We start from the raw sequence: 66,273 nt of genomic DNA, 5'->3' as shown, positions 1-66,273 counted from the left end.
GGGTACAGTCAAGTACTTGTGTAGTCAGTTGTGAATCAAGATGGAATTGACCCCTCCTGCAAACAGGAGATAATACCTTGTGTTCAATTTAACAAAACCATGACCAGGGTAATCCTTGTGAAGAGTCACAGGATTTCTAAAGTTGAATCACATCATGGATGCACTTATTACACAGTTGACAGAACTCTGAAGTCATCCTGGCATTTAGGAATCATAGGGATAAATTATACGGTAACCATAGTCCAAGGGTTCTTGAATGTTGCTTTGCAATCATTCGATCTATTCGGACGTCGGGTACCATTGCTAGATGGTCATTTCGATTAGTACAAAAAGTTGTTCTTGTGCTATCGGCTTAGGTTCGAACCTATGGGGTCACACGCATAGAAGTTTCTAGGTTAATCAAATGGCTGATTGATGATTAAGAATCATTTAGGGGTAATTTGGTCAATTCGATTGACAAATTATCCTAAGCAAAAGTTGCATTAAAATAATTATTGAATTATTGGAGGGTTAATTAGTAATTGGATTACTAATAAATTCAATTTGATTGAATTATTGGACTTTAATTAAGCCAAATTGAATTAGATTCAATTTGGGCTAAATTAGGGTTTGACCTAATTCGATCGGGTTCGACCCGAGCCGATTGGGCATAACCTAATTGATCGGACTTGACCCAATTGAATTGGGATTGACTCAAGTCAATTAAGAGTCCTTATTTGATGAGGATTAAGAATCCAAATAATCAAAATTTATTATGAAGAAGAATTCCTAAAATTTAGGACCCTAGCTTTCTTTCTTGGAGAAGAAAGACACCGCATCCTTATCCCTAAAAGCAGTGGTGCCTATCCTCTTTATTTTTGGCCAATTTTTGGCGTGAGGAAAGAGGAGGCGTGGAGCTATTTTTCAGAAAAATATGGCGCCTCAAATCTTCCTAAAAAGATAGGAATCAAATCCCTAATTTGTAGGGACTGTATGATGCATCAAGCAGGGTGGCATGCAGCTAAAGTTTGGGGTGCAATAATCCCCTGATTTTTAGAAGTTCTTGGCACAAGATTAAAATAGAATTTGTTCATCTCTTAGCTGCCGATTCATCATAATTTTTTGGGAATTTTATCAGCCAAATTCGTTGGCCAAAAGAGGTGTGAGGCGTGGGGGGTCTGTTGGCTATAAAAGGACCCCTACACTTAGGGTTTGTGAAAATGGCCTTTAGAAAGGGTTCTAAATTCTGAAAAAATTCTGAGAGCCAGCCACCTTCTCTCCTCCTTCTTCTCCTTCATCTCCATCCTTCATCCTCTCAAAGAAGAATCAAAAGTTGAGTGCTTCGAGGGAGAAAAGTTCAGCCACTGCAGCACCTTTGCACGAGCTAGCACTCCTGTAGTTGTGGATCTTCCTAGAGCTTCGCGTGGACTATCCGAAGAGGCCGGACACGTGTGCGGCTATACAAGGTGATCAAGGCATCATCAAAGGAGGATTGTCGGGAGACCCGTACGTGGGGGCAAATACTTCTTTGGGACAGCGTCTACGCGCTTCGACCTGCCTTCAATCAGGCTACTTTCTTCTATTTTTATTTTTGATTTAATATTAGTAGATTTGTAGGATTTGGAATTCTATAATATAAATTTATTAAATGCGTAGATTTATTTTGTGCTAGAATAGATTTATTTTGCCTTAAAATAGAATTATTTGGATGCCGAATGATATGCATGTATATTATTCCCTTTAAGATTTTTTATTAATTGAATTTATAAATTTATTTGTTTAATTAGGTGATATATTGCTAACAAGATTGATCCTAGGAATTCATTTATTATTTTTTTCTATCTTTATATCATCCTAGTTGTAATGTCTTATATATTCTTAATGAGGTAGGTAGAAAAAGTTCCCATAATATTTTTTTTCTATATATTCTTATTTTCCTGCAACAGAAAATTTCTCTTACAAAGAAAAATAGTTAATCCAAGAAGAGAGAGACTATGCACTCCTCTAAAGGCTACAATAATCAAACAGAACCTTGGCATTTGGCAACAATGACTTGCGGATGTGATGGATTACCAATACTGGTTTAGAGTAACGAGATCAATAAATCAAAACCTAGTAAAAAGCCTGAGGAAGAAAATCTTGGAAGACATCAAACATACAATCATCATCTTAAAATCTGTTACTTATGTTCAGTCTGGAAGAGGAAAACCCATCATTCCTCGCATTTGAGTTACAAGTGGTTATGTCGAGGACCATATTGGTAAATGGTGATAATTTATGCTATTCAATTGTAGTGGATGATCAAATGTTTACTTTGAAAGTGCGTATAAATATTATAAAGATCAACAAAACTAACTGTCCATTCAATTTTGGATGCTGAGTTTTTTCTTTTTAACACCAACTGAAAAGGTTGAAATCAAAATAGCAGTCAGCGACGAACTTTCTCAAATTTTGACAGGCAATACCTTGATTCATATACCCAATCCATAAGTAATTGTCTCTCTCAAAAAAAAAGGTAGAAAAAGAGAGATCCTAAAACCTCCAAGAGTTTGCTTACTGGGAACCCAGGGAAAAGTGCAAGCCGGAGAAGTCCCGGTTCTCGGTATTGTTCAGGGAGAGGAATGTTAATCTCCGAGATGGGGGGGAGCCATTCACGGAGCTTTTCGCGCCTATATATCTAATGAGACGTCAAATATTCACCTGTTGAGATGGCCGAGTTGGTCTAAGGCGCCAGATTAAGGTTCTGGTCCGAAAGGGCGTGGGTTCAAATCCCACTCTCAACAGCTAAATTTTTATCTAAAATTGCAATACCTATTTCATAATTTATGTACATAAAGTATAATATATATTTTAAAATTATTATATACATATGCATGTATGTAAAATATGAATCTCTTTATAGAAAGTTTAGAAAAAAAATACTCAACAAAGATTCTAAATATTCAAATTATTTTTTATGGACTGGGCTCCGAACTCTCTTGCAGCTAATGATACTCAAAAGCTCAAAAAAATCACATGTCAAACTCTATTTTTAATGATATTTTTGTGACTATACAATGGTCAAACTAAAAAAAAAAATTCATAATATGCTTTAATATAAATTATAAAAACTAAAAATGCTATTTTCTATTATTTTTTGGATGGCAATAACGAGTCCTTGTTCCATCAAATGGCTTATACTAATGAACTAGTTTATATTAAATAATATAATTGTATATAATTAAAAAGTATTAATCTAAAAAACCTTTTTGAATTTTAAAACTGTAACAATGTTTAAGCAATACTTGTCGGGGGTTGATTATAACACTATTAAAAAGGTTGCCAATTTTATATTGTTAATTTGTAATGTGCGAGTATATATGCCTATAATATAGTCGACATGCCATAGAAATACTACATGGTGATCATAGTGTATAACAACAAAAAGGCATGCTAAACATTAGAACCACCATAACATTGTGACGAGTGCTTTCATCATAATTAGAGAATATATGGATGGCACAAATACCTTTTTATATATTGATCTTATATAACAGATTATTATTGTGAATTTACTAAATATTAATCCATATTCTTGAAAATTAATTTATTTCAAATTCAAGTAAAATCGATTTAAACCTATCTTCGGACACTCTCATGCAAATATTTGGGTAATTCATAGATCCAATTTAGAGATTTAATTATTATTATCTGAGAAGTTGCAAGAAAAAAGTTATTAGAGATGCTTTATTATAAAAATAAAAAGACTATCAAGGGTAATCTTTCTTTTCTCTTTTATCTTAGACTAGAATAGATGAGTAGATTGTCACATAATTTTACAATGCTTTTTTTTTAAAAAAAAAAAAATTGTAGGTAAATGCCATAGTCTCTAAAATCTTGCTATTAGTGATTGTTAACTCATTCATCATGGTGAACAATTATTGTATTTTTCATTTGGCATGCTAATAACATGATAATCTTGGAGTCCTATTTGTGGAAGTGTGAATCACACCAGTAATGATATAGATCAATCTACGAAATTAGCTCAAAATTTTATATTATTATGCCATGATTATCGCTGAAAAAAAAATCTCTAGCAATAAAGTAGGAAAGCTTTGGAGTAACTCTTGGATGTTTCACCCGCCACAATAATTTTCTAGGAGCTAAATTGAAGCACAACTTTGTCATTCATCAATTCTATTGTTCATCATGACTTGAACAATCATTATTAGGATTTTTGAATAAAACACCCACTATCATCACATATTCATGGACAACACCTTTCCTTATTCATATTTACAAAACGATATGTCATAAAAAAATCCCTTGAAATCCAAATAAAATCCCTTTCTATTATCTCCAACTCTAAGTTACCCTAAATTTGATTGCACGCCGTGGTTAAACTTATTGTGGGTACAGAAAGATAGTTTTACGTCAGCCTCACTAATGCAAATTAACTTATTTTATTTTACTCATGTAATTTTAATTCCCATGCACAATTTATGAAATTGTTATATGTGATTTTTTTTTTTAAATAAAAGCCAAGTTACAAAGATAAAAGTAGGGGTAAAACTATGTTGCACTCACAATATGTTTAACCATTCCCAACATATTTAAAAGCTAACTCAATGTTGGCTTTTCATGTTATGAGAAAATTGCCGATATGATCAGCAAACATTGAGTTCTTATCTTTTTTGATGTGGACATTGAGTTCTTATCAGTAGGGTGAAGAATAAGGAAACAAAAGAGTTTTAGGATAGGGTTAAGGAGTATGAAAGAGATCTATTGCATGAAGTATGACTCATAATACATTTCATAAGATATTGTCAATGCATCCTAATCATGTGCTATTACTAGACTACATTCCACATAATGCCATATTTCTGGACAAAGTCATGGCTCAACTTCCAGTTCGCTCTTGTTTGTCCTTGGTAATGAGTTCGGGTTTACCTGCTAAGAAAAGATAGTAAATTATAAAGGATTTCTGGTATGCATGGACATAGTAAGAGATCCTCTTCTGATGCTATTGATTATATTCCACATGATGTCGTATTTCTCGACAAAGTTATGGTTCAACTTCTGGTTCACCACTTGTTTGATCCTTTACAAGGAACTTCGGTTTGTCTTCTAATGAAAACTTCAAATTATAGAGGAGTTCTAGTTCACTTCTTTACAGAAGTGAAGTTTTTTTGGTATATATAGATCATGGACATTGTAACTTAACTAATTGCAACATTTGGATCGCATCAGCAACCACTGAACTATGGATAAGAGCTCAATCCGGAACTTTAATTTGAGCAACTTCAAGTTTACTGTGGTAGAGACCAAATCGATGTGCACCATAATTTAGGACTGATTGCCTGTTTGGAATCCTTGCATTACTTCGCCTTTAGAGTAGGTCATACATTGATCATGACACGATTGGAAAAAATTTCAGCAAAAAAAGAGCTTTTCAGAGAATTTACTAATAAAAAGGAGCTTTTATGACAATGTTTCCAGTCATCGGACTGTGAATGATAGGATACTTCGCTGCGCTGCGACATACTGAGATGTTATTTTTCTTGTCATTCAGAAATCCAAATAAGACTATGAAACATTGGCTCTAGCTAGCACTGGTTTCATCCATACTTGGTGAGAGTAGGGGCTTAGGATCTTAGTGTCTCATTGTCAGATCTCACAGTTGTGGTCTCTCAAGATGTTTTCCTGCCATCACTACTACTTTTCTATGCGGATCTCCATCGCAGCATTAAACTTCTCTGGGGTCCAATGCAGGATTCTCTACTGCTCTTAAGCTGCAGGCATGACCAAATCTGTTATTTGAAGGGGTCATACAAAACCACATGATACCAATCATAAATAACATCCAGTAAAGTGAAGCAGCCAAAGAGCAAATTCAATGCAGATAATAGCTTCACATGGCTAACACAAATCAATCTTCACACTGGAACAAAATGATTCGAGCTTTCTATTGAATACTAGACACAACAAGTGATGTAGGGTTGCTGATCGCTGCTGATCGTGGAGGACGTCACAGCTGTGGAGATGTTTCAGTCGTGGATGAAGTTGCTGTTAAGGAAGAGTTGGGATCAACCATCTTATTTCCGCTTCATCTAGTCATGAGTTCTTCTGAATTCGAACTCTTGACTCGTTCGAAACAGAGTTTGAATTCAGAAGGACTTTTGACTAGACGAAGCGGAACTTAGATGGTTGATCTCAAACTTCATCCACGACTAAAACATCTCCACAACTGTGACGTCTTCCACAATCAGCAGTGATCAGCAACCGGTTCTGCATCAACAAGAACAATAAAAAGGGTGTACATATATATACATACATGGCTTGAACAATGTATAGGATAAAAAATCACTTCTTTGAAGAGCAAACTGTCTTGCTTTGCAGACACTAACGCCACATGATATTGCTGCTAGAAGAGCTACCAGGAAGTGACGAGGACCGAGTACCACCGGCTTTTCCACTCCCACCACCACCACCAAAACCGCTACGACCACGGCGACGCCGGCGATGATGATCGGAATCTCTCTCCTTGCAACCCGATGATGTTGTCGTTGGGAGGCTGTTGCTGCTGCTAGATCCTCCCCTCAGTCTCCTGCCCCGAGCTTCAGAGTCTAGGGCAATCCCTGGCATCGACTCTTGCCGCTGCTGTTCGACTTCGTCGCCATTGTTAGAATGCGAGGTCCAATCGCGGTCGGTGGAATCGATTGAATTGGGCTCCCAAGGAGAAGACCAGGGCTGTCCTATGAAGCTATTGCTCCCCGCTGATTCTTGCGGCTCCATCTCACCTCCCAAGTCTCGCACCGAGACATATTTGTGGAGGCCGGGCTCCATCAGATCATCCCTCGCGATGATCTCGGATTCTTCAATGAATGGCCCCTTGGGAACCAAACCCCTTCTTCTTCCGAATCGCCCATGGAGCGCGCCGTTATTGTTGTCAGACCGCTCTGGTCGAGAGCTCCTGTTCTCAGAACAAGAGGAGTTGAGATCAGCCACTGCCTCGAGGATGGAGCAGGCCTTGGAGACGCAAGCGGGGAGAGAAAAAGCAGCGCTCCGCTGGTGGTAGTTGTGGATATCTTCGAGCAGGAAGGAGGTGCAGGACGTCGGATCGAGGTGAGGCTCTGGGTTCGGACCTGGAGCATGGTCGAAATCTCTGGAAGATCTCTTCAAAGATCTACACCTTGTTGTGGTTCTTGGGTTCAGGCTCTCCGCCCCGACGCTCGTCAGAGGAGCCTCGCCATCCGTCGGAGCCCCTTCGACCTGCACAGCTCCCTCCACCATCGCGGTTTCCAGTGGCCCATCCCTCGCTCGGCAGCTCATTAGCTGCTCGCGAACAGAGTTGCTGATGGCATTGCTTTTGCTTCTAAGCCCATTCGAAACCGCCACCGCTCCTCCGTCTCTCTGCTCGAATTTGCGCATTTGGGCAATGTTTTCGCTCGCTTTCTGGAACGAATCGAATCGAAGCCCATCAATTATACAAGAAGAACAAGAGGGGAAAGAGATTAGAATGGCAGAGAAGAACAAAGATCTCTCATAAACTGGAAACAACCAAGAGGTAAGTGATTCTTGCCTGAGTGTGTGATTGGCTGAGCTTCCTCAACCCTTCCTCCCCCCCTTCTTCGGTTTTCTGGGCCTTGTAGTTGCTGCCTCCAGCCTGGTCTCCCCTGAGGGAGTTGTCATCTATCTCGGCCATCGGGCTCCTTCTGCAGGGCGACTGCTCGGCCTTTCTCAATGAGCTCCGGCCGAGAGATTGAGGCTGAGGATTGTGATGCAGGGTATTCTCATTTCCCGTCCTTGTGGTATTTGCAGGTGAGCGGGACCGAGGGGACGCACTCCTCCGTTCCCCACCTCTCCTGTCAGCCACAGCAGAGGACCCACTACCCTTCTCCCTCGCCGGGACCGACACCATCTTGGCAGGCTGCCTCGATCTATCACTGGGAGAGCCAGATGAAGTAGGAACTTCGGATCTCCTCCCTGGAGACCGGCTCGCCCTCCTCCTTCCCCCACCGCTGCTCCTTTCCCTGATCCCGGACCGCTCTCTGCCAGGCGTCCTTCGGTGGGGAGAAGGCCTAGAGATTGGCTTCTCCCAATCCTCATCCCCCTTCTTCTCGTGATCGAAATCGTAGCTCCGCTTCGAGCCCGAGCACTTCCTATGCCCACCCCCGTTCGCATTAGAGGCCTTCTCTGAGGAGCTCTGGCTGAGGCGACCGCACTGGATGAGTGCAGCATCCATCTCCTCTTTCGTGCAGCTCGATGTCCTCACCGGGGCGGCCGGTGGGACGGCGACCGCCAAAGGACTCCGATCCCTGCCATTGCTGCCATCTTCTTTTTGTGGGATCTTCTTTGTGGGTGTCTCCCCTTTCTTCTTACCCTTCTGAGTGACAACAAACACCGGCTTCGTCTCAGCGGCTGCTTTTGCCGCTGGCTGAGCTGCTACCCCTCTTTCCTTCTCGTTCTTCTTCTCCACCTTCTTCTCATTTGGGATACATTTTGATGCGGGATCAGGAGGGGGGGAAGGGCTCTTCTTCCTGCTGAAACAAAGACCCATTTTTTTTTTTTCACGAGAGAGAGAGAGAGAGAGGATGAGAGACTAAGAGAGACCCAAAAAAAAGGAAGCCTCAAGGAATTCAAAATAATTTTGTACAACGGGCGGGATGTTAAGGAGCCTGCAAGAGAGCCGTTAAATGTGGGTCCGGGAATCGAGGAGGGGAAAAGAGGTAAGCGCTTTTGGACCGCCAACTCCCGTTTGAAACAAGGGAGGTCTTCTTGAGGCGTGACGGGATTCAAAATAATTTTCCTACAACGGGAGGGAGCCTGCAAGATAGCCGTTGGATGCCCGTCCTGTAAAGGCCTTTTGGGGTACGATGGGCCCACCTGGGTGGGGCCCAGCTTCAATTATATATTTATCGTTTCGATTTTAAGATTGGACTTTAAGTTTTGTGCATTTAACGGTCTGAAAACGGCTATATTCAGGAGTCCGTCCTATCCGCATCTTCCAGATCGGGCCAGCAATGTGGGGGTAAAAACAGCGGGCTGGGCTGGAAATGGAATCGACCGTTGAACGCCTACTTGGGGCACGTGGGATGAGGAGGGGCTGTTGTTGGCTCGTACTCTAAAAAAAAATAAAAAAAAAGGAGTAACGGAGTGGGTGGCCGTCACCTTTAGTATTCCATGCTTCTTGCGATGTTGTAGTTTTCTTCTTCTTCTTCTTCTTCTTCTTTTCTTTCTTTCTTTTTTTTTTTTCTTGCTAAAAAAAGCATCTACCGTTCGAATATGAATACATCTAATAAAATCAAAAAATAATAAATCTCAAAATATCTGGGCAACTCCCCCTCTTCGATCTGTAGAATCCTTCAAAGTAACAAGCATATAAGAAGTCACTCAGTCCGCAGCTCCGTTAGCCTCTCTGAACATATATCTGGCCTAAAAACCACACCATCACTTACCATGGCCCAAATATCCAAAAGCAAGAAGGTATCTTCCTCCACCCCCACTCGGGCTATTCTAAATCCAGCTGATTATGGTGGCCAAGTCACCTTTCAATATAACCGAGCCAGCCTATAGCACACACCAAGCATGGCTTAGAGCGGCCCAAGCCACCTGCAGCTCTACTTTAAAAACTAAGTTATCGAAAATCTGGTAGCCACCAGCAGCCACTATCCAAGAGTTCGAATCTCTAATGACAAACCCCGCACCGCCTCTTTTTTGCATGAAGCTTGACCTCTGGTTTTTGAGTGCTAATTTGCACTCCATTTGGGATTTCAACTTAAAAAAAAAAATAGAAAAAGAAAAAAACCACCACTCAAGTTTGCAGTTCATCCATACAGTGAGTAGACCGTCTAGTGATGTAACTGAATGATGTAGCGAAACAAAATACTCGGAAAAGGTTATCTTAGGAAAACGGCTTATTTGAAAATCCGTCCTCTATTTCGTTGCTTCATACTACCATAAGCCTGTAGTACTAAGTTCACTGACATATTTGTTCTAGTTATAATTTTAATTGGATAAGTTTCATGGACTCTCTTTAGTTTTCATGCAACCCTCTTGATAAAAGGAATTTTGTTTGCTTAACTAGGAAAACATCTTTATGCCACAAAATAAACTATAATCTTAAATGTCCTTGGACATTCGTTCCCATCGAGAGCCGTGTGCATCAATAATAATCGTTTCAAACCTCAACAGGAAAATCTTGTTTAAGATGTGATTGGTGCATGAAGTTTATACTAAGTACTCTTTTTTAAACAAAATTCAGGATTTTGTACCCAAGTTATTTAGCAAGGGCGGTCAACTGGGAGCAATTTAAGATCTGCCATATCCTTACTTTTCAGAAAGGATTTTCTTAGATGTAAATATCTTCAGATGGCCTAACACATAGTAAGACTCATGTCCAGAAACTCCATGTGGAGTGTCTGCTGTCATGAGAATCCAGAAGAAATTTAACCTTCGATAATATTCCCAGTCTCTACAATCCCATATGGTATCCTCAATATCAAATATTTGTTGATGGAGTGGTGACAAAGTCGAGAAAATGACATCAAAGCCTTGCCAATATACTAAATTCAATGTTTTCCAAGTTTATCCTATAAACTCTTGAAGTACTTCACACTTTTTGAGAGCAATAATGTTTTAAACTTTCTCAAGGGCATATACAGGCAAATTTCCAGCTTGCTACTATGTAAAGCTTCTATAAAACTTAAAACTAGAATCTTTCTTGTTTTCCAATATCCAGTCATTGATAGTGGTCTGAATGCTTTAATATGTGGATATTATGCTACTTTAAATACGCTTTGCAAGGAAAGCCATAAACATGAAATAGGAAAATCACTGGACTGTTTTATTCAGCAGAAGTGTATCAGTCATTATGCATAGAAATTGTCAAGCCTGATATAGCTGACTTATGCTGCTGAATTAGAAACTACAGATGTTCATAAACAGGATCTGCTAGGGTAGAAGGCTCTTAAGAACTCTTGAAGAGGTCAATACTACATTCATCGGTTTTGTCAATCCAACCACTTTACATCACATGAATTGAAAGCCAATATGATGTTCTTCCTCCAGTCAATAAGGTATATACAATTGAAAAACTTCCTTTGAGTTTGCTCAAGTAACAAGGAATCATTCAATCAACCAGGAAGAAGTTTTTGCTAAGCATCAACACTCATATTTATCAGTACAGCTTTCTGGAAAAACAGGGTTTGTCTTATGGATAATCACATAAATAATGGTGAAATCTATTTTCAACTTTGAAAGTCATCCATGAAAAAGCAAGTCTCAGTTACATTATAGTATCTATAAACACCACAAAATGGACATGCAGAAGTGGTCGCTAGTTCTGTGTTAGTCTGGGCATAATGAGTTTCAGCAATAGTTCATGCACCAGCATCAGACCATTGCTACACTGTGTTGAATAGTTTCAACTGTCAGGAGACAGAATTCATGATCGAACTGGCCAAACAGTGCAGTGATTTACAAGTCCTCACGCTAGGGGTGCTCAATAAAATCTCCACAGTTCTTACTCATCAACAACTTTAGTTGGCCCTTGGGATCCTTGCATCACATCCTTTCATACAGGAAACAACTATTTAGACAGCCTTAGTATCTTGATTATCAATATTTATGAAGAGAAAGGACCCTGCAGGTGCACCAGTGGTCTTTCTTACATAAGTACATATGCATGCAAGCATGTATCTATGCATGATCCCAGACCAATACATTAGAAGTGAGATGCAGTACCATGTAGCAATACAGCTCGGTACCAAGGGGCATACAGATACCAATACCCTAATAATACGGTATGGCTAATACAACTGTTATATTATGGGTGCTTTAATCCATGATTAGACCATTTTTATAAAAAACAATCAAGTACATTTGTATTGATGGCCTTTATAGTATTATCAAATCATAATAAAATAAATAAATTTGCCCCTTATAGTATCATCAAATCATAATAAAATAAATAAATCCATGAGGGTGCTCCTAATGGGTTGAACAATGGTATGCCATACCATACCATAGCAAACCATGCGGTATGGAGCATACCGTACTGTACCGATACATGATATAGGAGACGTATCGACACTCAGTACGCTGAACCGCCCTCATGCCGGGTGTCCCAATATAGTGACAAGGTGGCACCGATACGGAGCCCAACACTGAGATAGCGCACCTTGACTTGAACACCATATATACAAATGTGTCATCTTGCAAAAGTGAGATATATAATTTGTATAATATGTATCACATTACCTCTATTTATTAACTCAAAAAAACTTCATTGTATCAGACTAAACACTCCAAGGCCCTGGATAACAAAAAGAATTCAGAAATTTTTGGCAACATAAGGAGAAACGACTGCACTTGAAGTGTAAATGAAGATCTCGATAGCACAACATGCCTTTTTCTCAAAACACTTTTGGCTCGACCATTTTAACTTTTTAATTGATTTTCTATTATATGAATAACCTCTAGAATCATAGTATAATAACTTAAGGATCCACATTAAACCCATTGAACTAACTAATATTGGCTTATGAAGGAGCATTTGATGGACGGCTACGATCTTATTAATCAAGATTGTTTGTTGTATATTTGATAAATATACTATCCTTTTGGTTGGTATGCTCTTTCAAAGTCATCTATTGGCAAGTGAAGATGGGTGGGTGTATCTACTAAAATAAATGCTAGACATGTAAGAAACTAGCTTGGTCCACATGGCTCAATTATGGGTAGGCCTCCGCATAGCCTTTTGACTCGATGGGCTGTGTTAGTCTTAGATTTTCAAGCTTGACTGAAAATCGAACCAATCTCGGGCTGGCCAAAGTTTAGCTAATTGACTCAATCTGGCTCAGCCTAACTTGACCTCAAATAGACATGAATTTTTTCATAAATAAATGATTTATACATATTCTTAAAAGTTCCCTCTTTGGCTCCCCTTTGTCCTCCTCTAGCTATCACCCCATGCCTTGTGCCCCCTCCTCGACTATTAATCACAACCATCATCGCCTCCCTTGCTCTACCTAACAAGTGAGCTTCGACCTCTCCTCCTTCTTCCTTCCTCCGCTCCCTCCCTCTCCCTCTCTCTTGCTTGCTCTTCATCGTTGGATCCGTTCGACCTACCATAGGTGCTTGGAAGGTCAAAAACCCTCTCCCTCTTTCTCTACTCTCCCTCCCTCTCCCTCTTTCTCTACTCTCCCTCCTCTCTAGCCCACTGTATGGCCACGGAAGCCATTCGGCCTATGGAATTAGCATGAAAGGCCAAAACACCCCTCTCCCTTCCCCCATCCCTCCACTCCCCTTCTCTCTCTTAGCCCCCCAACCAAGCCACTGGAGCCACTCAATTATCCTGGTTGCGTCAGGCTAAGCGCAAGTATTTGGACTTGTTTGAGATAGACTAAATTAGGCATAGGTCCCCTCTTTCCCCACCAAGCCAAACTCAAACCACAATTTTTAGGCTCAAGTTTGGATCAGGCCGATCTTAAGCTTGTTGTCCTTTTGTTGATATTAGAGATATGCTTGGCCCGACCTAACAACTACCCAGGTCTAAGGAGAACATATTTTTATAATCAATTACATCGACAATTGGCTAAGAGATGGGCTCACAAACATAGAAACAAGCTCAAAAGGGTTCATCTTATAACAAATAGATAATAAAACACAAGAACATTAGATAATAAAACACAAGGAATACATTGAATATTGTTTTAGATTTCCTTGGAAGATTTTTTTAGATTTTCTTGGAGACCTAACTTCCAAGAACATTAGAAACAGAAAAAAAAATATTATCATTGAATATAGGATTCTTATGCAATATAAAAAGACCTCTAAGGTAAAAGGCACAGAAAATAATTCAGAAAAAGAGAATCTCCTATGCTTCAGAATGACATAACACATATTAAATTTTGTAACCAGCATACATTAATAGAAGGCCATAAGGCAAGGAAAGTAGTGACATGTTAACAGTAAGACTTCTCGAGAAGTTGGTACCAACATAGAGAAGGAAGTGGTGCAATGAGCATAAGTGACCCAACACATGACACCAAACATGAAGATCCATCCATCAAATATGCAACCACATAGTGCAACATGACATGCTACAAAAGAAAGCACCATCTACGACCAGCATTTACCATGATAACCCACGCAGGACAGCATTTACCATAATAACCCAATCATCATCAAGCTCATTCAAGTAAAATATCATGGCTCAAAAATTTCCTTCTACTTGATTCCAACACAGAAATACCAATTTACACTAGCCCAATCTCCCAAATAACTGCAGCACATTTGAAAAGAGGTTCTTCCCATCAAAATTGTATGAATTTGTTGCCTTCCAAAAAGGTAACAATTTTCAACAAGGAAATCTATACATCATATTGGAAATGGTTATATAAGATCCAGTTCTGAAGGAACCTTTCTCATCTAATCCGACAATCTTATCAGCAACCTGCAAATTAGCAAGGACATAATGGTCCATTGACTACATTGGAAACCCCCATGTATCTGTGTTGCTATGTGAATCTCAACAATATCGGAAGCACAAAACCAATTTCTTTTAATTAAAGTTATAACTTAATGAATCAAAATGCCGACCATTATTTATATGCAAAATCAAAATTCATAAATTCAAAGACCCAGGAAACCAGAAATCCTTATGAACTTTGATGGGATAACTATTTTTAAGTCAAAAAATAAGCAAGGTCAGGTAATACAGTCAATAACCAATATAATTACGATACGGTCCGATCAGAAAGGAAAGAAGCATTTCCTTTAAAGGTCTATATCTGATTATACAACACAAATCAGTCATCTTGACTCAACAGTTGCTCAAATCGACAACAGCAGCAGAAACAGAAGGGAGAAACGGCAAGAACCTTACTTGGTGGCAGAACTTTAACGTCCCTCCTTCCCTTCTCATCTATTTATTGATTTTCAAGCACCATGTTACTATACCAAGAAACGGTCTGGTGGGAGATGGATTCTCGATAATTCCATCCATCATGCAGCTTTCTGGCTATCAGAATTCCAAAAGACTATCGGAGGACGGGAGGTACTCGAACTCGTCGTCCTTGAGGTGGGCGAAAAACTTGACGGGCTTCGGCTGGCCCTCGACGGCGACTTGGAATTCGACCTTGAAGGGGAGATTGGCGGAGATCCGCTTCCCCTTCCACAACCCCAAGTACTGCTTGATCTCCCCTTCCATCCCGTTCAAATCCAGCTCGGGGGCCTTGAGGACGTGGTAGACCTTCAGCGGCACCTTCACCCGGACCCTCCTCCCGACCTTGGCCAACGCTTCCGCCTCCTCCTCCGCCACCGACGGCGACGACGACGAAGAAACGTCGGTGGTAATCGCGGCCTGGCAAGAAATCCCCCTCGTGTTCAACGCCGGGGACCGGGCGGCTAGGATCGCTGGTCGGGCGGAAACGATGGGAAACGGTGGAGGGAGAGGGGAGGAGGCGGGGTGCCGGCGGAAGAGGGCGGTCGCCGCCGCGGGCATTTTCGATTCCGGTGGCTTTATATATTATCCGGTTCCTCTATTTTTATCTCTCCGAATCCTCTCTTTTTGTTTCAAGCCGTGTCCGAATGGACGTTGGCCGTCAATTCGAGGCAGAGTTTGGAAGGGGGGGCGGGGGGACGGATGTGGAGAGCCTCCTGTAGGCTTTCCGTCGAACAGAAAGTTAGCATGAGTGGCAGCAAAAAAAGGCACATTTCGGGAAGACACCAAAACAAGCGAGCGGCGGCGTGACGGAGAGTTTAGGAGGACGCGAGATACACGGGGGGAGAGTTTAGGAGTACGGTTGAGTCCCGCAGGCTGGGACAGGCTTAAAAATTTGGGTCTGATTCAGATTTTTTAGTTCTCCAACACACCAACGGGAATTAATATCGATCAACAAAACTGCCCCGAGATAAAAACCTGAATCCGATAAACATCCTTCCGCAACATTTTAAATATCCTTTCAAATCTATCGAACGGACTCCCAACAAAACTAATTTCTTTCACTTCAACAATTACAAAATCTCTTACCTATTTTCATTTAATTTTTTCTATTTATAATGCTTTCAAGAATGTGCATATACTATAGAAATTACAATTTGTAAATTTAAGAATGATCCATTACAGTATGGTATCCGATCCCTTTGCAGCCAGCCATTCACAATGGAATAAAGTGAGATGAGGACATTGCATGTACTTCACCGAGGGCGGTAGTAAGTGCCCTGATGATGAGGGTGAGGACCTGGCAGAGTGTATGGGGGCGGAGGATGCGAAGCTGGCTGCTGTGGATGGGTGCCGGAGTAGGGTCCGGTCCATCCGGGATACGCAGCTGGCTGCCCGTACTCATGGTTGAGCGGCTGTTGAGGTCGCTGGTACTGACTGCTGGGGGCATAGTAAGGAGGCTGCTGCTGGGGTGCAGCATAATAAGCAGGGTATGGCTGAGGATGAGATGCTGGTTCTGGCCGCTGGGGAGTGTTCCTACGTGAGCTGGATTGCCCGGGTGCAGCACGGTGGGTGTAGCCTGTTTTTCCGTCAGCTGTAAAGTTGAGACCAGCAGTCTGCCTTTGCACATCTTCAACCATTTCCTGGCACTGGATATTTCTGGTCATCACGAAATCACTGCACAGCTGCTTTACATTTGTTATTGCGTCCTGTTTACAGACCACGTTGGAAGATCAGTTCAGACTATCTCTGTAACAAAGCAATACTTCTGTAATCGTCAGCAACATGCTTCCAGTTATTGTGATTGCAAAATTAATGTGGATGAGAGCCGTGCAAGCACACGATTCCATCAGACAAATAGTGCAAAACTCGCATACCTGAAGAGTAACATAAAACTTCAACCCCTCATTGACGTTTTCCTTGATTTCTTGATATTTTGCTATGGCAGCAGAGATTTGTTTGGAACACTTCTCTCGAGCCACTGGAAATAAAAATTTGCTAAATTATTAGCAGTAATGTGGAGGAGCTTATAGATATATGAGCTATCGTGTATATATATTAGAGCTAGACCCATGCAATGCAAGTGATTACATCAAGAGAAAAGGCGTATGGCAGATGATCACGATCTGGTATCAGAAACTTTTTTCTTTTTAAAGACCTTGCACAAGTATTGGAAATAAGTGCCGAAGGAAGAAAAATTAATACTTCTAACTAAAATCCCACACATCTTGGAAACTGCCCCCCATATATATATATAAATCGCTACCCTAGCTCAAAAATATAGAGATAGCAGTCACAAAAAAAAAAAAAAAAATCTTGTCTATGCCGTTGGATTGCTATTGGTTGTAATTTTTTTCTTTTTTTACATCATCCAGATTAGCCTTAGCAAATGTTGTATTTCTGATTTTGTTATTCATCCATGAGTCTTATTTTTATTTTTATATTTTCTCCTGCTGTTGGATTGGACCTTAGGTTGTTGCTCCTTTCCCCTTATACATCCAGTCAGATTCAAGTCTTGTTCTTGGAAGTATTTTTTTTTAATTTTCTATTATTTATCTTTTTCATTATTTCCTTTGTTTTGCAGTCCTTGGTATATTTTCTTTCATTTTATAGCTCCTTTCCACTCTTTTTGTGTTTTTTTTTTCTTTCACGTAAGACAGTTGAAAATCCACCAAAACACCCAACAATTAGTCACAGTTTTTGGACATAAAGTTCTCATTATATATTAGAAAGATATAGATATAGACCGAAAATCACATGGTATGAAGTAGTAAGGAAAGACTTGATGCTACATCTTTCAGAAAGTGTGGCCCTAAATAGAGGAAAATGGAGGAGAAGGAATCATGCAGACGATCCCAACTAGTTTGGGATTAAGGCTTAGTTGAGGTGAGATGAGTTGAGTTGAATCTACAGCAAAAGGCTTATGAGGAACAGTTATAGCCATTAAGCATGGACCACACACGAGGAAGGATTTTCTGTAGGAAATCAAATGGGGTAACATGGTTATAAAGATGACCTAATGTCATGTAGAATGGCTAGAAGACCCAAAAGTGTAAAACATTCAGTCTCAAACAACAAATAATAAAGTTGACTATTAAGTAGTGCCTTGGGAACAAATATTGATGTCAATGCACCAAAATATCACTTCTTAACTGTTATACTGGAAATATACTCATTATGAGTTCTACTAGTGTTGATACAAAAGCCAAGGGTTCGGAATGGACAATGGTGACTGAGTTTTGTTTCCATGCATAGCACAGATTAATGCCTGTGGCCAAGATCTATAATAACTTGCCATCTAATGACTGGGCATACAAAATGAATATCCATTTATATTACACTATCAAAAGAAAGATATGTTTGAGAAAGAGAAGCAAGGTTTAAGAAGACTGTTAGATTCACTTGTCTCATTCTGCAAGATGATGCCTACACCTCACATAGATGGCTCATGTGACGTGCATGTCTCACATCTAATTCTACTGCATACATGAGAGGAATTTCTTGTCCGCTTGGACCATTTTCACTGCCAACGGAATCAGAGCAGAGTGATGGTACCCTATATAATTTTACATAATTTTGTGTTCAGTGCATAGTAGGATGTGGAAACCTTAAAACTTACATTAATATTAAAATTTATAATTATATTCTTGTGCATATCTGGATTTTGCAATGTTATATCCTTACACAGTATCCTACCTTGCTTTTCAAACTATTACATGCAAGGTTTGCATTATTGGTCCGTATCGTACAATCCTGGTACCGAATCAGTACACAGTCTCATAACGTACTGACACTCAATACGGCTCGCCATCTCACCGTACCACATACCGACACTGTAAAAGAATGGTATTAGTATGGGTCCGGTATCGAAACAGCGAACCTTGATTACATGCTGTCTAATATTTCTTCTATTTAGAAGCAAATCCATGAAGCTTTTCCCTTATGTCTAACTCTATCTTGTAAAAAGTGTGGCCTTTTTAACATGGAGGAAAGAATCAACTGAATCTATGAAATTTGACATCAAGTTCACCATGCAGAGAAAAAATTAGAAAAGAAAAACACTGCAACTCTGAAATATTAATAGTAGTATAACAAGATGCTTTATTTCCAAGTCCCATGCCTAAAATGTGATTACTATACTACACACATTCAATAATAATATGACTTTATCTAAATGTCTTAAAAAAATCAAAGCTAGTTGCATATATAGTAATTTTGGGTAATCGTTTTATAAAGGCGGACCTAAAAATATTTATTTTACAAAAATTAATAAAGAATCCCAAAGCATCCATCACTTATCTCTCACTTGAAAGTTGAAACTAAACTCTTATGAGACTTGACATAGTTTAGATTGACTTACCAAAAAAAACCACAATAAAAATCTTTTTTAAAAGAAATCTTAACCTAATTCCATCACTAAGACTTAAAAAATGTACCAGCTTGAGAAAATGGATCTTTCCTAAGGTCATGATAATGAATGCCTTTTTCATTCCACCACCAGACATCCCATATTGGAGAATACCAATTTCCTATGCAACTAGAGTTTTGTATTTAGGCATTATTTTATCATAGTTCTTGTGCTAACTTAGTAGATTGCAAGATAAAAAGATATTGGGTCCATCTCATTATAAGTTGAAGATATTTTACCTGAATTTTTGTTCTAACTTAATTGATTGCATGAAATTACATATTAGGTCCATCTCATCCTAAGTTGAAGAACAACAAATATAATTCACATAACCATGTGTGATGATCATAAAACTCCTTCAACATCCAAATCCTCCGAGGAGAAATTCTATGGAATCTCCTCATCCTTCTCCATGGGATTCTCACAAAAAACCAATAAACATGAGCATCCAGCCTTATCCCAATTATTTGGGATCAGAGCAATAGATCCCCATTCACCAAGCTTCCCTGTCTAGGGCCATATCTGATGTGATTTTAAGTTTTTCCATTCTTTTCTCACAACTTCCATTCATGTTATCGTGGACCTTCCCCTCCTTTTCTTGCATCCTCCAATACAAGCTAAAGTACCTCTTGTTGCTAAAGCCCTCTCAAATTTTCATTGCAAATATCCATAATTACTTTAATTTGTGCAACTCTTACAATTATTCTAATATACTTATTTCTCAATCTATTCTTTTTATCTTTACCATAAATCCATCTTAACATTCTTATTTTGCTATACTCAATTTCTTTTCCCAAACCCTCTTTATTGCCCAACATTCTGAGCCATAAAAAAATTGTATATTTATTGTCGTTCAATTTCCCTTTAAATTGCCAATGTATTGCATCAATCGTATCATACTCTATGGCACCTCTCCACTTCATCCAACTATCTTTAATGCTATTTTCTATATCTTCATCTATCTCTCTATTTTTTATAATAAATCTTAAATAATTAAACAATCAATATATGGTATAACTTGTCCACCAATCTTAATTCAGACCTCTTCCTCATTTCTATTTTCACTAAATTTACATTCTACCTACTTTGTCTTTGTTTTAGTGATTTTTAAGCCTTCCCTAGCAAATTAACTAGAAATTCAAACCAAAATGGCCCATCCAGAATTTACAATTACATTAAATTGGGTGCATCAATATTCTAAAAAATGGAATAGCCTGCAGATGCCAACCTCTCTATGAATCATATGAAGCATCCGAAGATTGCCAGATCAAATGTCAGAGAAAAACTAGACAGTGAACTGGAAATAGTTACATCACAACACAAAACTGGAACATGTGAAAGGGTATCATTGTATTATCCATAATACCAATATAATCATGTTCTGCCAGTTTTTTGTTAAACTCGAAAGACATTACAAAGAAACTAGTTGTGTGCATAGAAATTCTCCTACTAAAGCAATAATTAACATGAGCAACAGTATTCAGTCAAAAAAAAATGCTTGAGATTGGTAATCCCAAAAATAGTTTAAAGTCCCTTTGTGTAGATAGTTCATTGGAATCTTAAACGATTAGTTGGAGATCAAGCTATCGCAGCTGCAGATTTCCTATTATAGAAATACCCCAACCAATTGAGTCCCAGACTTAACTCACAGTAAACTGACTTAAAATGATGTACCAAATAGTATCTAGACAGAGTAAGTAAAAGAGAAAAAGTTATCTGTTTGTCAATGAAATTTTTTTAGGACTAATAAGAGAAAATAAACCAGAAATATGGTCAGAAAACTGAGGAGGAAAAAACTGCATATATGGATATGCAGCTTTGTGATAATTATAAGACATTTACAGTTTAAATACCCAAATAACTAAAACCTTTCCACCAATCAAGGACAATCCGTCAAATATTCTAAAAAATGAAATAAGTAAAAATATATAAGAGCAAATATTAGGGGAAAAAAACTATGCATAATACAATCTGTAGCCAGCCATGCTGCAAATTTTTTGAAAAGAAATCCTTTATTATGTCAGTTGAAGAATGTAAATAATCCCATAACCAGAGCAACTAGGAAAAGAGGTAAAGGATCTCCTTGAGAAAAAGAAAAACAGGCAAAGGATGAAACACCTTTGTAGTCTTCTAGATTGAAAACAGCAGCAAATTCATCATTTTGGGCCTGCAAAAAAACAAAGATAGCTTAGTTTAGAAGGCACAGCAACAATCATCAACAATGTAAAGGATTCATGAAAGAAGAAGCGAAACCATCATTTTCTACCTATAGGCAGCAATTGGAATGATAAATTAGAACAACATTATGCCATTGTAGCATCGAGGATTCTTGCAACAGCAAAACGAGATAGTTTAATTAGTCAGGAAGATAAAAAGGAATGGGTTAAGTTAGGTTCTGGGCCTAAACTCAATCCCCGCAAACCTAGCTATCAGGCTTGGGCCTGCCCAGGAAACCTATAAGTTGGAACCACAGGCTAGACTTTCTACAAGCTACTGTTATGTAGTGACAGCTCCAATTAGAGCCAATTAATATATTTTCACTTTTATAAAGCATGACTTGAACATCTGGATATTTTTAATTCAAATGTCTGTTGGGAGATTTGCTTGCGTTGAAGCCATGTTTGGTTGCTGAGAATGTTAGAGGAAAAAAATTGGGGGGATCTTCCTTTCTAATGTTCATCATTAAAAAATGAACCCACGAGAGAAAATTAGAAAAAGAAAAGGGCCCACAATTTATCTATCTATGTTAGGGAAGGCTCCTGATGGAAAAAAAAAAATCTCAGGTGGCTGAGTGAGGTTTCTGAGGTTTGTTTGTTGGGATAGATCATAGTCATAGCATTGCTTCTACTTGAAATTCACATCAGTTCTTGGTGGTGATCACCATCATTGCCTGTTTTGACAAGGATCATTGCTGCATTTAGATTTAATGAGTAATTGTCATGATGCCTGAAATTGTCCTGATGCAGAATAAGCTTTGAAAAAGAGACTCAGGTAGCATCTAGTCTTAGCTATTGATAGATAGATATGTGCATGTGCTGGCAAGTCCAATGCATGTGCGCTCCTCTTGTTTCTCTCCCTAGAGCAAAAGCTGAACTAATTGGGGTGATTTTTTATTGGAGTTAAGAGCCTCACAGCTAGAGGCTTAGGAACCACAGACAAAAGGCTCAGACTAAATTTTGTTACAGAATCTCTCTGTACCTGTGCGTGTGCATAATCTAGTCTGTATGCAAAAGTGCACCAATGATGATCAGGGTGATTGTTGCCAACGCATCAGGAGCATTTATTGCCTGAGCAGTCACCTAGGTGCCTAGATCATCAAATTAATAATTGCATATAAGGGAAGATTCATCATCTCCCATTCACTTACGATATTGATGGATTGAGAGAAAAGAATGAGCTGATTTTACAAGACCCGTGGAAAACAACAAAAATTGTTAGTCCATCCCTCTTTAATCTTCCTAACTTATCAATTATCTTCCGTGCTAATGCCTAAACAAGAAATAATGTCACCTCCAAACATCATTGTAACATACTTTCCCGGTTCCACTCTTTCCTTAAGAAAATTAATTGATGATTGTAGAAGAGATATAAATTGCACTATTAAGATTTCACATTAACCACGTTAATCATATTGGGATTGCTCCCACAAGTTAAATAATAAGGCAACTACTGAGTGCAGAGTCAGAAGATTCTTTATCTAAGAAGAGGTACAGTTACTGGAAGAACTCTAAAGAATTGAGTAACATACCATTATCATGAGACAATAGTTTTCTGATTCTAAAGCAGGAAGAAGAAAATAGCTTACCTCAATTTGAAGCAATAACTGATCCTGGGACTCAATGTTTTGGGCAATTTCTTCACAGATTTGGTCATACTTTGCCAGCTCCTTCTTGAAAAGATCCTCATGTGACCCAGTGCTTGCCATCAATTTTGGTAGTATATCATCCTGCAACAAAAGCAGCATGGTTGAAATGAACAGAGTTCATTTTATATGGTGAACTTGTCAAATCTGACAGATATTGCAGTTTTAGTTTTTGGATATGTCAGAGAGGCAAGTCCCTAGACATTTTGAACATAACAAATAATATTAGCATACTCAAATCATGCTGTTACTAAATTGTTATTTTCCATTTTAATGGCTATTAACTGATGTTATAATGGTATCTCTTTTGCTTTTGAAACAGATCCTTTTAAAGGGTTGAATTGGCAAATAATGACCATTATTTCTATCAGAATGATAAATAATGGCTCAGGAGGCTCTAGAGGGTTACCGTAAGATTATATCCATTAACTGCAAAAATCTAGCATTTGACCAGATTTCTTTTGAATAACAAGAATGGCCAGACCAATATTTGTTAGCAACTTCATATAAAAGTCATAGATTATAAACAAGGATTTTAAACTCTCATTTAAACAATGTTGGTGGGTGACTCACGTGAAGATGAAATAAGTAGCAGTTTTCAATTGAGAGTTGAAATCAAGATATCCAAATATTTTAAGTTGATAATATAATGGCTGAGATATCAAAATATCAGCTGATATAGTGATAATGAGATTAACTTGGTTTTATCATTGGTTTTAGTATTTAACTATTTCAAAGCAAACCACAGAATCATAGTGAATAAAATGTTCCATAGACATAAAAAAAATGAAGAACTGATACTGATGCAGGAGAGATGGACCAATCATTTCATAGTAGCCCATTCTGGAGAGCCCATTTGAGTAGTCCATATTTTAGTGTAACATGAAGTCACTCTAGTCATATAGTAATGATTAGCCATTAAACCTTGGTAACTGTTAAGCTTTAATTATGCATCATATATGTGGAATGTGTCTTTTATGGTTTCTACGCATCCATGCATGTGCCTCTTAGAGGCAATTATTGTATTTGGCCCTTACAAAGTCGTCATGTATTGGTTAGGGGATACAAAGAATCATATGGTGTCTATATAAACTGATGAAGTAGAGGATGAATGAAGAACAAAGAATTGGCGCATTTGAGTTTATGTCTCTTTGAATATAGTGGTGGATACCACTTGATATCACCCTTCTCCTACAGTTTTCTCCTCTATCACAATCTCTTTCTTCCTCTCGTGATACTAATGGCACAGTAGTTGATATGTCAAGATATTATCACTTCATATCAATCAAGATAATATAAGCAGAAACTTTACATCCGCGCCGTTGACAACACCAATAAATACCAATATCTTGTTGGAAATGAAAATCATGGTTTTATCATTGCATAGCAGATATAAAAACAAAACAGCCTAATAATATCATTATATGACAAAACCACTGTTTATATATTATGATATTATTTTTCAAATTAATACCTCCCTCTTGCTTTTTGTGTGCATATCATTTATTTTTGTAACAATGAAAAAGATGTCAGCTATGATGGCCATTATAATGTTTGTCATGTGCAGCACAGGTATGAAGGCTGCTTGCATGTATCTCAATTTGTTAGCAACAACATCCATGAAATGGACATCTATGTTTATCTCCATATTATGACAGTTGTTAACAGCCAATTCCATGGGAAATAAATAGGCAATAATAGCAAATAATGGCATCATACATACTCTATGTCACATATGTCATTTTATATTTAAGTAGTACTATTACAGTTTGATTTATAGATACTTCAATTTAACAATATCATTATATTTTCAATATACAGTGTGAAATGATTTATGACCACTACATAGCACTGTTTTAACAGTTAGAATGCATATATGACGGCAAGTGTATAAATTGGCTGTTCTATGTGTCAATCAGATGCCTTCACTGTTTACTTGCAATAAAAGCAAGAATTTAGTATTGCATGCCAGTAATATGCCAGCCTAGCACTAGCATCGTAAGCAGCATGTGACACCATTCTATTCCAGTACTTGGCACAGAAGCATGCCAAGTAGGGGCATGCAGCCAGTACCATGCTTAGTGCCGCATGTAGGCAAGCAAATGGCATGGTACATATTGTGCCATGATGATTACCATTTAAACTCATGCATAAAAGTATTGCTTTTTTTTGTCTGCTCTTTTTACTTCTTATGTTCAATAATATATTCACCAAGCATGTAAGATGCACATTCAAGAATACTAATCTACCAAATTAGGCATTCTAAATTAACCAATATGAAAGAAACGAGGACAATTTTATGATCTCTAATGAATCTCACCTTTCTTCTCATGTCCTTTAACATGTCTTCAAGGCCTGCCCTCTGTGCACCCAAAGTCTCTAATTGCCTCTGAGTAGACAAGCAAGGTTGTTAGGGTAGTACTTAAGGTCATGCATGGCTATAGATAAAACTAAAGAAACATAAAGAAAATTTCCATGAGGCAAAAAAGTAATCATTTCCCTTTTTTTGGCCTGATATCTGATATCTCGACAGAAAATAGAACAATAAAAAGAGGTTAGACAGCAAAATTTATCTTCTCAAAAGAAGTACAAGCCTTCTTATTCAAGTTAACAATTAATTTTAAACAGATTCTAATTTGTTTTTTTTTTTAAAAAAGTGACATATGATTTTGATATGCCAGGTTCAGCTGCGAATATTTGATGTCACCATGAAATAGAAAAGAAGAAGTTCTGATGAAATTTTGTTGAACCACAAATGTTCAAAGTAATCCAAATATAATAGTATCGGGATAAACGAACCATGGAATACTTGAGGAACACTAATCTTTATTACCCAAAACTCAAAGTTACATGGAAGGCCTATCATTTCTTCCAGCATTCTGCCGCAAGCCCCAATCACATGAAACAGCTAGACATTGCACTAATCAACTGCATCTATTTCATTTCAAACACCTTCTTCTGTACTATAGATCCTATGCTGCCCAGATCCTATAGCTCTTGTTCTTTCTAGAGACCGGTTGAGAATGTAGAAATCAAAAAGAAATTTGCAAAGTATCATTTTTTATAATCCTTAAGCTAATAGGGACATTTAAATGAGAAACATGCATATTAGGAGACCTTAACAAGTAATATCTTTTAATTCATAAAATATTTAAAAATATGTGTTAGTTAAAATTAGTTTTTCTACTATTCCTATATCTCTTGTTTTCCCACTAGCCACGTCAGACACTTCTCCAGATCTGATTCTCGTGTCTGCTTCCATGCAGCACTGATTAGATCCATTTGCAAACTAGTGTCATAACAAAAATAGTAATAGCCTTTGGCTATAGTGTCACATTTTTTTTATCCCTATCATATACATCATTCTCATTTCTTTGGAGATTCTAATACAGCATCATCCTTGCTTTGGACATAGAGGGGTGAAACTGGGTGGGTTGAGCTTAGAAACTAGAAAAGAGAATGATGAGTGGAACCAAAAAAACAAACAAAGCAAAAGACTATAAATACCTTTCTATTGTAATTTATTGTTTGAAATAAAATCATAAGCAGAAGGCTTTGAATCAACAAATGTGATGCAATACCCACTGACGGATGTCTGGTGTCTAGATCTCCAGTCCAAGAGTCTCAGGCAAATATAACAACAGATCTTGCCTAAAACCCACATCGTCTAACTTTCACTTTCAGTAAACCAAAGTTTAACTAGCCACAGCCCCCTAGCAATTCACAACTAGAATCCACCACTAAACTATTAACAAATTATATACTCAAGGCCATCAACTTCTAGCAATAAAAGAAATCTTCCCTGCGGTAATTCAAAAACAAATAACAAGCCCATTCCCACAATGTAAAAATTCTTGCAAACTATTCAACTATCTCCGAAAGACTATAGGATTAGCCATAGATTCTGAGTACCTTTCTATTTATTAATAGAATCACGGTATGAAAACAAGGATAATTGTTAGCCAGCAATCAACATATCAATAAGTCAAAAAAGGCACATACATGCATTAAAAAAAATGATGAGATATAGGAAAGATTAGCCGATATCTCCCTGCTTAATGGATGGCAACTGTAAATATGGTGTAAGTATTAGAGCCGTACTTTCACAAAATGTCAAACTATAATATTTCCTTGAACAGATGACGACATGCCCAATACTTAAAGTTCAAGATAGTGTCAGACCAGGAAGGTCTTAGCTACATGCATTAGGGCGGAAAGGATATAAGGAAGAGATAAAGAGAGAAAAAGAGCTCACAATTTATTAATGACAAATCAATTCCTGCAATATTTCTTCAAATGGAAGCAAAGTGAACATTTAAGAGCAAATTACCAAGCTTTGTTTGAGGGCTCCCACAATTGCATCTTCATTGCCATCCAAAGACATAATTGGCCTTGCAAGACTTGGAAGGGCTGATTCTATCTGCAATATATAATAAAATAAAAATGCAGATATGCAAAGAATTATACTACAACTCATTAATACAGAACAAAGGCAAACTAGAACTGCCATATACAAAACAAAACGCAGAAAGAAGCATAAAAAATAACTTTATCCCTAGTGCAAGTAATCATGTAAAGCTTCTACAATAAAACAAAGTGTTTCAAAAAAGAGTCGTAAACAATACACCCAGCACTTCAGGTTAGATGCCAGTGAAGCAATTGATGGAGTTGAAGATTTAATAAAAGATCAAGGATTTCATTCGAAAGTAGTCAAAATTCGAAGGACAAAAAGGTAAGTTAGCAGAAAGAATTCCTTAAAAGCAGAGGTTGGGGAAAAAATTGAGTTAAAATATGAAAGTAGAAACATGATTCAAATTGGAACTAGCAAAGTAATACAAGTTAATCGAAAAAAAAGCAGGATGTTAATCAAGATTAAATTAATTGTACAAATGCTTAAACTAATGGGCAAAACAAATTATAAGCATAAGGCATGATTAGGATCAAGATTTCAAGTTTTGATTGAAATAGATTGCTTTCACCTAAGAGGCTAAAGACTGAGTAAAAAGTAGCACCCAAATTCAGGTTTTAGTAGTTTCATTCAATTTTGGTGGAAACTAATTAGTTTCGGTCTTGTTACGATCAGTTTCAGGCTTTTAGCGAATTTCAGCCTGAAACTAACCAAAACTAATCATAGATGCTATATAGTTACATTATTTTTTTAATTCTATCTATGGATCATCTCTTCAATTTTTTAGAAATATTTAGTTATTACGGTCAAGTTTGGGTCCATTTTCAGTTAAAAGAAGGGGTTTGAATTACAATGCAGTATTTGATCTATGTAGCATGTAATTTACCCGTTTAAGTAATTATTCAAAATTTACAGCCTTATCAATTACCTATCAAATATTATTAAGTATCTATATTATATTTGAGTCTTGAAATATTTCTTATAGGATTCTGTCTATCAATTCTCAACTATATCCTCCACTCGTGCGGTCCTAGGGCAGATCTCCTAATTTGCACCTATCTTTCCCTCTCACACACCTCCAACTCCAATCCACCCAAAGTTTTGGGCTGGTTCCCTCCCATATCCGCCCATCTCTCTCTCTCTCTCATACACACGCACACACGCATGCATGCACACAAACTCTTCCAATTCACCCAAAATTTTGGATTATCCAACCATATCCCTTTCCACCCTTTCCAACACCTCTCTCTCTCTCTCACACACACACACACACACATACACACACAAGCACACTCTTCTAATCCACCCAAAATTCTTGGTTGTTCACCCATATCTCTTTTCACTTCTTTCAACACCTCTCTCCTTCTCTCTTCTTTCAATAATGCACTACAATCTACTTAAATTTTTGGACAATTCCCACTCAACACCCCTTATCTAGTAGGTAAAAGCATCATCGAAGATATTTTCCAATTTGAATCGGGAAATATATATATTTTGATCAATACTATCTTATGAGATAACTAAAAAGAGGATTCTCTCATTTTTGGGAAATCTGGAATCGATCAAGACTTTGATGGCTTTAATCGAAAACCCAAATTGGTAAGAAATAATATAAGACCCAAAAAACACCAAGCATGGAAAACCACCTCCAAGTCTGATCCCATTAACATGGGGTCAACAATGAAGTGAAACTCTAAAAGAAGGCTCCACATAGAAGAAAATTGAAGTGATTTTAAACTAATATTGGACCGTATCAAGTAATGGTGGTAAAATATGGAGAGAAGAAAGGAATGAATGGGCTAACAAATCTTTTAGAGTGTCGGCTTAAATTTCTTAAAGACTCACCATAATCTAATTATATACAACCTTGCTTTATTTTCTTTTTTGGGTGGAGGGCTTTGAAGACATGCATTGTCTGCCAGATTCTAATATCTGACCTTGGTAAAGGGTAGAAAGCCTTTCTAATTGCTACTTTTGGCTTTGAATTTTTGTTAACTTTAGTTGGCTTTGCTTATTGATAATAACCAGCTTATTCTTGAGGTCTTAATATGCCATTGACTGTTAGTAATGCACTAAAACTAAATCATTTTACAATGCCAAAATAGTCAATTTGTTCATTAAATATCATTAGATAGAAATGCAAAGTAATGAGTATCTATCTGTCTGTAGATATGAATTTTTGTAGTATATGACCTCTCCAGCCGTGTCTTAATTTCTTCAGAATCCTTATAATTTTAAAAGATATGAACTAAGCTTATCCTCTTTTACCGTACAATAATCTGTATTCAGTCTATGTGGAGCTTTGTAAGTGAAATATGTACTGAATATCAACAAAATCAATTGGTGTAAGTTGATATCATTTTGAAAATAATAAGAAGAAGAAGCACAGCAAAAGATCTCATATAATTTTGCTCAATCTGAAATGTAACAGGAAGTGACAGAGGTCTAAGGAAATGCCAGATAAAATTACATAGTATACGCTCAATATTATTCTACATATGTTGTGGGAACAGAAAGACTATCAATGTATTTTCATGTAAAACCTCCACAAACCTCCACAAACCTCCACAAAGCTAGCAGCATTTAGATAGGAATGAAAAATACATACATATAGTGTAACATACATACCGGCCTGCGATCAAGGATTGCCATAAGTGCAGCATTGTCTTTTACAGCTCGCTCAATTCGCGCATCACTCTCAGCAGCTTGCTTAAGATTTGCAGCAAACCCATTCAATCTATCCTGCAGGTTCTTTGTCAGGGTGCTGGACTGTGGTCTTGTCCACCGCGTTCCAAATTGAGTCCTAAAGTGAGTATCCTCATTTGCTTCCTTCTGGAGTAGCTCTTCAGTCTGGACCACAAGCTCCTGATTGACCCTCTTCAAATCCCTGAGCTGCTGCAACTCAGATTCGAGGCCAGAAGGGCCACCACTGATCTGCACAGCCTCAATATCCTCCTTAAGATCCACGGGCAAACTGAAATTACCTTCCAGAGCTAGAATAGAATCAGGCAGATCCATCTCCTTAAGTTTAACCCTTGTCATCTCACTCCCTTGCTGCAGCTTTTCTGCTTGGGTTCGGATAATATCATCAACCATCTCTGTGTACCTGGAGAGGGCCTTGGTGCTGATGTCTGGGACAAGGCCTGGGAACAACCTCTCCTTGCTAGCATCTAAAACTTCACCCAGTGGCATAGGCTTGACGAGAGAGGCTCCCGGTAGAGCAGACAAGGAGCTGGCTGCTGGGACCCGCATGAGATACACCCGATCATTCTCTTTCATGGCTCTCTCCAGGTTGCGGTTCACGTTGCTCTCCAATCTGGAGACAGCATCAAGGAGAGGTTGAGCAACTCCCTTGGCGGACTTCTTTGCATCCGTGAGAGTACCTAATCCAATTTTTAGCCGAGCAATTTCCTCGGCAATCTCTTCCTTATCATGAAGCTCTAAGGAATATCTAAAGCAAGCCTCTGCATAGAACTGGGCTGCCTTTAATTGCACATGGGAGACCCATGTCCGGTCAAAGTATTGGTTGAGTGGAGAAGCATTAAGGGCCGCATAAGCTTCCTCATAGTAGAGACCAACCTACAACGGTCACCACACACCACAAGGTTTTATGACATAATCTCAGAGCTTGTTAAACTTCAGCAAGGGTCATAAGTGTTCTGATTGACCTAGGTTCAACTAAGTAAAAAAGTTTCTGAAATCAAGAAAGAAATAAAGCGAGATTTTAAGCAAAAACATGAGAGATCTGACGAAGGGGAAAGAATTTAAAAGCTGCCACTGGAAGTTGATGAAGAATTTCAAAAATCCACCAATAAGGTGCAGCACATATTTCTCCATATGGCTGCAACAACTAGCAGAAAAATCTTTAGGAGAAAGCAAAAAAGACAAAAACTTTAAATCCTGGTCCATCGTTCCGATTTCATGACGATAAAGACTTCGATAACTTATATTCACCAAACCTTGAGTGAAACATCAAAGATATAGATGCCATATTTCAAATTGACTATGAAGGGGATAACTGGTTGCATTTAGGGATTCAAACCGGCACGATATCGATTAAACCAAATCACTAGCAAAAGAATCGTCATTCTTTTCCTATTAATTGAACAAGAAATCAAGAAAACGAAAGAAAGCAGGAATAATCATTGCAAAAGCAAAAGGGCAAAGAACTGGTGTGGGTCTACCTGCCTAGCGATCTTGGAGCAGAGCCCGGGGGAATTGGCGTCAGCAATAACCTTCTCAAAGAAGCACTCCTGCGCCTGCGCAAGCATGAGCCGCTCGAGCATGAAGGCGCACTCGGGGGACACATCCAGCGTCGCCCCAGCAGCAACCGCCTTGGCAGCCACGTGATCACGAAGGAACGCGAAAGCGCCCGCGGCGGCCTGAAATGAATTGCAAGCCTGCTTCAACCCGGCGGCGGAGGATCGATCGGCGGATAGTGCGATCTGGCTGTAGACGGCGGCGAGATTGAAGAGGACGGCGGCCTTCTCGATATGGATGGAGGGGAGGGAGACCTTTTTGTTGGCTTTGAAGGCGTCGTGCCATGTGAAGGCGAGGGAGTGGACGTGGGCGCGGTCGGGGGAGATGGGGAAGCGGGGCTCGATGAGGGCGAGGGCGCGGAAGTAGTGCTGGAGGAGGTCGCGGCGCAGCTCCGGCGACGAGGCGGTGGAGGACGGGCTCTCGAGGTCGGAGCGCATCTGGCGGACGGTCTGGAAGTCGTCCTCGTTGGCCTGGGCCTCGCGCTCGGAGAAGGTGGCGGCGATGTATTGCCGCAGGGGACCGTAGAGGTCCACCGCCGCCGTCTTCTTCTCCTGCACCGACAGCATCACGTTCACCACCGACGGAGATGACATAGCCGGTGAATGGATCGGATCACCGGCTTGGTTTCCTTTTTTTTGCTCTTTTTGGTCAAATTGAGAGAAGGGAAGATACAAAGAAACGAGAAGGAATCAAGTAGTTGTTGGGGGGGGGGGGGGGGGGGGGAGCTTGCTTCACGATGAAGGAGAAGAGAGAGGAACGAGGCTACGCGGTGTCAGGATTCGTGTTAAGGTCAGATCTTGGCCGTCCATCTGTGACGCTTATCTGAGACTGGGTATGTTTCCTGAAACAATATTGCTATTAGGTCTCGCATCAGCATGGATAGATGGAAAGATAGAGCGGCGGAAACAAAAAAAAAAAATCAAAAATGGAAGAAATGTAGGGAGGGGAAACTAATGTAACCGTTTGAAGATCTAGGAAGGGAAATGATCAAATCTTATGAGAGATATACGTGGCAACCTTATGACAACTAAATATTGTTATTAAATCTTGGAGAATTTTTAGTGACAAGATTTTGATTTTCAATGACGAGAGAAGTCAGAAGTGGTCCAATGATTATGCACGAATAATTTGTTTGGTATTTCATGAGAATTTTATATACTCTCAAAACTACTTCTAATATATTCCATAAAATATATTTATTAATCATATAACATATATTTTAATAAATTATCAATATATTTTATAAAAATATTTTTTAATCCTAAAATTATTAATCAAATAAAAATATATTAATTTTTATTATAGAATTAATATTTTCATTTATACTTATGGTATATTATTATTTTAATACTAATATTTACTTTGATTAGGAAAATAATGCAAATAGAAGTTATATACTAAATAATTTTATAATATAAATATAAAGTATAATAATATACTTCTATTATAATTGAATAATAATATGAATAATAATATTATATATATAATATTGATAAAATATATTAGGTATAATGATATACCAATTTTTTTAGCTGGATTGAGAGGTATTTTTGTTTCTAAATTTTAGCTCGAGAGCATTGCTCTGAGATGATCTTTTATATCCAACCTCAAGGACAAGTTTTTTATTATTGGGCTAGACATTGATTTCAAAAGTGGAGGTGATTCAGGATTATTGTCGGATAGGATCACCATGGTGCAACCAAATATAGTAATCTCATCACCTCCTCCTATATCATTCTTGATCTTGGGATGATCATTCTGTACCAAACACCCTCTAATAGTGGTCCATGATTAATTGGAAATACTCTATATTTGGGCAAGGCATATGATTACGATGATAATACTAGTTTTCCTCTAGAAGACAAGTTTTGCTTTGTGATAGTTGCTACGGACCAAGTCCAAAGTTAATCATCTTCCTCGACAACCAGGCTGGCCATCTTCCTTGGAATGTTAACCGAACTCATCTTGTGGAATGAATTGCCAAAGTAAATAGGCTTGTATTCCCTAATAATAGATACTTTCAAAACCATTAATAGTCATTAGCTATCCACTCATGCTTGGAATAGTCTACCTAGAAATATAATAAGGGTTGCAGTAGCTAACCAACAAGAAGGTCTCAATTAGCCATTACTAATCTGCTAGCAAATACTATCAAGGATCATGTGTGAGATTTAGTCCTACATAGAATAATTACTAGGAGGTAGATGGATTGATATAGATAATTAGGCCCAAAACTTAATAGCTTAAGCTTCCAAATTGAATTGCATTTCAACTTATATATTAAGGGCATTTTCATAATTGGACTCAAATTTCCAATTTTTCCCCAAGAAGTGGCGTCAGATATAATGCCTGACAATATTGGACAACTCTTGAGCTATAAAGGTACCAGAATTACATGTCGACTAATAAAAAGAGCCATGGTGGCCCTGGGTGTGCTATGGTGTGATACGTGGACTCAATGAAGCAAGGTGCTAGGTTTAAGCATGGGCATGGTTCTTCAAAGAGCAGACTATTGTATGTATATGGTGAAAGAGTGGTTCTTAGAGAGTTTGTGACTCTTGATTTGGAATGGTAACACGCTATGGGAAGTATAATATGACTCTTGAAGGATGGGCTCTTTATCTGCTTTGTTGTTTTTTGATTTTGTTGGCCGTATCTATACCCGCAGGGTGTGAACTTAAAGTAAAATTGTAACACATGGTATACTCAGAAGTAATTGGTTATAGAACTTGATTGTGGAGAGTTGTAGATAGGACTCCAAGAAAAGTTGAAATTAGCTCGCATGTGAAAGGAGAGAATGTTGAGGATCATGTATGAGATCTAATATCACATGAAATAATTAACGAGAGAGAAGTGAATTAATATAGATGATTGCACACCAACAAAATAGCTTAAGATTTTAAATTGAATTGGATTTTGAGTTGTATATCAAGTTCTTCTTCTAGCCTCCCCAGCAAATTTTATCCCTTCTGCATCAAGTTTGCAATTAGAGATGGCAAACCAATCGAACTAGGTTGCATACAGATCGTGTCGGATGTGGCTCAGGTCAAAAATTTATTAACCTAAACCTAACCTATTTACTAAATAGGTCAAAAATTTAAATCCGATCCTGAGCTTATTAAATAGGTAATCCGACTCGACTTGCATAACTTGTTTAATAAATAGATTAAATCAAGTTAAACGAGTTAAATAGGTTAAGTGAGTTTTAAACAAATTAAATAGGTTTAAACGTGTTAAACAAGTCAAGCAGGTCAAGTTAAAAGGAACAAAAGCATATATTAAATGGATTTGAACAGGTTAAGTAGATCTTTAATAGGTTAAATGGGTTAGGTTATAATTTGATCTTATATTAAACATGTCAAAATGGGTTAAGCATATCAAAGGTCTAAATCTAAATTCGATTTGTTTAATAAATGAATATAGGAGGGTTGACTTGTTTGTGACATGAAATTATTTATGCCAAACCTAAATTTGCTTAAAGTAAGTCGTTAAGAAATAGTTTACTAGATCACTTGCAGTTGGTGGCCCTATTGAAACAACCATATATTGCCACTTTAGGAGGTTACAGCAAGCACTAACATTTTAAGAGGTTACAATAAAAGCAAATCCGCAAAAGTGATGGAGGCAGAAAGTTTGGAACTACAAATAGAATTATTGTTTTTGCCGATAATTACAAAAACATTTGAAACTAGTTCATTGTCTAATATTGAAAGAGGTGTGACAACCTTAAAATGACCTAATAAGATTACAAATGAAAATAGTGAATTATTTATTTTTATGACTTTGGCCAACAACTCACTATTGACTTTTTAGTATATCATATAACATATCAATATATAGTACATTATTATAAGAACAACTTCATGGTTATAGTAACTACATACTATTACAATTATTATATTAACTACTATAATATTATATAAAATAATAATTATTTTAATATTATATAGAAGATAATAATACTGAAATCATATATACTGACTTGGTTACACTTGAGTGGATCTCTATTCAAATCTGGCCAAATCTAGATCAGATGATGGGGGTCTCACGTTAATGATTCAAGCAGTTAAATATGATCTACTATCTCTAAATTGCTTACATACTAAAAATTATGGAATTGGGAGACCCATAGTATAAACATTAAGTAGTCAAAAAGATCTTCACTCAAATTCGATCATGCCTAAATTGGATGATGAGAATCCTAAATCAGTGATTCAATCATTGGACGTGATCAATTGCCTGAAAACTACTTATATATAAAAAATAATGTGATTTGAGCACTCTTACTTATACATCAAGTGGTCAAAAAGAATATATATTTATCATATTATTTGAATTGCCCAAATCTTTGACCACTGGATGCATATGTTAGAGCTCTTTAAATCACATAATTTTTGGTGTTAAAGTAGTTTAGAGTTAGTGAATTATATCCAATGGCTCAAATCATTAATGTAGGGTTCCAATTATCTAATTTAGATCTGACGAGTTAAGTGGCGATCCACTCAAGTGTAGCCAAATCAATCTCTTTATATATTATATTATCTTATATTCATATATAATAAAAATATAAGTTTGTTCATTTATAATATATTATTAAATTATAAATTATTGTATAATAGTATTGTATATTATGTATGATATAATTATTGTAATATTATAAATTAATATCATAAATAATAGCACAATTATTATATACTTATGTTTGTAATACATGTTATAATGTTAACATATAACAGCATATTTGATCTAATACAATATATTACCAATATGTTCTTATATACATTTCTTGCATTATATTCTAAATGATATATTATGTAAATTTCATGTGTTACATTATATTATTGTAGTTATAATATCATATAATGATGGTTACAATAATAATTATGATAATATCTAAAACTTTATTGATAATTATAATCACAATAATATTATTGTCATATTATTTTAAAATTATTATAATTATACTATTATCATGCTATCACAATGGAATTATATTACGTTGTTATATTATTATAATATATAATTATTAAGCTATATATAGTAATGGTTATAATGAGAATTATAATAACAAAATAATATTAATAATAATGCCATCAATAGTATCATTATTTGATTATTATAATACCATATAGTTATTATTTTGAGGGAAGCCCCACCATGAATTTAATTTTGTGGTAGTAATAATATCTATATTTTAATAAATATTTTTGTATTACAATAACTATGTATTTTGATTAAAATAATATATTGTTATAATAAAAATTATTTTTTTTTGCATAATTGGTTGGTATTTTAAATGGTAACAATATATGATACAGAAATAGACTGGAGTGAGATTGACGGGTTCCTGACAGAGCCCGAGGAAGATTTGTTTCGGGTAGTAACCGCAAATATGGTTTCAGTCGAAGAAGATGGGCAAGAAATCATGACTTAGTAATGGTGTGATACTAGCACAATAAGGTGGAAGTCATCCCCATTAAGGCTAAAAGCAAGGTTGCAAACAGACCGGAACTTGAGACCTAACTCGATCCCAATCTGATTTGTGTTTACAAACCTATTGGTCTAGTTGAAGTCAAAATTTAGATCCGTTTGAAATCGAGTTAAACCTAAATTTTATATTTTCTGACCGGCCTGACCCATGTATTTTTTTAAGATCTAGTTTGGGTCAATAAAAAAAAGGACCCAACCCAAAGCGACCTACTCGAAACCCAAATTACAACTCTTCTCCTTCACTTAAATATCCTTCCAATTCATTCAATTATCCTTCATTTAGCCCAATCCCTCAAGAACCCTATCTTCTCTCACCTTTCACGTATTCGTATTTAAATATCCATTGTTTGCTTTGCTAAATTCTTATATATAGTATTTCTCAAACATGTAAATATATATTTTTTAAAACTATAGTTCATAAACCTGTACCTCAAAAATGATCAATTTCTTGAACAAGATTAATAATAATAATAATAATATTTAAATTAGTCTTTTTAATTTTAATTCAAAATTTACTAATTTTATATTTAATTAGCTATAAAAATGCCTGAATAAAATGCTCGATCCAACCGCAGCCTCACATACATCATGCTTGACTCTGACCCAACCCAAATAATCTGCTAGCTTTGATATATCTACTATGGACCTAATCCGAGTTAAGCTTTGGATCCAAAATCAAAAGTTGAATATGAAACTGTTCTGCTAAGACGCAATTTGACCCGACCTATTTACAGCTCTAGCCGAAAATGAAGGTTGTAAAAGTGCTTGTAACAAGTGTGAGGAAGCAAAACTGAACAACTAGTACTGAGTCCTTTCTCAAAGATTTTATACAAAATTGCTGAGGATTTTTCTATGTCGAAGAGAAACAACACAGACATTTGAATAGGAAAAATAATGGATTGACAGGGTAGCATGTAGTTTAACAAAATAAAAAACAAAATCTTTGGAAAAATCTCTTATGTTTGGTTCAGTTACAACCATACCATCCCTTCCCCAGCGCCCTTTCGGGCTCCGAACTGGCACTGTGTTTATAGCTGTCAGAGCCATGTTTCTCAAACAAAAGCAGTGCGTCTAACACCGTGTATACACCAACTTCACCCAGTCTTCCATGCAGGATGTGTAGTTGCAGGTCCTTAACGATCATCCTGATAATCTGGATTCTCTCTCAGGATAACAAATCCTTCCAATACCGGTGTGAGTGGAATATATCTGCATATATAAACAAAGTCAACACATTCAAGCACTAAGGTAACAATTAAACAAGAATGAAAACAAAGATATGCAATCCAAAGACTCAATGTGTTATCATACTTCTCAGTGGCCAGCTCAGCTCGTTCGCCTGCTGCAAGTAAGACAGGAGTAGAATGTGTCTGGAATCCAGTAATAGTCTTTGGCCGTCCTGCCTGGCCAACCACATCAACAGCCTGACCCACACGTACAGGAACAGAGAGAGGCTTCAGATTTTCATCCACTGTCATTAACATCCTTGGCTGCAATGAAAGAGAGAGCTTCAAATTTATTGAGCCCTTGTTGCAGGCTTACAAAGAAAAAGCATGGGTTAGATGTTTCAAGCCACACCTGCATCGCTAAGACAAGGATATAAAGCATGTAATGATACTTCCCAAGGATAATAGACTTCATGTCCAAACAAGCGTGCAATACAGTAACAAGCCCGGCAAGAGCCGTCCTGCAAAGAGTCAATAATTGTGATTTATGGGGTTTACATTTGTTTATCATATCAAAAGATGAAAAGATTCCAAGGAAAATACTAACGGTGACAATAGAAACCGATCAGAGTGGTAAGGCAAAAGAGTTAGCAAACCCTTCCCCAGGTGTACAAGACCTTGAGCAATCCTCACCTACATATTATTTATAAAATGGTGCAACTTGAGAATAATGCCAGTTGCTAAATACAAAGGAAAAGGATACTTATGCTTACACAGAAGAGGTGGCCAGCTTCTTTGTAGTAATAACTTGAAAGGTTGCGAAGCATGCCAGCTATTCGAGCATTATTGGTGCCTGCACCTATCAAGCCCAGGGAAATAATTGCTGCCTGCAGAACAAATGTAAGATTACAAGTAATGACCTAATGAAATAAAATGAAAAAATCACTGTATAGGGGCACAAACCATAGACACATCGCCATCTGTATCATGACTGAGTCTGCTTAGTGTGTCCATGACATTGACCTGATCAAACAGGACTCTGTAAGCCGCAAAACAATAATTGCTATAAAAATTTTAAATTAAAGATAGGATGGCTGATTTTCAGCCAGTTTGGTCACCCCGCCATTATGGTGTCTCCAATTCAAGTTGAAAGGTTTGAAAAGACAAGGTCAAGAGATAAAGTTTCATGTTGTAGGAGTCTGTAGATACCACGTCAAGGAATTTCGGCGGACCAAATATCACATTTTAGAATGGATACTTAAAACCAAAAATTTCGGAGTAGGGAAGCAACAGCCTCCTGCTTCTCTATTCATTTTCTTGCTCTATTCAACAACTTCCAACTATGTGGCAAAATCACATATGGTCACGGGGTATCTAAACAAAAATTTGGCCACAACAGCCTTTAGTCTGCTGTGCAGCAACTCAAGTCAGTTGCAACAGCTCAACGGACAACTCTACATGATTCAAGTCAAAATAATCATTACAAACCAAACTGTCGTGTGAAGCATGACCATCTTGATAAACAGGGAATTATCAGGATGTGGTTTTCCCACCTTTATCCTTTTATGTCTAAGTGTGAAACTTCAAATAGCAACGGCAATGTGGCAAATCTAGAAAGCCAACATCAATAAGATTGACCTACCTTTGGATTGGATATGCATAGTATACCAAGAGCCAGAGGTACAGCTCGTCTGATGTTCTGCTCTCCATATTGTAAAAGGTGTTCCAGAGACCGGATTGCCATATCAAGACCCAATTCTTCAGCCATTGCAATAAGAGCAATTCCAAGGACAGCAGGTCCCTGATGAGTCTCACCCTTATCTAGATGTTGAGCACAGTACCCCAAAAGTTTCTGGACCTGCAATGACGAGAAATTGATGATACTAATCAGCTGGCTGAACTCATTGAAAGTGATGCTGCACCATAGTTAAGACAGATATGACAAGACCTTAAGCACATTCCCTGTTCCAGCATATGCCAAAGACAAGAGTGTGACATCACAATATTTTCTAATTCTTTCATTAAATGTCTTGGAAACCTCTGCAGTAGCTTCAACATTATCCTGCAGACAAAAAAGTTAAACTAGATTGTAAGAACATGATAGAGCATACTACTAATCAACCATGTGAAATGTATATTTGAATCAATAACATAGTAATGTCCACAGCATAAAGGTAATATCTGCAGCCAAGATAGTTTCATAACTGCAACTGAACAAAAAAATGTGAAAAAATAAGAAACTAACATGCCTTATCCAAAGTTTATCAAAAAGCTAGGCAGATCAAGAAATAACCATGCCGCTCCCCACCATATACAGTATACACACAGAAAACAAAAAGATTTTTTTAAAAAAAAAAGTAGTGACATTCTAGACCTGGCTTTCAAGCTCACATATGAAACCATCTGAATTAGTACCCTGATTGAGAACAAGGCAACTCTTGGTCTTGCCAGCGACCTACAAGACCATCCTATTAGTCTTCTTTCTTTCCCACCCCTTTTTTTTGGTGAGAAAGCAAATTAGTCATCCCATCAGACATGCAACCAGAGCACCAACACAAAGCAACCAAAATCAGGGTCATTTTTTCCTATTTAAATAGAAGAGACTCCAATAATATACAGTTTTCCACCAAAAAGAAATCCTGGGCTAAGTTCAACTGACAAAATGCTTTTAGTAAAAGAAAATAGCTTTAGAAAGGAAGAAGCAGTAATTTCATACATGAAACTTCAGAAGTGATGCTAGAGGAAAATAAATATCAAATACAAGAAATACAAACAAAAAACATGGGAGGCTGAAAAAAATTACTACCTGCTTTCCAAGGTAAAGAAGGCCAAGGGCTACAGGGAGCAGGCGGGTGAGTGGTTCATTCAGTTCAGTGTCACTACGGTCCATTAAGGCAAAGATAATAGACTGAGCGATTTCTTCATTACAAGAACCAACGTACACCAAGCCCAGGGTGATGGCAGAAAACACAAGAACCTCGAGAGGCACTTTTGGATCTCCCATGATAAGTGATAGGCGAACTCTAACCTGCTATTCCTAAGAACGTCAGTAAAAAACAAGAACATCTAATAATCAGGGGTTACAGATAGAAAAGAAACTCCAGGAATGTCACCTCATCTTTATGCGAACCAGCATATGCAATGCCAAGGCCCAAAATTGCCCCAATTCGAATGACAGTGTCCTCTTTATTAACAAAGTCAATAAGAAGTGCCAATGCCTGGAAAAAAAAAATAAACAGTGGAATTCCAGAAGAGATAAACTGCAAACAAAAGAAAAACTCTATGCTCCCGTGAGAACACACAAAATATAACTCACAGGGTCACAGTCATCCTTTACACCACAATTGACAATCCCAACACCTAGCAAAGCCCCGGCAACAACATGATTGTCATTACTGTGCAGATATTTATCAATTTGAGCAAGTCCAGAATCCACATCCCACAACAGAATCATCCCCTGTTAGTAATAACAAAAGGCATCAATTTTCTGATGGTCATTAAGAGCTCAATAGCAGATAACACAGAAGGACAAAAACTGTACCAAGCTAGCTGCCGCACTGGCCTTTCCATGTTCCTTGTTCTTAAACAACCAGCTACCTGAAGATCCACCACTTGAAGATTCTGATGGGACAGTCATCAATTTATCCTGCACAAAAGCAGAGGGAAGATTCAGATTACTTCATATACCGAAAAATCATAATTCACAGATACATGCATGCATCCATATAATATATATATATATATATATGTATATATATATATATGTATATATATATATGTATATATATATATATATGTATATATATATATATGTATATATATATATATATGTATATATATATATATATATGTATATATATATATATGTATATATATATATATATATATATATGTATGTATGTATGTATGTATGTATGTACATATATGTATGTATGTATATAATGTATGTATATATATATATACACATATATATAGTATATATGTATATGTATGTATGTATGTATGTATGTATGTATATGTATGTATGTATGTATGTATGTATATGTATGTATGTATATGTATGTATGTATGTATGTATATGTATATGTATGTATATGTATGTATGTATATGCATATATGTATGTATGTATATGTATGTATGTGTGTATTAGAAAAAAAAAATACTCATGACTACCTGACCAAATCCAGCATTCACAAATGCATTCACAAAAGTAGCTGCCAAATTTTGTCGAGCTGAATCAAGACTGGAACTTGCACTTGCCCGGCCATCAATCAAGTGGACCTAATAAGATAAGCATGTGCATCACTAAAATGAAGCACACAGGCAAGGAACACACGCATAGATAACCACACATATGGTCAAGTACAAGCTTTTTGATATTTTCTTCCAACTTATACATCTTAGCTTCCACTCTCTTAATTGAATACATGTTCAAGACATTTTCTTAAAAATGATGCATCTTGATCATAGCTTTCATTGTTTTATTGAATATATAACAGCATGTGTTGTGTGTATAACTTTTTTCCTTCAAAATGATACATTGGAATTTTCATTACTTTAATTGAATATATATCTGCATGCTTGTATATGTCCATGCATACTACTAAAACAAATGCTCATTAAAACTTTGACACAGAGAGGAGCAAGACTAAAACATGAACTCAATACCTCACTAAATGAAGGATTCAGAAGAATATTCAAATATTAATCAATAATAACTTGTTGGCTAAATTCATAACCTATGCATGAATTGCTATTTACTGCCGACTTAATTAGTAAGGAAGGGAAATTTAAAAAATTACATCAGAGGTAAATCGCTAAGAGAAAGCAACAAATGTCATTTTTGTTAGAATCTTTGAAGGCATATTTGTGTTTTCAATTCAACAAATACAAAATATACTAAAGGCATACTCATTGTTCCATTTATTAATAAAAAGAAAAAATAAAGGTGTGACATACTCAGGTTATTATAAATGGCTATTTTAAATGTCAGCACCTTATAGATGTCTTCAGGAGATTTGGGTTCCATGACCTCAACATCACGAGCAAGAGTAAGGTATCCTTCGCTTAGTTTAACGTTGTTGACTATATCCTGCAAGGCCTCCTTATCATCATCATCTGCAGCTATATCATCATCAAGCTCCAATGCTAATCCCTGAATTACAGAACAGTAATCAGTACAACAAGATCATCAACCATCACATGGAAATATATTGAAAAATTACATATATAGCAGAGCACTGAATTTACCAATATAGATAGCTTAAGTTTAACACAATAAAATAATAACGTAGATTTTTACTTGAGCAAACAGTGGACATGTAAACTATATAAACATGAAACAACCTGTATATGTTAGTTATAATACATGTGCACAACCATAAGGAATTGAATTGTCTAAGGCTTCCAATAATAAATGTACAATAAGACAGGAATAGCTCACATGGCGAGCAATAATATAAGAAAATTGCTTCTTCAACAACAGATCCTCTGTCGATGTGTACACTTGTTTCACATACTGTCATGGCAACAAAGTCTCATTAGAGCATGTTCATGATAGCTAAACCTTTGTTCAGCAAGATAAGTAAAAATAAGTTTTTTTTCTTCAAAAAACAAGAAGGCTCACAAGTGGACCTGATTGTTATCAATAAAAAGTGCAATGCGTAAGGCACTTGCGTAGTCTTCAAACTTCATATAAATTGTATATGCTATATCCAAGGCCAGTACATCATCAGGGCTCGGGAGATAGCTGCAAAACATATTGAATTAGAAATTTGTTACAACATTTTGCACAGTATGTAATCTTAATGACAAGAGTGTTGTCTCTGTAGTTTGGATGCAGCTAAAAAGCATAACTGAATAAGAAGAACTTGACCGGAGTGCAAAAAAATCACTAAGAGAGAGAGACAGAGAGAGGGAGGGAGGGAGGTTTCAGTACAACTAAATAAGCTTCTAAGATAAATGACCAGTCAATGCAAAACTTGGAAGTGAACCTATTTCTCTTCTTCATACATCTATGTGGACATTAGCACCCAAAGGAAATGCTTATTCAAACAGTCCCATTTATAGAATGGGCAGTACCTCATGTCAAATCCAAACACCAAATGCTAAAAACTTGATTCCATGGTGATTTTTGAAATATAACTTTTTCAAAAGCATGTAACTGTTAGATTTGAGGTAGCAGGTACTTTGTTTCTATTAAAAAAGAAGAAAGAAGGGGGGGGGGGGGGTGTAGAGTGGGGGAGGAGGGGTAACATCGGAGGTTGTGAGGAAAGATATGGAGAAACATGCAATAGGAATACTATTAAATCTTGATGGATAAGGTCATGGTATATAACTATTAAATCTTGATGCCATGATCCACATAGCCAAAAGTGATCATCGTCATATCTACAGATACTAGCGTCACCTCTACAAATGCAAAAACTTTCACAAACAATATAAAACATGTTCTGCGCTGGCATTGTCTTGGCCATATGTTAATGTATTTCCCAGAAATAATGGTCCATATTGCAAGTCATATCTCACGAGCACCTGCTACCTTGTAGTCAGTTCCAAGATTAGGTTGTCATTTTCAAACATTGTATGTAGTTAACAGGCCTTCGAGTAGCAACAACCATACCAAGATGCTTGACAAGTGGATGCAGTAGTCTCAATCTGGGGATCCCTAGCTAAATTTAAGGAGTTAATCTTCAGATAGGCCTGCTATCATGTGACTATGTATCAGGGTGGTAACTTCAATGAAATAGAGTAACCATCCTTTGATCACTTCTGCCGGATATACCATTGATATCATAATTGACTGATATGTGATGTCACTTGTAAAGTGATATCTCGCACATGAAACCACCTTCACATTGCTCTTAAAGACTAAGGCAACAGAAATAAAACGGTGCAACTTCATGAGACTGGAAATGAACAATATTTTGAGTATCACAAATAGTTATTTCTATATATTGATGTCCCAAAATAGATGTGATCGGTGCACTTTTTTTTTTGAAAGGGAGGGAAATCCACCATTTAGATTAGCTTACATCCAATACTTTGGGAAAGACATCCCCAGGGTTTCTGATCCATAATCTCCTTGCATTTGGTAGAGCCGTGTGAGCACCGCACTTTATAGCCCAGTTTGACAAATACTTGGCAATGAGAGAGAACCCAGACAATTGTTACAATATTCAGACTAATGAAAACATGACCCAACAAGGAGAAAAGAGGGAGATTGTGGGGTGGGGGGGGTGCAGCTGTAACCAAATACAACTTACATTCCCTGCAAATGTTAAATCAAATCCATATCCAACCATCAAGATTATAGAACTAGAAATTCTGTAGTAAGGAAAAAAAACCTATGTACACAGAAGCAAACAAAAGCTGACCAAGATGATTATTTTATATTGACAGAGGATCTCTAGGTTCAGGTGAAATATTTAACATGAAATTTAAACATGGGCTTGAAAAAAGGCAAAATAACAAGAAGTTCATAGCTTATATGACATTTGCTCATAACCCAGTAGTGTTTCTTGAGCAAGATCTGGTAATAAGATTTGTCCAACTAAAAGGTTGTTTTAAAAGATTCTAAGCAGCAGACAGGCAGATAGGGAGCTGCCTAGCACCTAGGCTCCAAGTAGGTGCCCAAGTAAGAATCTAGTGATCAATGGCAAGTATCAAATTGATGGCATCCAATACTAATTTATAAATTAACCTCACCCTTGTTGTTGCTACATTGACCGCTACGGTAGTGTTTGAAAAAGTGAAATTAAGGTTGACCATTGATTCGAACTATATAGAACAAGTTCTTTGCATAAATGATCTCAGCCATTCAAAGAACCTATTTCATATCAGGCAGCAATAGTCGAGTGGTACAAATATAGCTGGATATTCTAAAGATAAATGCTATTTTTCAACTGTTAAGGTATGATATACAATCAACAAAAAATGATTAAAGAAAATAAATCGTTTGAAGAGGAAAAGTTTCTACATAACTTTAATGAAGCATTTTAATACTTTGAAGATATATCAAGCTATAGCAGAAAGATATCATCACTACATTTACTTTAGACATAATATTCTTGAGAGCAATTATATTGTAAAGGCCTATAGTCTGAAATAAGTAAATGATAATACAATTTATAATTCCAGTAAATATTTCTTTAAATAACAATGCCAATAGGAACATGAAGCAGAGCTATGATCCAGAGACTACAAGTGCATGGAGAATGCACTTGTTTGCAACTAACTGATCTAGTGGGAAGATAGATCACTCCTCAGGTACACACAAAGTTTCGAACCCACCAAAGTCTGGGATACTAATGAACCCAAAAAAAAAAGTTCCAGAATGGTAAAACGTCCCATTATTGCAGTATATGTAGCACTAACTATTTCAGCCACCAAATAAGATGATTGAAATAAGAAAAACATTAGATGCAACTCATGAAAATGTAATTTGTAACATGCCCTCTATAAGATACAAGCTCTCTTTTAATTTGTAGCATGACTAGCAGGCTACCTACCTAGAAGAACTAGTAAGATACAAGCATGCCCTCTTGTAATTTGTAGCATCAATGTGCTCAATCAACAGATCAAGATCTTCAACCTGGAAGGCCAGAAAAGTTTAGCATATACAGCTACCTCAAGATACACACAGAAAAGTAGGTCCTCGCTCACCTCCATCAGAAGATCTACAGCTTCTGGCTCAGCATTATGCTGCATTGTGGTTAAACATTTTAGTAAACAAGGAACAACTTTTCAACATTCAAGTGGAGCATCATTTTGTAAACAAATGGAAAAATGCGGGAGGCACAGAATAATAACGCATAAGATAAAAACTACAAAAATGAAAAGGCAGAGAAATTTAAACCACAAGGGTTTTTCATCCAAAGCATACCTTCATGTGAAATGCAACAATTTGTTGCACGAGTTCCATTAAAGCATCTATGGGCATGTCATCATACTGCATAACATAAAGAGGAAGGCAATCAGCTTATCACCACTGTGAACTCTCCAGAATTTACAATGATCAGGCCAAATATTCTAACATACTAACTAAGGTGACCAAATTTACAGCCAATCATAGTTTATCCAAGTGAATTAACCAAGAAAACCTACAAAGTACATAGGCAAGTTTAATGGAATTGTTTCTCTCATTAAAAACTTAAATGCACATAAAGTCATTGTTGAATTAAGGATGGCTCATTATAACTTAAGTAGAAATGAAACTTAGTAAATTGATGTGAGCAAACTTGAACACTATAATGAATTCATCACACAGTGAAATGAAAACAGCATATCGCAACAAGGACAATGATAATAAGGTACTGTAAGATTGCTAGCAAAAACTGCCTTTAGTAGTGTCAAAAGGTGTGGTTGCACATTTCGTCAGTAGGAATGATATGGTTATTGTACTAGTGGCCAATATGCACCTGCATGCTTTATTGGATGAATATAAAGGGAGCTTTCAAAAGGTTCCTATAATCTATTGGAACACATCTAAACAAATCATAAATTGCAATTTTGCATCACAACGAAATTTTTTCAATAATTTTTAAAATTTATGTAATGAGTCCAATGTATTAATTTTGACAAGTTTGGTTAAAGCAGCTGCTCTCACACGAGTACATTTGTGAACTGAGCCTAAGATGATACACAGCATGGTTCGCCGAATTGTGCCGAATTGGCTGGTTCGGGGTGTGCCGAACAAGACCAAATAGAGACCAACACAGTTCAACCATTTGATTCGAGATGGGCCCCAGTTCGCTTAACACCCCCCCTGCCCCCCGCATTGGCCTCGCATTCTCGATGGTTTCCATCCCACATTGGCCCCTGCTTACGATGGTCGGAGAGTGGCCCCTCCCCCTAGTAAGTCTGTTCCTACTCCCCCCGCCACCCCCTCTCTCTCTCTCACTCTCCAAGGGTTAGGGTTTTCCTCAACCCTCCCCTTTCCTTCCTCTCTCTCTCTCTTGAAGGTTAGGGATAGAATTTTGCAATAAACCTCCCCTTTCCTCCTTCCCTCCCCCCTCTCTCTTTCTCTCTCCTTTTCTCCATCTCCCCCTCCCTCTCTGGTTCTCCCTATTTCGGTAGGCCCCAGAACGGCACAGTACAGACTCATACCGTGCAAACCGGTCACTGGCTGGTATGCCCTCCGATACCGGTTCAGCAAAACATATGCAGACTATGTTGTGACAAGTTTAAGGTGTCATAACAAGTGCAAGGCAGGTGTAAATCAACAAGTCCAAACCCTCATGCTAAGGACGTCAGTCAAGCTATAGACCATTAGCAAGCAAAAGCAGGGAGGCTTATATTAAAATAATTAATAATAAGAAGTCCATGTAAGCCACTACCACCCGCACCTCTAGATTTACACTTTCTGAAAAGTGATGCTGGAACCATCCTTAGGAAACTAACCATCATTCGGCCAAGCAATATGCTGAAATTCATCTTCCATAGCCTAAGCCTCTATACCATTACAAGTGTCAACGAGCCAAGACAAACCAGATTGGGCCAATGCCTAAATTTGGCCTAGAGTAAGACCTTAGGTTCGAGCCAAGTCCAGTAAAAACATAGCCTGGATCTCTTTGGCTGGAGACTGCCGAGCTTGTAAAATTTACAATCTAGGATGATTTTGGCTTGGACCACATGTTGGGTGAAGCCCGACCCAAAGCCTAAGGACAAAACTTGCTCAGCTTTCATGTCAAACTAAACCTTGTTCTTTTGGATCTTACACCAACCAAAATTTACCTACATAGAACCACTCGTCATCTTCAAATAAATTTAGGATTTCCAGCCCAAATAATAGGATTGGAGAGAAAGAAGCCCAAAACCACATCTAGATTAAATGATTGATGTTCCCACACCAAAATAGCAAAAGCCATCCCAAGAATGAAGAAAGGAACATAAAATTAAGGGGAAGAGAATGGTCTACAGGTAAAGTTGATAGACGCAATGGAGTGGACCAGGGCTGCAAGGATCTTCATAAGAACTTCCTAGGTTGTGAGTCCTAAGTCATCGTGCATCGCCAAGAGGGGAACAAGGCTAGACATAGAGGATAATGAGACAGGTAAGAGCAAGGTTTGCCAAGCCATGCCGAACTAGCCAGTTCGAAGTATACCGAACAAGATCGGTTAGGAACCGGCATAGTTTAGCTATTTTTTTGGATTTGGCTCCCCAACTCAAATAAAACAAGAGAGCACCCTCTCCAACTCAAAAAAAATCTAGTGAGCACCCCACCTTCAGCTTGGACTCTCTTGAGAGCACCCCACGCCCGCGAGCACCATGCCCCCCTACCTAGCCACTTGGTGTCGCCCCCCTGCCGCATAAGTCCCTCCCTCCCCCTCCTTCTCTGTCGCTTGCTCCTCTCTCTCTCTCTCTCTCTCTCTCTCTCTCTCTCTCTCTCTCTCTCGCTCGCTCACTCAAACCTAACCAGCAGCTTGAATCCACTTCACTATATCAGCCCACATAAGAGTAGGTAGTATATGTAGCCCCATCATGCTAGTAGGTTCATATATGCAGCCATATAATACATAACAGGCCACATATCTGGCCATACACTGCTAAGGGGACCGCCTTTTTGGTCCATATGCAGTATGACCCCAAATGTACAGCATATAGGCAATTGGTCAGGGACCACACATGTATATGCAGGTGCAAATGCGGCAGTGTGTACTGCATTTTAAAACACCTTTTTTTTCAAATTCGAGTAATTCATCTTATATTACTATGGATAGAAGTTGTAATAGGTTAATCAATCAGGTTAGCCATATATACTAAGATGTATAAGCTATGAACCATAGGCTCCTACCCACTCAATGAACTAATTGATTATCGTTTAACCCGTAATTGCCAATGGGCTAATTTTGATGAGCAAGCTAACCAACCTAACCCAATCAACTAGTTTTCCTAGGCTGTCAAAATCAACTAACCCAATCAGACCACATTTTCCCCCTTGATTGCACAACTACATAAATTGTATCATGTAAATCACTAGCAACAAAGTTTCTTTAAATAAAGCTATGCATGATTCCAATTGCAAATGTGGTATACAAGAAGAAGGTTAATACTAACCTTGCCATCATAGTGCTATATTAATGACCTAATCATCTTGTAGGCACCATCTATACAAGAACCTAGTTACATTGCACTCTGTCATCACTCAACCTTACCTGGCATGCAAATGATGATGTTATCAACATGTGTTTTAGCGGATCTGATAGGGTTGAGTTGGACCAGAAATTGCCACCACTACTTATTGTTAATGGCATGACAAAATACAAGAATATGAAAAAATTACAAAGGGCAGTAGTTCATAATTTAGCCAAAAAATACCAGAGAAGACCAAGAAGAAAATGCAGATATACTATAGGATATCAGAAACTTCACTGTGTATGTTTTAAATCTTGAAACTAATGAAATTAAAGACAATTTGAGAAATTTTCAGTAATTGAAGTATGTCAATTCTCATGTATAATAAGATTGCAGTAGTTAAAGGTATACAGCATATTATTGGCCAAATTAGATACTGCTAAAATCCTATTCAAACTAAAATAAATGCATTTGTGAATCCACCAATCACCATAAACCAGTAAATGCATTAAAGACAACAACTACAAAGGAACCAGTAGAGGAAGATATGTTAAGCAATCAACAGGTGATATATAACAAATTCAACAATAATTAACCAACAAACATAAAATATATAACAAGGTTTAATAATTTTGAGGAGATTGAGACCAACCTGGCGTTTTGCAAACTCTTGTGAAATTTCACCAGCCAGGTTTCTGATATATCAAAATCACCATTAGAAAAATAAGTATAACTATCTAATTAGCATTCAACCATATAAATATGCATAAACTTATCACAGAGATTCTAATTAACTATGTTTATGTAGGATCTACTTCTTAACTCAGAATTGATTTTATGATCCATCAATAACAACTCTTCTCCATAGTTTTGTGGAATAATTTTGACTGAGGTCAATTGGTACGTGAAGATACCCTATCTTCAGTACATTCGCAAAAGATCTCTGATCAAGGCCAGTTGGTCAACTTGGAATTACCACTAAGTAAATAAAATATAAGATAATGTTATACATACCACAACAAATGTAAAATAATGCAAGAAAAATGGATGTAAAGTAACCAAAAAGATATATCAAACTAACAGGAAAGTAATATCAAAATATAATAATCATAATAACAACACTAAGGCTGTATAATAAGATGATACCAACAAAAAAATAGGACAAAAGCATCTGGTACTCATACTATGCATCAACAAACGCTGCAATTTTTTTTGATGTATTGGTCCATCTTTGCTTCACAAATGGCTAACCAGGTTAAAAAGTTCTATCGTTATCAGCATTTATAGAAAATGGAAGTTAATTAAGACGCTGTTATCGTAGAATATAGCTCGACATGCTAAGCTTGACATCCAGGTTTTATTGACTCTGGTTTTACTGATGACAAGTTGTTTCACTTCTATTTTCTCCAAAATTAGCCATCATCTCTTGGAAGTTTGCATTCATGCATCCATCTAAACATGTTAGATTTTGTTAATCTAATTATAAAAAAGGACTCATTGCTAATGCATAAATAACTTTGGACTTGATAAGGAAAAGAGCAAGCAGAATATGTAAAAGAAAGTACTAAATAAAATTGATAACGTGACATTTGGATGTTCATTTCACCATGATACAAAACTTGCTTGAACAGCCCAGCATACCCGTCTTGACATGACATAACACAGGTAAAGGTATGGAATCAGTGCCTGACATGCACTTAAATTGCTTGGACAAAGCTGCGGAGAGAGTGGGAAGCAAAGGTGGAGGAGAGGGAGGGAGGGAGAGGAGGGGTGCAGAGAGGGAAAAGGGCGGAGGGTGAGAGAGGCTCAAGGATTTGAGAAAAGAGAGATGAGGACATGGAGGCGGGTGGAGAGAGAGGGAAGGAGGAGGGGTTGGTAGTGGCGGCAAGGAACATAGCTGAGTGGAAGCACACCAGTGATCAGATGTATAGAGCTGAAGAGGTCGGTCATGTGTAAAGAGAAGATAAAGATTGTGGATGTGACTGTAGGAGAATAAGAAGAAAAGAGGTAATGTTAAAAAAATGTTAGAAAGCAAAATAGAAGAGAACTGGCAAAGGGAGAGTAGTAGGTTGGGCCTAGAAGGATGACAAGAAAAGAGAAGAACATGGAGATTGGACAAGAAGAATAGGAGAGAGAACATGAGAGATGTGATTGGTGACTCTTCGTATTTTTTTTTCGAAAAAAGTTAGTCTAAAATCTAGAAAATCTCAAGATCATTGGGACACCCCACTTTCCCCTTTTCCATTGCCGGCAACCCATTCCCCTCAGTGCTCGACTTTGAAGCAACAACCCTGTAGCTTCCTCCACAAGCTAGGAACTATTCACACAATTCATGAATAAATCATGAATAAAACAACAGTTCTATGAATTTCACGACTTATTAGTGATATGTATAAGAATGAGCGAATAATTCATAAAACAATTCTTTTGGCATGCTGAATACAAAGAATAAATGAATTATTCAAAAATTCAACGATTTCTGTGACTATGAGATCAATGAGATGATCCCAGTCTAGAAGCAATAATCTTCATTTATTACAAAATATTCTACCAATGAGTCATATTTAGTGTCCAACTTTCAAATCCACATGACACCATAAGATATGCATTTATCTAAAGTCCTCATATCAGACCAACTATATTTATACCTACTCGATTGTTAGTTTGTTGGTAAAAAATAGGTTTTAGAGATTAAATGATTTGCCCTTATATTCAATCCAATATCCTTGATCAACCCTCCTGCCCCCAACCGCATCCAACATCCATTCTAGATATAATTCAAAAACCAGATCTGACGCCTTGTAGGAATAAACCCTAAACCCTAACCCCCTAAAATCCTAAAACACTAAACCCTAAATCCTTAACCAATGTCCGCAATCTCGGTATCGGATACCGTATCGGTACTTTATCGATTAGGTATGGTACAGCTCTGCTCCGAAATAGCTCTCTTACCTATTTTCTCGATTTTTATCTTGGTACGCCTCGATACGTGCCTTAGTATGGGGCTGTACGGGGTTTGTACCGACTTGAAAGTGTGTTTTGTAGCGGTTTTCTCCTAGTATAATACAGTACGCCCCGTACCAGTCGGTACAGGACAGTACGACAGACCTTGCCCACCCTAGACCCTAAACCCTATTTGAGAAAAGAGAGATGGGGACGTGGAAGAGGGGTGGAGAGAGGGGGGGAGGGGGGTTGATGGTGGCGGAAAGAAGCATAGCTAAGTGGAAGCACACCAGTGATCAGATGTACAAAGCTAAAGAGGTCGGTCATATGCAAAGGTCGGCAGTGGGAGGAAATGGCTTGCAGGCCCCAATGGTTAGTAATGAGAAGATAAAGATTGTGGATGTGACTATAGGAGAATAAGAAGAAAAGAGTAAGTAAAAAAAAATGTTAGAAAGCAAAATAGAAGAGAACTGGCGAAGGGTGAGTAATAGGTGTGGCCTAGAAGGATTGGACAAGAAGAATAGAAGAGAGAACATAAGAGATGTGATCGGTGACTCTTGGTATTCCTTTTTAGAAAAAAAGTTAATCTAAAATCTAGAAAATCTCAAGATCATTGGCACACCCCACTTTCCCCTTTTCCATTGCCAGCAACCCATTCCCCTCAACACTCCACTTCGAAGCAACATCCCATGCAGCTTCCTCCACAAGCTATGAACTATTCACACAATTCATGAATAAATCATGAATAAAATGACAGTTCTATGAATTTCACGACTTATTCGTGATATGTATAAAATGAGTGAATAATTCAGAAAACAATTCTTTTGGCATTCTGAATACGAAGAATAAATGAATTATTCAAAAATTCACTGGTTTCTGTGACTATGAGATCAATGAGATGATTCCCAGTCTAGAAGCAATATTCTTCATTTACCACCAAATATTCTACCAATGAGTCATATTTAGTGTCCAACTTTCAAATCCACATGACACCATAAGATATGCATTTATCTGAAGTCCTCATATCAGACCAACTATATTTATACCTTCTTGATTGTTAGTTTGTTAGTAAAAAGTAGGTTTTAGAGATTAAATGATTTGCCCTTATATTCAATCCAATATACTTGATCAACCCTTCCCCCCCAACCGCATCCAATATACTAGATATAATTCAAAAACCAGATCTGATCCCTTTTAGGAATCCATCCCCCATATCAATTTTCATCAGAACAAAAAAATGTAAGTGAACCAAGAACTTGAAGAAAATTACTTCATTTAGTAATTAACATAAAACAGAACAACTATTTTTAGAAGTCACTTTCGCACAGAAGAAATAATCAACCATCACAATCCAGTCAAAAACCCATATCAGCTAATCATGATTCACACCCAAACAACATAAGTTAGATATATATTCAAAAAGCCAATACAGAAAGCAACCACCATTGATGAGCTAAGATGGGTTAAGTTTATTACCTTACGTATTCATGACCCCAAGAACCAATATCCCCCTCTGATCCTAGCAATCGGTACTTCAGGCTCTCCTACAAAAAAGGCACAACAATGTTTGATTACATTGAGCCTCGTAGTATGAATCCATTGTCAAGAACATAGACCAAAGTGCAATTTAGCAACTGAAGTCTACGAAATTATAACAAAAGATGGTGGTAGCATGTCCAAATTAAACTTGATTATATACAAAGATGATTATGTACAGGATATATGACTGGAATGCTATTATTCTCCAAGGAAAAGAGTCATGCCTTTCCAAGAACACATTTTTTTTTGTAATGGAACCACATTTTGTAATATGCATGATAAGGGTACAGTAAGCAAAAGCGCACAGGTAACTCAATTTACATCATTTTCAGACATGCAATTAGGAAATGATACTTTGTTTTATACATAAAGATGTGGACCAGGTGTAAATGCATCAAGACCTCAATTGACATCATGTAAATTGTAAAATGAGCCTCCAACAGGCAAAAAATGAAGCATGATAAACGCATGCAACCAGCAAGTTACTCATAAAAACATCAATGTATATGTAGCTTCCCCCCATCTTATGGACAGAAAATGGGAGCTAAGAAACTAAGAACCCTATCATAGATGTCCCAGTCAGTTTTCCATCCAAACCAGAAGTCCCTGTTCAAACCACCTCACTAACAAGACAATTGCTCACTGATTCACTTTGGAGCATCAATCCAATTCCAGTCAAGGGCCATTTTTGCTAAAGAGTCAAGGGCATTTCAAGATCATTGTATTTGGCTAAAGTAATCATGTTCCATGACAGATCCACATGCCATCTATATCTTTTTTCCAAATAGAACCTAACTACTTGTGGAAAGGAGTGTAGAACTCTCGACCATGTCTTATTTCACATAATGATCCCAATAATACACACGACAGAGAGTGTAATACCTAACCTACACACAGTGAACAATCATACATTTTTGCTTCAAATTGATCTCCATCACTGTGGCCCGGCCCGACTCATTTATAATGCAAGTTGAAGTGTGATTTCAATAAAGTCCAAATGTAAAAAGCCATGTAGATGGATTCCTTTAGAAAGCATTTTACATGTGACAACCCTTAATTTGCTTAGCAACTTGTGAGAAAGTATTAACATATCTAAATGACAAGAATGGAACTACATGAGGCAAAACTCAACGCACAAAAAAAAAAAAGATTTACAAAAATAGTTATAGATGATCCATCAATTTTGGAAACAGGTTTATCATGTTAGAATGATTAAGGGTATAGTATGAGGACGGTAATATTTATGCATTATAAATAATAATGTAGAAATGATGGAGGGCCTAAGGTATCATGTAAATGCACATGCGGGAGTGACTATAGGTGCTAACTTGGTAATATTCAGGGTAATATTTTGACATGCAAAACATCAAGAAAAGCTGATCAAGTGAGACTTGCACATAAAAATTTGTAAATGTAGTTAAAAGTGTATGGATATCATTATGCTGCATATTCCAATGTTTCAAAGCTTCCGCCCACCCCCCCCCCCCCAAAAAAAAAGGCATCCATAGATGCAACAACTTCCAATTTTTTTAAAATATAATATACAACAGGATAAAACACATAAACTTCGTAATCTTGCTGCATTTAGAAACTTTCACATATAGGTTTCACTTGTTCAGCTTTTAATGATGTTTTGCCATGTCTAATTTTTCCCCCAATATTACCAATTTAACACCTATAACCATTTTCTACATGTCCATCAGTAACATAACTTACCCTCTATCATAATGCCCTTATTTAAAAATTAAAATATGGAATATGCCAAGTTGATGTGACAAAATAATCAGTAAACTAGTATCACAAGCCTTCCATGATCATAAGCATGGTAATCATCCAGATACCTACGAAGTCTCAATCATTCTCTTAAGTTTCACATCCTATCATCATTTCAAATTTCAATAAAGGTTTGGCTTTAAATTTCTCATCATCATCCCATCTCTATGGGCTAGCATCCTCGGTATAGTCAATAGGTAACACATAAGCTTTCCACAATCATGAGCCTTGTATTCATTCAGCGGTTAAAAAAGTTTCAACACTTCTATTTAGCATTGCATCCTTCATCATTAAAAATTCAAAAATAGATTGTACTCTGAACTCACCATCTCCGCACCATTTCTATATATTAACATTATCTATGAGGCATAAAAATGCTTAGCAACACAGCAATCCTAACAATCCTATCTATGCATGCTTAACACAATTTTTTCGCACCACCACATAACCAACTACAAGCTCACAGTACATATGAAAGGAAACATTTAAGCCATAAAACATTTATTCTGAACTCAAATAGACTTGCAAATGGAAAAATTCATTGAAAATTGCACAACAATTTACTAGTAGTATAAACAAAGAAATAATTGGAAAACAAGACTTGGACCAGAAATTAACCTAATTGCAACCATATTATCAACTCTGAGTAAAATAATGATACGTGAAGGCATGTAAAGATGTAGATGATGGAGGAAGTGATTTTCTATTGCAATTGTAGCCATACAAAAAACTCGATGGACCATTGAAAATTTCTTGAATTAATTTTGAATTTAAGTGGCCAAACAATTACCTAGCTATTCCACAGGTATTGAATTACTCATATATATTACAACATTTCGTGAATATTATAATTTTTGTTCGCGGTTGTGAAACATTCATGCACTATATGCTAAACATGCCCTTTGTTGTTTGTGTCGGTGGTGATAGTGCTATCATTTTTTCCATATCGTCTCTTATATTCTAGTGTTGCATGTACCAACATATAAAAAGACAGTAATCTATGCTTCCAAAAATATTATTGAAATTTTTTTCTGTTTTCCGATGTTCCAAAATCATTCTCGGCATTTGGCCTAACTTTTAACATTTTCGATGATTCTTTTGAGTTTTATCCTCTAAACTAATTATTTTCTTATGCCAGAGCTAGTACGGTTGCAGGATAAAAATAATCTGTGTGCACTCACATAATATGGAGGCAAACATGTAGATACAAAGGAAAGAGGGAAGGGATGCACGACACTTACCATGTTGAGCTGTTTTGACAGAGAAGCAATGCCAACTACACTGATTGAAATTGAGATGCGATTGGTAGGGACTGCTTTGGTAGAAGGATAACAACAGGAACTAGCTAACTTGGTGTACTGTATGGTAAGATATAATCAGCATATTAAGTAACTGAAAGGGGATCTTAGGTGCCACCACATAACACCAAGTCAGCCAAATTGGCACATCCTTAGAGAGCATTTTTCTGTGACTCTCAAGAATCAAAAGAACCAAAACCTAATACATATAAATAACCATTAAAGGTGAATAATCATCAAGGAGGTTTGGTGATATGAGAAAGGGTTTATTAGGTAATGTGTAAAATCCAAGGATTCCTTGAACATGACAGTGACTGGACAGCATGAAATCTAAAGATAAGTCAGAAAATCAAAAGTAGCATTGTCTAAGGGACAAAATTTACAGAAAAAACAGTGAGAAATTTGTCAGACTAAATTGAAATTATCTAGATGCCATCAGCAAAATTTGTTCTAGACAACAATAGCATTATCCAAAATGACAATACAAACACCACAAAGGATGTCAACTAGGATAAAAGATCGAATAAAAATAGATGAAAAAACCAGGAACCAAATTCACTAACCCAATTGAAGCACAAACTTAACATCCAATCAAATAAACAAACCATGATTAAATTGCCAACGATGCTTTCATACTTGGTCTTCTCTTATGTAATATCCCTTTGTGCAACTCATTCTTTACAAACACAGAACAAAAAACAAGTAAGCTGATAATAACTTGAATTTTAAGCAAATTACATACCCTGTCCCCTTCAGCAGACATAGTCAAGGCCAACACAGAAAGAATGTCTGCTAGGTACTTCTGCAATTCAAGAGTCATATGAGCTATCAATATTGAGCAAACATATGTATAAAAACAACAACATAATATAATGATTATACCTTTAGGTCAGACTCTGGCATCGTATCGAAGTATGCTTTTAGAGTTCCATAATGGGGTCGAAGGAACTTCAGAGGCTTTGGAACAGATGTCATGGAACTTGTTGCTGTACGAATCTCCTTCCTATCAACAAAACAGTAACATGTCACAGACAAAAAATGCCCTTATCCACCAATTCTCCAACTCCATAAATCAACAACTGCAAAACCCTAAGCATTAAGAATCAAATTATTGACATGATTTGCATAGAAAGGCACCTCATGCTCTCGAGGGCGAACTTCTGGACGCCGGGATCGGCATCCTGAACCCTCTCAACGTAAAGCTCGAGCTGCTGCTTCAACGCCAAATCCTCATCCGACTGCAACGAAACCATAGGCCATCAGATTGAGAATCGAGTAAAAACGATCAAACAGAAAGGGGAAAAGGAGAGCGAGAGAGATCAAAATCACCAGATCTTCCTCTTTCTTCTCGTCCTTCTTCTTCTTGGGGTCCTTGGAGGGGTGCCTGGGACCCGCCGGCTCCGCGCCAGATGAGCTGTCAGGGTTGGGATCTACCGCCATGGCGAAAGGATGGAAGGAGCGCAAACACCTCGGAGATCGATCGCGGAAGAGAAGAAACAGCAAATCGAAAACCCTAGGAATTGGGAAGGCGTGGAAGGGAGTAAGACTGGAAAAAAGAAAGAGAAGCCCGGCCCTTTTAATTCTTCCTGCTACTGCGTTGCTCGCACCGTCCGTCCACTAACAAATTAACGGTTTATGATTAAAAAGAGATGTCTGATCATCGGCCGTTCGTTAAATGGACCCACTCGGAGAACATTCAAGTGACCCCGGTCGTACATGTATGTCTTCTCCGAAAATTATCTGTGGTACGAATCTTATGACGAGATCATATAATAATTAATATATAAATATTTTATGTTATATATTAAACTAGTAGTATGTTCTAAATTATAGTATTAATGTTATTTGTTACAATATCGTGTATTATATATTATATGATTCAAGAGTTCAATTACATCATTGTAATACATATAAGTATTATAATATTTATATGATTATAATATAATAATACTATAATAATAATTTACTTTATAGTATATTATGTATATCAGTGTTTTATTAAATCATTATAATAATAATATTAATATGAGAATTAGAATTAATAGAAACTAATCTAACATTGCACTTGTTACTAAATTTATAATAGTTAGTATATTCTTATACGATTAATATTATTACTATTTTAAGTATATATACTAAAATATTATGTATTTTATGTTACATTAATTATATATTTCATTTTATAAATATATCATTTATGATTTTATTCTCATATCATAAATATGCTTTTTCACATCGTATATCATATTATTTATATCTGCATTAATATATAATCATTATAATAATATGGTATTACTATTATTGTTAATTTGATAATATAATAATATTATTGTTAATAATATAAAGTATGTAATATATAGAAGATTACATATTATCATAAGATTAATATTTATATTTTTAATTATAATATTAGTAGTATTAAATGTCAAATAGCTGGAGTTGAATTGGCCAACACTCCCCTTTAAAATTTAATCAACATATATTTTAAAACATTTAGATCACAATTAGTAGCTTGGAATTGCAAATAAATAGTTTCTGCTAAATTTTTGCTTACTAACAATGTTGCTACCATTTATTTTTTGTTGACTAAATGTTTAGGCGAGAGATCTTAAAAATTATGATCTTTTATTTCTAGCTTTTTATATATCGTAAACCATGGCTAGCTATGTTGATTTTTATGTTTAGAGCCCCTGTATTGATTTCCACTAGAAATATTTGGAGCTAAATATTCTCAGAAGATTCCCAATCTATTATATCATTAATGTTGGTAATATCAATACTATGAATAAAAATATTATTAATATTGATAAATATGAATATCATATTATTAGTAATATCATTATAGTATCAATATATAATAATAATAATATTATGTTATATATGTTATCAGAAGCATTCTAGGTTTGCATCGCTCCTTAGAACTTATCTATACTTGTGCAAACAAGAAATGAAAATCAATCATTCCCAGCAAGTTCCATGAATAGAAAAATAGTACCTAATATCAATTCTTGATGACCAAATATATTGCTCATATTATATATTAACGGTATATAATGGAAACTCTTGGAGTTGACCATGTGAAGCTGGACTCCAAGAGTGAAGCCTCAAATAATAATTATAGAAAAGAAAGTTTTAAGAAAAAAATTTTGTAGGTCTACATCTCTAAAACCCTATAAGTATTTCATAGGAAAAGAGTTCAAGTGTTGTCCTTGACTCTCTTAAAAAAGTTGGAATTCTAATGCATGCTGGAAAACTAGATTGTGGTTAAAAGTGGTAAGAAAAATAAGGATTCCTTTAAAATGGAGAGAATTCCGCAAAAGAAAAGGTTTCAATAAAAATTGAGATAAAATCTAAAAGATGGAATTCATGAAGCTCGACCAGACTCCAAAAACTATACGAAGGCAAGTAGAGTTTTGACCAACTCTACTTTATTTTAAAAATCACTCAAATTATAAAGTAGAGATCATAGCCATTCTTTCTTTTTAGAGAAGAAATGAAGGAGGTGGGCCCTCCCCCAAAGTTGTAGTAGTTTTTTAATATAGTTTTTTACAAGATTGGATGCATACAAGCAGTGTGAGTGGTAGATATATATATGTGTGTGTGTGTGTGTGTGTGTGTGTGTGTGTATTTACAACGTTAGGGATGACCTTCATATTGCAAGTGCCGAAGGCTAGCACTCGTGGACTAAATGAGTTTGATTTTGATACTTTAAACCTCTCCTTTCTTCACTATTGAATTTCAATGAACTTTAGATGCCATTCCAAGGGTTGTTACAACATATTCAAGTTTAAGAAAGCCATCTAGATGATGATGGTTTCCATATTTTGCATATAAGATGCATATTTAGGATTATCTTAAATGCAAGGTGCAATTAGAATATAACAATCTTTGGGTATATTACTCCTGAGAATTTCTGGATCAAGGTGGAACTTGTTTGTATATTTTCTTATTTTTACCACTTCAAATCCACCAGGTACAGTTGATGTAGATTCTCATCCTTTCTTGATTTAGTTATTAAAGATTGACTTTTTATGACTATTCTCTCATTTGAACAACAACTACAGGGCAACAAATTAATGATGCAAACTTATGGTTGTACAATGTGTGATAGACATAATGTGATCTGCATTAAGGTTTTCTTTCTTTCCATTTCTCATTAGTGAATGAGAATACTACCTAGAGCACTTGGTTATCTCTTTCCTTTGCAAGAGTTCTTGGTTTATTACTAGTTTCTCATCACTGCAATTTGTTTTCACTAACCTTTTAGGCAACAACAAGCTTTTTGAATTCAGAAAATGGTTTTAAGATTAATTCTTCTAATGGGCCTATTCCAGAAGTTGAAAGTGCTGACATGTGTCATCCAAATGGAGGTCCGAGGGCTATACTTGAGTATCAATTTTTTTTGTTCCTCATCAGAATCTATTCAGGGAGATGGAGCAACTGAAAATCTTTATAGAGGTCCAAGGGCCGTTCAAGAATATCATCACTTTTTTCCTGAAAAACCGAGCATCCATTCAGAGAAGAACGTATGAGCTGACAAGAACCATTAGTGCTTCTTATATGAGGGTGATGTCACATTTTGGAGCATATTGAAGAGGAGGGTGCAGATGACATTCATGCTGGTGAATGTAGATGATAATAAGGCAACCTAGGAACGATATTTATTAGATGTTTATCCTTTATCTTGATATAAAGAATATTAGATGAGAGAGAGATCATAATCTTTGTGTCTATATAGATACTTTCATGGATTAACAAAAATGTGCGTAACCTCTATTTGCCTCTGCCATTTTATGAGTCAAACGATGATGATGAGGCAACCAGGGATATTAGGTGTTTATCCTTTATCTTGGGATAGAGTACATGAGACGAGAAAGAAATCATAGTCCATGTGTCCATATAGATCATGTTCATGGATTAACAAAAATATGTAAAAACTCTATTTATCTCTGCCATTCTATGAGTCTCTTCTTTTTTGAGTATGGCATCATCACGCTCTTTGGTAGCATCTACTAATTCAGAATTTAATTTTAAAGCCATATTTTGACTTAGTTTTTAGGATACCTCGATGACTAACAAATAGCAAATGCTTTTTCTTGTGTAGATCTTATTTCAATAGAAACCTGAATGAATCGATTCACCTCCATGTCTTGCTTTTACTGCTGCATCGAGAGTTATTCCATGTCTTGGTTGACATAAAATAGATAGTGTATTTGTTCATCTTTTATTAAAACTTTTTCATGGCTTGATAAATAATTTGATATGCCAATAATTTTCTTTTGTATTTCATAATATGCTTAACCAACATTTAACTAATCAATTATGATAAATTGGACCGAATTTTGCAGTTTTTTTCTTCTACAATACCTCAATGTGATATGATACAATTCATAACTTGTCACTAATAAGTATCACAAAGCAATGAAATAAAAAGTTCATCACAAAATATTATTTAGATATTATTTTGAAAATAAAATTATATTTTATTGCTAATTTTTATTACCAAATTTGTGGCACCAAATACTCTCATTCAACCGTTTTGGTAGAAATCTTTTGGTAATAATTTATAATATTTTCATAACAAAAAAATATTATCACTAATACCATGAATTTTAGCAACAATTAATTTTATCATGAATTGATTATTAATTTGATGATGATGATAGAATTATTTCCAAATGGATACTTAATATATAAAAAATTAAAAAAGAAATATTAGCAATTTTGTTTGATGAATTAATTTCATCAATAATGTTTTAAAATTTGGCAATAAAAGCATATTTCGTCATAGATAGAAGTCTATTTTATGGTGAGAATAGTATTTCATCACTAGATATTTCTTTATTGGTGAGAATAATATTTCATCACTAGATATTTTTTTATTGGTGATGTACACAATTTTAGTGCAGAATAAAGGTTATTTAGTAATGAAATAGTATTTCACTATGCAATTTTCAGTGTTTAAATTTATGACAAAAAATATTTTTGTTGCTAATTATCTAATTAGCTTTCAACAACGATAATAAGCCATAGTTAAATATACCTTTATTGATAATATATATAGTGTTGCAGAATACTAACTATGTAATGATGAATTCGATTTTATCACCTATACATCATTATATAACTTTTATGATGAAATATTTTTAGTTGAGCCTGACCCACTTAACCCAGTCTCACAATCGAGCAAACCTAGCTTGACACAAATGACTCTCATAGTTGGAGGAGGAGATTGTGTAGGGTTTTAGCATATTATAATGCGCAGCGGAAGCTAGGGATTTTAAAAATTTCTTAATAAAGTCCCTATGCATGCAGGGGCGGCCCAATACATTTGGGGGCCTAAGGCGAATCCAATGAATGAGGCCTTTTTTTTTAATAATAAATTTTTTTAATAAATATAAAATATTAAAAAAATGATATGAAAATGGATAGCTATCAAGTACACTATTTCAACAAAGGTACATGAATCTAACAAAGATAGGCCAGAAATCTTTTTAATTTAATATTATTTTTGAATGGAAATGCAGAAAAGTAATTATCCTAAAAGAAGGGCCATAAAACTGATTAAATAACTGAGATAATGCTTGGCAATTTTGTTTATCATGTCAAGCAAGAGCGGAATAGGAAAAGGTCATCCCATGGCACTTCATGGTCATGGTAAAGAAAAGAATTTCTCCAGGAGCTTCTCTATAAGAGAAAGTAGGGGCATTATGGAAAATTGACTCCATCTAATTAATAAAAGTCCCATCCCTCCATCTCCCCTTCAAGTGAGTACCCAAGCAGCAACCGCAACATCACAGCACAGCAGCCATTCAACCCCCTCCCTCCTTCTCTCTCTACCACCCAAGAGGGGAGAAGAAACTGAGAGGAGAAAATTAAAAGAATCTCCACCCTCCAAGAAGTCCATTTCCAATCCCCCTTTCTTCCTGATGGCCCAGCTGGATCAGGAGTAATGTGAGGGAAGGAAAACCAAGACCAAAACCAAACAAGAGAAGGGATGAAAGGTAAGAGTGGCTTCAGGCGTGTATCAAGCCAACCAAATCCCTCCTCTCTCTCTCTCTCTCTCTCCATCCAAAACAAAACTACCGTCCCCAACTTCCTAAATTTCCCCTCTGCAGGCCAAGAAACTCTCCACCTCCCTTCCATCAAGGGGGAAGACTCGTAGCCAGCTCATCCCGTTTTATATGGGGCCTTTGCTTCCTTTTGGTCACGGTCCCTCCCTCCCTCCCTCCCTCCCTCCCCCCCCCCTCTCTCTCTCTCTCTCTCTCTCTCTCTCTTCACCTTCCGGGGGCCTTCCGTTGGCCCGGGGCCTTAGGCGACCGCCTCAGTCGCCTAAGGCTCGGGCCGGCCCTGTATGCATGAAACCCTTTTAAGCCTAGATCACCTTAATGATTACAATCAAATGATATAAAATAAATGCAGAATTAGTAGAATACCTCAAACGCTAATCCAAAGTGTACAATCTCCACGAGGCGTCCAAGTGTCCGCCCTCCAATGGTGATCCACACGAAAACTTGATCAAGACTTTAGCTCCAAAGACTTTTGATCCTTAATGCAGAATTCTTCTAAAGAACTCTAATGGCTTGCTTTCCTTCCTTTCTATTTTCCTTTAGCCTTCTAAAATCACTTCTAATCCTTTTGTCCTAAAGAAGACCACCTTGTCTTGGCTTAGGACACTAGAAGCAATGCTAGAAAGAAAGAAACTAATGTAAGAAAGAAAGAAAAGAGGAGTAGGGTGGAATTGGAATGATGAAACCCATGGAGTGCTAACCTATTTATAATAGGTGTAGGGATGCATCTCCAAGGGATGCATCCCATCCACACATCCTCTCATGAAAGGGCATCATCTAAAGGGCCATATCAAATAAGAGGAGGTGCAGATCAAGTGAGGAGGTGTATCAAATGATATGTCCTTTCATGTGGTGCCATATTTTGACCAAGTCAACATCACATGCTAATCACATGTCCATCACGCCTCACCTCTTGATCTTTCATGATGATGATCCAAGGGCTCCAATGCAAGGCGCCATTCACTTGACCCATTATGTCTTCATCCAATGGTGGAATTAAGATCCAATGGTCAATTATGGTAGCCATCCTCTAACCCAATCCAATCGGGTTAAACCAACTCTCCATTATGTCTTC

At 36.8% G+C, this 66,273-nt stretch overlaps 3 protein-coding genes, 1 non-coding gene and 1 pseudogene across 9 annotated transcripts; 1 reads left to right on the top strand and 4 right to left on the bottom strand.

The window, feature by feature from the left end:
- The first annotated feature begins 2,681 nt into the window (after positions 1–2,681).
- TRNAL-AAG (transfer RNA leucine (anticodon AAG)) lies at positions 2,682–2,762 on the top strand. The gene has a single exon. It is a non-coding gene; the product is annotated as a tRNA-Leu (tRNA).
- Positions 2,763–6,213: 3,451 nt separating this feature from the next.
- LOC103701655 (uncharacterized protein At1g65710) lies at positions 6,214–8,641 on the bottom strand. The gene is made up of 2 exons (XM_008783805.5): positions 7,541–8,641; positions 6,214–7,413 (listed from the first exon to the last, which is right to left on the bottom strand). The coding sequence occupies exons 1-2, from the start codon at positions 8,516–8,518 to the stop codon at positions 6,361–6,363; spliced, it is 2,031 nt and encodes a 676-aa protein (XP_008782027.3). The 5' UTR covers positions 8,519–8,641; the 3' UTR covers positions 6,214–6,360.
- A 5,977-nt stretch (positions 8,642–14,618) lies between these two features.
- Positions 14,619–15,635, bottom strand: LOC103698088 (ferredoxin-thioredoxin reductase, variable chain pseudogene; annotated as a pseudogene). The gene has a single exon (XR_015988390.1). The product of XR_015988390.1 is annotated as a ferredoxin-thioredoxin reductase, variable chain pseudogene (transcript).
- Positions 15,636–15,997: 362 nt separating this feature from the next.
- Positions 15,998–32,708, bottom strand: LOC103696398 (vacuolar-sorting protein BRO1-like). Of its 2 annotated transcripts, none has more exons than XM_008778042.4 (8): positions 31,768–32,708; positions 30,212–31,162; positions 27,506–27,595; positions 25,496–25,564; positions 23,119–23,259; positions 21,432–21,480; positions 16,783–16,886; positions 15,998–16,614 (listed from the first exon to the last, which is right to left on the bottom strand). In XM_008778042.4, exons 1-8 carry the CDS (start codon positions 32,434–32,436, stop codon positions 16,162–16,164), a joined length of 2,526 nt encoding a protein of 841 aa, XP_008776264.3. In that variant the 5' UTR covers positions 32,437–32,708; the 3' UTR covers positions 15,998–16,161. The 2 variants fall into 2 exon arrangements, 1 of the variants encoding a protein (XP_008776264.3); XR_015988389.1 differs by lacking the exon at positions 15,998–16,614 and adding an exon at positions 18,602–18,738 and having other exon boundaries at positions 16,830–16,886; positions 31,768–32,635.
- Positions 32,709–38,210: 5,502 nt separating this feature from the next.
- On the bottom strand, positions 38,211–59,739 carry LOC103701646 (26S proteasome non-ATPase regulatory subunit 2 homolog A-like). Of its 4 annotated transcripts, XM_039126882.2 has the most exons (25): positions 59,458–59,739; positions 59,266–59,366; positions 59,011–59,131; positions 58,871–58,930; positions 54,995–55,062; positions 51,228–51,270; positions 47,385–47,450; positions 47,165–47,203; positions 47,011–47,093; positions 44,135–44,249; positions 43,944–44,018; positions 43,497–43,655; positions 42,674–42,781; positions 42,041–42,145; positions 41,816–41,956; positions 41,613–41,717; positions 41,306–41,527; positions 40,448–40,561; positions 40,142–40,357; positions 39,463–39,522; positions 39,273–39,386; positions 39,107–39,192; positions 38,912–39,020; positions 38,645–38,823; positions 38,211–38,542 (listed from the first exon to the last, which is right to left on the bottom strand). In XM_039126882.2, exons 1-25 carry the CDS (start codon positions 59,566–59,568, stop codon positions 38,467–38,469), a joined length of 2,676 nt encoding a protein of 891 aa, XP_038982810.2. In that variant the 5' UTR covers positions 59,569–59,739; the 3' UTR covers positions 38,211–38,466. The 4 variants fall into 4 exon arrangements, with proteins under 4 accessions (XP_038982810.2, XP_088580380.1, XP_038982811.2 ...); XM_088724254.1 differs by lacking the exon at positions 42,674–42,781 and having other exon boundaries at positions 59,458–59,738; XM_039126883.2 differs by lacking the exons at positions 59,011–59,131; positions 59,266–59,366; positions 59,458–59,739 and having other exon boundaries at positions 58,734–58,874.
- Between the last annotated feature and the right edge of the window lie 6,534 nt (positions 59,740–66,273).

Source organism: Phoenix dactylifera, chromosome 6 (genome assembly GCF_051530095.1).
Source record: "Phoenix dactylifera cultivar Ajwa chromosome 6, Ajwa_hap1_PhDact_Kaust_v1.1, whole genome shotgun sequence".
Taxonomy (NCBI): Eukaryota; Viridiplantae; Streptophyta; class Magnoliopsida; order Arecales; family Arecaceae; genus Phoenix; species Phoenix dactylifera.
This window is presented reverse-complemented; position numbering and strand designations above follow the sequence as displayed.

What these genes read in the sequence shown, in the direction of transcription:
- LOC103696398 (XM_008778042.4), bottom strand. Translation starts at nt 32,436, where the DNA reads ATGTCATCTCCGTCGGTGGTGAACGTGATGCTGTCGGTGCAGGAGAAG. An exon ending in AGTTATTGCTTCAAATTGAG is followed by an intron (nt 21,481 to 23,118) that starts GTAAGCTATTTT and finishes GTTTTTTTGCAG; the next exon opens with GCCCAAAATGATGAATTTGC. An exon ending in AGTTTTATGTTACTCTTCAG is followed by an intron (nt 16,615 to 16,782) that starts GTATGCGAGTTT and finishes GTCTGTAAACAG; the next exon opens with GACGCAATAACAAATGTAAA.
- LOC103701646 (XM_039126882.2), bottom strand. Translation starts at nt 59,568, where the DNA reads ATGGCGGTAGATCCCAACCCTGACAGCTCATCTGGCGCGGAGCCGGCG. An exon ending in TATCTTACTAGTTCTTCTAG is followed by an intron (nt 44,250 to 47,010) that starts GTAGGTAGCCTG and finishes TATGTTTTGCAG; the next exon opens with CTATCTCCCGAGCCCTGATG. An exon ending in TGAATGCTGGATTTGGTCAG is followed by an intron (nt 42,146 to 42,673) that starts GTAGTCATGAGT and finishes GCTTTTGTGCAG; the next exon opens with GATAAATTGATGACTGTCCC.
- LOC103701655 (XM_008783805.5), bottom strand. Translation starts at nt 8,518, where the DNA reads ATGGGTCTTTGTTTCAGCAGGAAGAAGAGCCCTTCCCCCCCTCCTGAT. An exon ending in TCAGCCAATCACACACTCAG is followed by an intron (nt 7,414 to 7,540) that starts GCAAGAATCACT and finishes GATTCGTTCCAG; the next exon opens with AAAGCGAGCGAAAACATTGC.